Source organism: Notechis scutatus, chromosome 2 (assembly GCF_049901735.1).
Source record: "Notechis scutatus isolate UNSWTSFEM ecotype Mainland chromosome 2, rNotScu1.2, whole genome shotgun sequence".
Taxonomy (NCBI): domain Eukaryota; kingdom Metazoa; phylum Chordata; class Lepidosauria; order Squamata; family Elapidae; genus Notechis; species Notechis scutatus.
The window spans coordinates 260,632,735-260,704,823 of record NC_142010.1 but is presented as its reverse complement, the minus strand read 5'-3'; the positions used below and the strand labels follow the sequence as shown (position 1 = coordinate 260,704,823).

The window sequence follows — 72,089 nt, the reverse complement described above, 5'->3', positions numbered from 1 at the left end:
TGTGCCATCTGTGGCACGCATGCCAGAGTTTTGCCACCATGGCCCTACATCATTTCAGACAAGTGGCTGTTCAGTTTCTTCTTAAAAACATCCAGTGGTGAGGCACCTACAACTTCTGAAAGCAAGCACTGGTTAATTGTGTAAGAGTTTGCAGCAGAAATTCACATCCAGAAAACACACAGATGACTGATTCAGCAGGATCATTAACTTCGTTATAAACATAATAATATGAGCAAAGTTTACAATACCATTTGTAGATTCTTTCAACATAACATAAGCAAAACTACAAGCAGCAGCAGCCCAGAGAGCTCAGAACAGATACCAGTTTCTGTTTCAATTCTCAGCAAAGCACACAGAGCCAAACCCCACCCAGTCTGTCAGTTCCCATTGGCTGGTCTGTTGCCATGCTTACTCACTTGCTGACTTTGTTAACCATGTCTCTGCCAGTTAATGAATATACTCTGACAAGTTGTCCTCATTGTTAGGAAGTTTCTCCTTAATTTTAGGTTGCTTCTCTCCTTGATTGGCTTCCATCCATTGTTTCTTATCCTGCCCTCGGCTTCTTTGGAGAATAGCTTGACTCCCTATTCTTTGTGGCAGCCCCTGAGATATTGGAACACTGCTAACATGTTGCCTTTAGTCCTTTTTTTTCATTAGACTAGACATACTAATTCCTGCAACTGTCCTTCACATGTTTTAGTCTCCAGACCTTTAATCATCTTTGTTGGTCTTCTTTGCACTTTTTCCAAAGTCTCAACATCAGTAACTCAAGGCAATTCTTCCTCCACATGTTTTCTCCATAATAACAATCCTATGAGGTAGGCTAGGCTTGATTGAGAGAAAGTGAGAGACCCAAAGTCACCCAGCCAGCTTTCTTGTCTTAAGGCGGGGCTGGAACACAATGTCTGCAGGTGATTGGTGGAAAGTCACCCAACCAGCTTTCATACCTCAGGTGGGACTAGAGCTCATTGTCTCCTACTGACTGGCTCAAAGTCACCCAGCTGGATTTCATGTGTAAGGTAAAACTAGAACTCACCATCCCCTGTTGATTGGCCCAAAGTCATCCAGCCAACTTTCCTGCCTCAGGTAGGACTAGAAATTAACAGTTGCTGGAATTGAGTATCCTATCCCTATCCCTATCCCTATCCCTATTCTATCCTATTCCTATTCTATTATATTCCTATTCTATTCTATTCTATTCTATTCCATTCCATTCCATTCCATTCCATTCCATTCCATTCTATATTTTCTATTCTATTCTATTCTATTCTATTCTATTCTATTCTATTCTATTCTATTCTATTCTATTCTATTCTATTCTATTCTATTCTATTCCATTCCATTCCATTCCATTCCATTCTACATTTTCTATTCTATTCTATTCTATTCCATTCCATTCCATATTTTCTATTCTATTCTATTCTATTCTATTCTATTCTATTCTATTCTATTCTATTCTATTCTATTCCATTCCATTCCATTCTATTCTATCCTATTCCTATCCTTTCCTTTCCTTTCCTTTCCTTTCCTTTCCTGTCCCGTCCCGTCCCATCCCATCCTATTCTATTCCATTCCATTCCTCACTGTCTCCTAGTGATTGGCCCAAAGTCACTCAGCTGCTTAAGGTAGGACTAGAACTTCTGGTTTCTAGCCTGGTGACTTTATTTTAAATTTTAAAGTTAGACCAGTTTGGTCTAGTAGATCAAATTTAAATAAATTAAATAATACTAATACTAATAATAATCATCGTTGTCATCGTTGTCATCATCATCATCATCCTGACAAAGTTTTGGACGTCACAATACAGTCGCTCAGATGGTCCATTGGAACTTGTGTCATTTGCCTGTATCAAAGAACTGGTGGGATCACAAGCCTGAAAAAGTGGTCGAAAATGAGCATGCAAAAGTACTGTGGGACTTCCAAATGCAGACTGACAAAGTTTTAGAACCCAACACCCCAGATATCACGATTGTGGAGAAGAAAAAAGTGTGGATCGTCGACATTGCCATACCTGGTGACAGCAGAATCAACGAGAAACAACTTGAAAAAGTCACCAGATATCAGGACCTGAGAATCGAACTGCAGAGACTCTGGCATAAACCAGTGCAGGTGGTTCCAGTGGTACTCGGCACACTGGTTGCTGTGCCTAAAAAGACCTAGGCAAGAATTTAAGAACAATTAGCGCTGACAAGATCACCATTGGTCAGCTGCAGAAGGCCACCTTACTGGGATCTGCTCGCATAATCCGCCTATACATCACGCAGTACTAAATGCTTCGGAAGTGTTCGACTAGTGATTTGTGATACGAAACCCAGCATAGTCATCTCGTTTGCTGTGTATACTGTCCTTTTTGTGTATAATAATGGCAGAGATGTTACAAACAACTATGGGCCCTCTCATCGCTTGCCAAAATATAAAATATAAAACACCCCATCGTCTTCAGAGCTGATGTTATAAAGAAACTGAGATTCTTAAGTCCACATTTAAGAAATGAGGGAGTGATTGGATGTATGGCTATTCCCCTAAAACCAGAGATGCTGTTTTTAGTTACTGTTTGGAGTCTGTCAAAATTAATGGTGTGGTATCAGCTCAAGAAAGGGAGAGTTGTAATCGGTCAAATTTAATTGACAACCCAGTGGAACAAAAGGAGATTTGATTTTTATTGTGAGCTGCAAGCCTTGGAAACCTCCCATTAAATACAGACAATTAAGATTAATTGGAAGAACACTGAAGAAATTAGTGTGGGCTCACAAATGCATCCAGCTGCCCCATAATTAACCCAAACAGTAGCAAGTCCCACAAATGCAATATTAAAAAATACCTTAGAACTTCGTCTATAATTTATCTTAATAGACATTATTTGACTTTAAAAAGGTGATCCTTGGTGGAGAGAGAGTTTCTATTTATTCGCTGTTTTAAAAAAGATGTGCTTTGGACATGAAGCATTACTACAAAACTCTGTACCTAGGTTGTGTTTAGTTTTTGTATATGCAAAGCCTCCTGTGAATATGATTCATATTCTAATACGAAAATTTTTGAAAATGGAGATAAAAATGAAACCAGAACTTTTCCTTTGGGGCCTAATGGAAAAAGAACTGGAGAAAAAATTTGGAACTTTTGTCATTATATATGTTGACAACAGCAAGACTATTGTATGCACAAAAATGGAAGGACACTTTGATTCCTACCATGGATGAATGATTGCAGAAGTTGATGGAGTTGACTGAAATGGCAAAACTGACTACTTTGATTAAAGAAAAGAACACAAGTACTTTTGTTTCCACGTGGAAACCGCTTCTGAACTTTGTGCTTGATGTGGAAAAGGATGAAAATCTAACTTTGGGTTTTACAGATTAGACAGATAGCTCTTTATAGAAATGGCTTGTTTATACTATTACGGAAAAGCAAAAAGTTGTATTTTGATGTTAATGCCTTATTTTACTGTAACAGCGAGAGCTGGAAGTCAATGCTTCTTTTTTTTTTTCTTTTCCCTATCTTTCCTCACTTCCCTTCCCCCCCTCACTGCTCTTCTATTTACTTTTGTATTTTGCATTGTATAATACTCTCTAACTCGATAAAAAATGTTTAAGAAAAATGCAAAGCCTCCTGTGTTCCTATTTGAATATCGAGCAGGTCATTATAGGATTACCTTTTCCCAGCTTAAAAGTTTAACTCCATACAGTTGGCTGCAGGAGATCTCAACTTACAACTATTCATTTAGTGACTGTTCAAACTTATGAAAGAAAGAAAGAAAGAAAGAAAGAAAGAAAGAAAGAAAGAAAGAAAGAAAGAAAGAAAGAAAGAAAGAAAGAAAGAAAGAAAGAAAGAAAGAAAGAAAGAAAGAAAGAAAGAGAGGGAGAGGGGGAGGGAGGGAGGGAGGGAGAGTGGGTGGGTGGAAGGAAAGGAGAGAAGGTGGGAAGGAGAAGGAAGGAAGGAAAGGAGAAAAGGTGGTAAAGAGAAGGAAGTAAGGCAGTCAGACTGGAAGGAAGGAAGGAAGGAAGGAAGGAAGGGAAGGGAAGGAAGGAAGGAAGGGAAGGAAGGAAGGTGGGAAGGAAGGAAGGAAGGAAGAAGGGGAAAGGTGGGAAGGAAGAAGGAAGGAAGAGGAAGGAAGGAAAAAGGAAGGAAGGAAAGGTGGGAAAGAAGAAGGAAAGGAAAAAGTAAGGCAGTCAGACAGGAAGGAAGGAAAAAAGGAAAGGAGAGAAGTTGGGAAGGAAGGAAGGAAGGAAGGAAGGAAGGAAGGAAGGAAGGAAGGAAGGAAGGAAGGAAGGAAGAAGCCAGCCCGCCCAATATAGCCCTTTTTCCTAGAGAAAACAACTGCAAGATTAAACATTCTTCTCCTCCCATTGCTCTACTGCACCAAGTTTTCTTCGCAATGCTATCCCCCAAACATATTTGCGATCCCACTCCAGGCCCTACATTCTGCTGCTCCTTTTTCTATTTCCTGCTCTCTCCACTGGGTCAGGCCTTTTGCGCCTTCAACCCGAAGGAAGACATCTTGAGCGGCTTGTTAATTTTGTGCATGTGTGTGTGTGTGTGTGTGTGTGTGTAGAGAACACTGTGTAGTCCCTACCTCCTGAAATTCCATTAACCTTCAGGACGGCTGACAAAATAAACAAACCCCATCAAAGTATTTGATAAACAATTCTCTATTGAGCTCAGCCACATGGAGAACTCAAGGAAGGTCCATAGGGGTGAAGTCCCCTTGAAGGTCAATCAACAGATTCCTGCCTAAAACCAGAGGTGGTATTCAGCCGGTTCGGATTGGCACATAGAACTGGTAGGGGAAAAAAATGAAAACCCATTGTTCTAACTAAGGCTTATGGAGATACTAACAAACACACGTTAGTCCCCAAACCCTTTTTTTTTTCTTTATTTCAATGCCTGTGAATTTTAGTCATTCACAGCCCATAATGAGTCTCAAACAGTTTGTAAATAGTCCCATGGAAGTCTTCCAACATCCTTCAGGATAAGTCTGATAAGCACCCACCTTTATCTTCCTTGAAATGCTGCACAACGACTAAATGTCCAATTAGTTATACGAGGCCAAAATGGAACACAAATTCAACACCGAGCTTCAGGTTTCAAACCGACCAGTACGAACAAAGTTGCTTCCTGCAAAGGCTCCTGTCCCTTTGCTCCTCCTTTATGTCTTATGGGAGGGCCAATCACCTCCAAGCCTTACTCCTGAGTCACCCCTTTTGTCTTAGCTGTTCTTGCCTTCTGTTCCTCTGTCTCACTGCTGTCAGATTCTGAAGGCTCTGGAGTCAGCACATAACTCCCAGATGCCCCTGGCTCCATCTCTGTATCGGATGCAGGACCCTCGTCCGAGTCCTCCCCAGACTCCAGGACTGGCCCATGTTCCTCCCCACTGTCCGACTCTGCTACCATCTCTGCAGGCCGCCAATGGATCACGACACACACCACTTCCTAAAACCCTTCTTAAACAGATGGCTTCCTCTTTCTGGAGAAGTTTTCTCCTTTTCTTTTTATCACTTTGTTTCATTTGACGAATACTTGACAATATTTTGAGAACCTGGATGACAAGTTTTTAGCTGTTATGGGTTGGTGGTTTTCGATTTCAAGCTCAGAGCTGAGTCGCCTAATGCAATGTGGATCGAGCAAATACAATATGTCAGACGAGAGCTACTATGAAGTAGAAACAACTAATAACCGTTTACCTTCTGTTGGGTTGTAAAATTACACCGTGATGGATATTTGAAGGCTCTTGGCAGGTGCAGGGAGGATATGAAGAGAGATCTCGGTCAGATGGTTCTTCTTTCTTCATGGAATCATTCTGGCGTTCCAATGGTTTATTGGCAAAGGAAGATGTTTTTCCCACAACGTGGATCTCGACAGTCGTGGAAAGTTGGACATTTGCGACAATCTACATTGTCCCATTATTCTTCCCAGAGGTAATCATAATCTAATGAGAAATTGACAAACGCAACGGTTCCAGGCAGTTCTGAGGACTGATAATCTCAGGAGATTTTGTCCAACAAGGAAAGGAGGAGAGCTTGACACCACCATCCAAACTCATTTGTCGGATTCTCACAGATTAGCAGATTTCCTGGGAAACCCAAGCCAGAATCATATAATAAGACCTTCCTTCCTTTCTTCCTTTTTCTGCCTCACTTTTTTTCCTTTTTCTTCCTCTTCTTCCCTCGCTTCTTTCCTTCCCTCTCATACACCTTTCCTTCTTTCTTTCCTTCCTTCCTCTCCCCCTTTCTTCCTTCCTTCTTCCTACTCTTTCATTGTTCCCTCCTTCCTTTTTCCCTCCTTTCCTCCCTTCCTTCCTTCCCTTTCATTGTTCCTCCCTTCTTTCTTCCCTTCCTCCCCCTTCCTTCTTCCATCCCTCCATCCCCCTTCCTTCCTTCTCTTTCATTTTGTCTTCCTTCTTCCATCTTCCATCCCCTCTCCCTTCATCCCTTCCTTCCTTCTTCCCCCTCCTCCATCCCCCTTCCTTCCTCCATTCCCCTCTTTCATTCCTTCCTTCTTTCCTTCTTTTATTCCTTCTCTTTCATTTTTCCTTCCTTCCTTCCTTTTGTCTCCTCCCTCCTTTCCTCTCCATCCCTCCCTCCACCCCTCAGAACAAATTCCTAAGTAGGGCTCCTTTGGAGCAAAACAAATTAAATATACAGATGAACTGGAAGTAAATTAAGGCATGTTTGAGACAAAAATTGCACACCCAGAGATAATTTAGCTCCATGTCAGGAGCATAAAAGGTGCAGATCTGGAAATGTCTTTGAACTGCGACAGATGGTTTCTCATCAGACCTTAGAAACAGGATTTTTCCATTCTTATTTTTGAGCGCTTGAGACAGAGAAAATATCAGGGGAAAAGCCCACAGCATTTTGATCACTGCAAATTTTGATAAGGCAATTTTGATAAGGTACATTGGACAAGGGAGCCTCTTCAGAGTCATTCAAAATATAACTTAGAAGACTTTTGATATCTGCCTTATTAGCCATTCCTTACCTCTATTATGACCACAACTGAGTCCAAAATTCCTGTTGTTAAGTGAGAACCTTCACTAGGTGAATTTTGCCCCATTTTATGACTTTTCTTGCCCCAGTTGTTAAGTGAATCACTTCAGTTGATAAGTTAGTAACCTGGTTGTTAAGTGAATCCGGCTTTCCCCATTGACTTTGCTGGTCAGGAGGTTGCAAAAGGGGATCACACAGCTTCAGGATACTGCGACCGTCATAAATATGAACTGGCTGCCAAACCAATCTGAATTTTGATCACGTGATCATGGAGGATGCTGGAAAGGTCGTAACTGTGAAAAACGGTCACAGGTCCCTATTTTCAGGGCCGTTGTAACTTTGAACAGTCACTGAATGAACTTGTTCTGACCCAAGCTTTGTCAAACTTAATAAAACACAAACTGAATTTAAAAGTAAAACCTTTTTTTAATGTGACGCTGGGAATTGCTTGCATTCCCAGCCAAGACTAATTAGACACAGTTCCTCCAGATAAGAGCACGCTTTTCAGTGCTGTAAAATGCTGCCAAAAAAACAGAAGTCCAATTAAGGCTAACATAAACCAACCCAAAAACCCAGAAAAAAAACAACCAGAGTACAGAGCTTCACAAAGGATTCAGAGGTTACTGAACTGCTTTGCTTCCTGAAAAGCTCTTTGTCATTGAGGACTGTTAGGGATATACACCCTAGCAGAACCTGCACGGCAGTCAGGCAGGCAGGCAAATATGTGAGATAAACGTTTTTGTAGCTTACACTCAGTAAAACAGATACAATGTGCTAGTTAAATAGTTTATTCCAGTAAGATTTATAGCATAGTCAAACAGTCCATATATCATACACTAGTTCAGTCCGTCCGGGGATTAATCAGTTGCAAAGTCCAGTGTCGAAAAAGAGGTCAGTAAACTTACAAATATCAGTCCTGTAATATATCTCCTTGCAGTAGAGATATGAAGAAGTCAAACCTCTTTTCTTCTTTCAGTAACAGCAGAGAACACGGGCAGTTAACAATCCATCATCGTCAGCAAGCAATCCAGTAAGCCAGCAATCAATCAGGTTCTCTTGCTCCCTCTTATGGCGTTTTTACAGCCGCACCCAAAATTACATGCTTTGCAGTTAAAGTGACACACACTTAAATTCACTATCATAGCTTATATATATTATTTTACCCAAACTACGTTAGGTAACCTATGTTATTCCTAACAAGGACTGACTTTTATCCCTGATGGGAGGGGCAATCACCTCCCAGCCTTACTCCTGAGTTGCCCCTTCTGCTTCAGCTGCTCTCACCTTCTAGCAGCTCTGTGCACACATACACTGGGAACAGGCTCCCCTTGTTCCTCTGCCTCACTGCTGCCAGACTTCGAAGGCTCCAAAGGCAGCACCCCACTCTCTGATGGTCCTGGCCACTCTATCAAGTCTTAGTAAGACCACACCTAGAGTACTGCATCCAGTTTTGGTCACCACATTAAAAAAAAGATGTTGAGACTCTAGAAAAAGTGCAGAGAAGAGCAACCAGGATGATGAGGAGACTGGAGGGTAAAACATATGAAGAACGGTTACAGGAACTGGGCTTGGCTAGTCTAGTGAAGAGAAGGACCAGGGGAGACAGGATAGCAGTCTTCCAATATTTGAGGGGCTGCCACAGAGAGGAGGGGGTCAAGGCACCTGAAGGGCAGACTAGGAATAATGGATGGAAACTGAACAAGGAGAGATTTAACTGGAAATAAGGAGAAACTTTCTGACAGTCAGAACAATCGACGCATGGAAGAGAAGTTGCCCTCGGAAGTTGTGGGAGCGCCATCACTTGAGACTTTCAAGAAGAGATTGGACTGCCATTTGTCAGAAATGGTGTAGGGTCTCCTGCTTGGGCAGGAGGTTGGACTAAATGACCCATAAGTTCCCTTCCAACTCTGATTATCTGTTATCTGGCCTCATCCTTGCATCGGATACAGGGACCCTCGTCCAAGTCCTCACCAGACTCCCTGACTGGTTCCCTTTCGTCCTCACTCGCTGACACCTCTGCTGTCTGCACCAGCTGCCGGCAAACGACAACCAAATTTTTATAAGTTGAGGACTACCTGGATACACTATCCACTTTCTCTTTCAAACCTTCTGATCCTTCTGGACATCAGTGGCAACTGACTGGCTAAAAAGCCCGAGCTACAATGACAGAGTTATTATCTACCATAAATGAAGTAACTTTGGAAGGTGGTGTAGCTGTAAAAGGCACATCGCAAAGACAACTCCTTTGGATGAAAACAGGCCCGTTACAAGGAAACGATGGAGATGAGAACTATTAATCAGGGGAACGGCTTGCCTTCAGAAGCTGTTGGGTGGAGGTTTTGAAGAAGAGACTGGACAATCACTTGTTTCAAATGCTACAGGGTCTCCTGCTTGGGCAGGAGGTTAGACTAGGAGACCTCCAAGGTCCCTTCCAACTCTGCTATTCCGTCAACTCTGAAACAACGTGAAGACAAAAGGATGGAAATGGCCAGCTGTCTGCAAAGAATATAAATCCTTTCGTTCCCCGCTATCTTGTCAGAGCTGAAGAAGCTTCTTGGATGAGAGGCAAAACGTCTTCAAAAGAAGAAGAAGAAGCAAGTCCAGTTGCCTCCTGAAAAAGCACCTCTGGGACAACCATGAGTTGGATGACGGAGAACCTCTTCAGACTTTTCATCAGTGGAACAACTTGTCTTCAGTGGCAAGTGGGTGCTCCGTGACTGGAGGCTTTCTGAACCACTTGTTCAGAATGGTATAGGACAGGGGTGTCCAACCTTGGCAACTTTAAGACTTGTGGACTTCAACTCCCAGAGTTCCTCAGCCAGCAAAGCTGGCTGAGGAACTCTGGGAGTTGAAGTCCACAAGTCTTAAAGTTGCCAAGGTTGCAAACCCCTGGTATAGGATCTCCTGCTTGAGCAGGGTGTTAGTCTAGAAGACCTCCAAGTCCCTTCCAAATCTGTTATTCTATTATTCAATACAAGTTACTTCCAAGTCAGAACTTGCTGGTTTTCCCTTTATCATCAGCATGGGTGCAAGCAATGGTGCCAAGGTGAGCTTCATGGCTAGAAATACTTCAGAACTGTGGTCTGATCATAAATAACACAGATGCAATGGAAGGAAAAGAAATACCTCCACCGATAAAATGATTATATCTGTAAGAAAGATGAGGTGGAAATCATTTTTTTTTACATCCAGTTGGCTTTTGGGACAGATATTCATATTCTATTCAGTCATACAATTTGCAACTTGTGGTCTATCAGGTAGTCTTGATGTAATAAACCAGGATCCTGTGGCTTTGGAGACACAAGTCTATTTCTGAGCTTTTATATCTTTCTACATCCCTCCCACTAGTCAGGGTACTGATAAAAGCAAAACAAAAACTTTACAAGGCAAGGCAAAATGTGCGTTGTCTATGCAATGCACATATCCTGTTTTTAGCACTGGGAGAACAAATGATTTATAGGATTATATTATAATGTAGGATCTGTATTTGTCCCTGGAAGGAGGTGAGAAGAAAGAGAAGGAAGGAAGGCAGGAGGGAAGGAGGGAAGGAAAGAAGGAAGGGAGGGAGGGAGGGATGGAGGAAGAAAGGAAAGAGGGTTGGTTGGAAGGAAGAAGGGAGGGAGAGGGGAGGGAGGGAAGGAAGGCAGGAGGGAGGGAGGGGAAAATGAAGGAAGGGAGAGAGGCAGGAAAGTGGGTTGGTTGGAAGGAAGAAGGGAGGGAGAGAGGGAGGGAGGGAGGGAGGGAGGGAGGGAGGGAAGGAAGGAAGGCAGGAGGGAGGGAGGGGAAAAGGTGGTTGTTTTGTTTCCCCAATGTACAGATCTGCACATGGCTCACTGCATTGTAATGCATATACCACATTGCTCAATTTGTGTCTGGGTGTTTTGTCCATGGGGTGGACAAGCTTCTGCCTTAGTCTATTCTTGGGTTTGAAGCAGTGGTGGAATTCAAAAAAATTTACTACTAGTTCTGTGGGCGTGGCTTGGTGGGTGTGGCAGGGGAAGGATACTGCAAAATCCCCATTCCGTCCCCACCCCACTAACCTGCTTTCCAGCTCTGTTCTCCTGTGCAGGACAACCAAAGAAGACCCAGCCGATCAGCTGGGGCTCAATGGGAGGCAGAGAAGAGATGGAGGTGGGGCCAGTCAGAGGAGGTATTGGCCATTTCTCCAGAAGTACTGAAAATTTCCACCAGAACTGGTCAGAACCTGCTGAATATCACCTTTGTTTTGAAGTATGCATGTAAGTTCTGTTGGCTAAAGATCCTCCCAAACTTTTCTTATTTGCCTGCAACGTATGGAATAGTATAGGATCTCTTGCTTGAGCAGGGGGCTGGATTAAATGACCTCCGAGATCCCTTCCAGCTCTATTCTGAATTGAATTTTTTCTTCTTCCTGCAAAGACACATGTCAAATCGCTCCTTTGATTTCACCAGGTTTTATATATATATATATAATGCATTTATGACTCTAGAGGTTACTGTGCTCTTCGACGGCATAAGTGAATAAACTGGATTTGCTTTATATGATTTGGGCCCATTCCAAGCGATTAAGCTCTCTAGCTACTCATGATGAGTAATACTCCAAATTGCCATTATCCCGTATGGCTAAGACAGTTCCTCATAAAATAGATGAGAAGGAAAGGCTGGGGGGTTGGAAATCAATATGATTACATGGAACTAGGAAGATGCTGTTTTCTTTGATTGAAGATGAAGATGCCGGCTTTATTTCAGACAGCGGGTCTGTTAAGGCTCCGTGGAAGTTAGCACTCACCCACCCCTCTCCGAGGAAAATGAAATATTGTGGGAAATACTAATAAGGCAGAATATTTCCCCTTAAAAGAGAAGTAGAAAGTCAGAGAAGCAGAAGCTCAGCCCCTCCCCCCACACCTTTGTTAATGGGCCATTAAGGCCTGGGCCAGTCTATTCTACATAACAAAGATCTACCTCCTTCAGGCAGAGCCATTGAATTGCCCTTCATTGCATCACCCACCAAGTTTCAACCAAACTTAGCACACGGACAACCTACAAAGCTAGCTATGACCTCTGACAGCAACCAATCAGGATAGTCTTCCTGTGCCCGAGGAAGTTCAAAGTCAGAGAGGGTATAAAATCCAGGGACTCTCAGCATCTCTTCCCTTTTCCTTCGCCCAAGAGCTCCAAGGCATGTGATCCTGTCCACCACTAAACCTTCTTTCCAAGCAACTTTCATGAATCCAGTGTCTTTTTCCCCACCTGGAACTGAATCCGGAAGGATATTTCTTCTAATGCCTTGTTATTAAATTGGATGTGCTTGCTTGGTTTTATTCTATCACTGTCCAGCAGTCCAGGAGATACTTGATAAAAATCTGGTGAAGCAAAACAAAACCAGCCAGGGCCTTGTCTAAATCTAAATTCTCTCTCTCTCTCTCTCTCTCTCTCTCTCTCTCTCTCTCTCTCTCTCTCTCTCTCTCTCTCTCTCTCTCTCTCTCTCTCCCTCCCTCCCTCCCTCCCTCCCTCCCTATATCTTTGTATCTTTGTATCTATGTATCTATGTATCTATCAATCTATGTATCTATCAATCTATGTATCTATGTATCTATGTATCTATATCTATATCTATATCTCTATCTCTATATCTATATCTATATCTATATCTATCTATCTATCTATCTATCTATCTATCTATCTATCTATCTATCTATCTATCTATCTATCATCTATCTACCTAATATATCTCTATCCATCCATATGCATCCATCATCTGTGTGTGTGTGTGTGTGTGTGTGTGTGTGTGTGTGACTCTACATCTATCTGTCTGTCTGCCTGCCTGCCTGTCTACATATACATATATCAGTTTTTCTTCCTCATTCTCAGGGCATTTTAGAATCTACTTGGAATTTCTTGCTGGCTTGCCTGCTTGCTTAATTTATTATTTCAGGGTGCCTGTTACAAGCCGTCCTCGATGTATGACCACAATGGAGCCCAACGTTTCTGTTGCAAAAGCGAGACAGTTGCTAAGGGAGCCTTCCTTGCCCCATTGGGCAACCTTTCTCGCCACAGTTGTTAAGTGATTCACTTGCAGTTGTTAAGTTAGCGATATGGTTGCTAAGCGAATCTGGATAACTCCCATTGGCTTTGCTTGTCAGAAGACAAGTGACAAAAGGATGATCCCAGGACCCCTGGACAGTGCACCCGTCAACAGTACATGCCAGTTGCCAAGCGTCTGAATTTTGATCATGTGACCGTGGGGGAGGCTGCAATGGTTGTAAGTGTAAAAACTGCTCCCAAGTCACATTTTTCAGTGCTGTTGTAACTTTGAATGGTGACTAAATGAATGGTTGTTAAGTCGAGGACGATCTGTAAATCAATTACATTCTATAACCTTCAATGAAGAGATCTTCATCCTGCAATATTTTGATTTGGGAGGAGAAGGAAGAGGAGGGTGGAAGGAGGAAGAAGAGGAGGAGAAGAAAGAAGAGGAGGAGAAAGAGGAAGAAGAGGAAGAGGGGGAGGGGGAGGAGGTGGTGGGGAAGGAGGAGGACGACGACTATGATGTCCTTGGTGCTCTTCGAGCTGGCTGTTTTCTTGCAGACATTTCATTACCCAATAAGGTAACATCATCAGTGAAAGAAGGGAGTGGGGTGTGCATGGAGAAAGAGGAGGAGGAGGATTAGAATTAGGATTAGGAGGAGGAGGATTAGGAGGAGGAGGAGGAGGAGGAGGAGGAGGAGGAGGAGGAGGAGGAGGAGGAGGAGGAGAGGAGGAGGAGGAGGAGGAGGACTGTGAGTCCTTGGTGCTCTCTGAGCTGGTTGTTTTTGTGCAGACATTTCATTACCCAACTGGTAACATCCTCAGTGCTAGAAGGGAGTGGGGTTTGCAGGGAGGAGGAGGAGGAGGAGGAGGAGGAGGAGGAGGAGGAGGAGGAGGAGGAGGAGGAGGAGGAGGAGGAGGAGGAGGAGGAGGAGGAGGTGGAGGAGATTTTGCAATTATTTCATTTAGGACAAAATTCACTCATTTGACAATACAAAAGGAAAAGTAAAGACAGGAGCTCATCTTTGCAAACTCAATTTTTAGAAGTCATCTAAATTAGACTCCTGAGGGCGGATTGTTTATTCACACACAGACAGAAAGATGAGATCGTCAAAGCATGTCATAACTGATGGGAAATGAGAATCCTTCCAGCCTTGTAATATCAACCTTTTAGCAAATCAAAAAGCATTCAATATCCATTTGCCTTGTCCAGCAGTTAATTTCCAACCCGGTAGTATATAATTCTAAACGCTTTATTCTCTGTAAAAATATTAAAAAAAAGTGCATCTCGTAAAAAATAATGAATATTTGAAAAACATTAATGTGTGATTAAAAAAAAAAGAAACTTCTATCTGAAAGGGAACTTCTCTAATACAAAACAAGAGGGGAGAAAACAACATTTGCATTTTGAGTACTATCTATCCAAAAATTAGCTAAACCTATTAATTTGGAAACTACTTCCTCCTTAGGCACAAATCCAGCTGGGTGACTTTGAGCCAATCACTTTCTCTCAACCCTAAGAAGAAAGCAATGGCAAACCATTTCAGAAAAACTTGCCAAGAAAATGACAGCAACAGTTCTAGGCTGCATAAGCAGAGGGATAGAATCAGGGGTGGGAATCTACCTGATTGGACCAATTCTACAGAAGCGGTAGTTATGATTCTGCGCAGTTCGGAGAACCGCCAAATGGTTCCGCTGGCTGGCCCCACCCCACCCCACCCTGTTCTGACTATCAACTATGCCAGGAGATTTAGATCAGCTAGAAAGCAGGAAATATGTTGGATTTCTTGCTTTCTAGCTAATCTAAAAGTAGAGCTGAACCTTCCCTAGGACTGAAGCTTCTATTTTTCAGTGCAGACTCAGGCAGCAGATTGCAGAAAGGTGGATCTCTGAGTGAATCTGAGATTCTGCGAGCAACTCAATCTGCCTGCCTGCTTTGCCTGATTTGGGGTAAAAGTTGCTTTCTTTTTTTATAAAAAAAATTCAATAATTACATAAATATTTACAATATTTACATACAAGTCACGCCCACCCAGTCATGCCCACCCAGTCACATGACCACTAACCAACACCCACAAATTAAGCCATGCCCACAGAACCGGTTGTTAAGAAATTTGAATCCCACCCCTGGATAGAATCAAGATAACGTGAAGTGTTGATAACATTTTATAATGCCTTGGTAAGACCACACTTGGAATAAGGCATCCAATTTTGGTCACCACGATGTAAAAAAAGAGGGCAAGAGAAGAAACAATGGATGGAAACTAATCAAGGAGAGAAGTAACCTGGAATGAAGGAGAAACTTTCTGACAGTGAGGACAATCAACCAGTGGAACAGTTTGCCTTCATAAGTTGTAAGTTCTCCATCACTGGAAGTTCTTATGAAGAGACTGGACAGCCATTTGTCTGGAATGGTAGGGTCTCCTGCTTGAGCAAGGGGTTGGACTAGAAGACCTCCAAGGTCCCTTCCAGCTCTATTCTGATTGATTGTGATGGCTAGGCTCTAGTGCTCCTGCTCTATTCTATTCTAGTGCTGGCAAATAAATAGAATCCAGGACAGGCATTGTGTGAAGCTTTTCCCAATGACAATCCCCCATTTGAAAGGACTGAATCCATAATCAACAAGCCCATCATAATTTTTGTGGCACACCCTTTCTCACTTATTCCTCCTCCCCGCCCCCGTGCAACCTTCTTCCTGTGACAGTGCATTTTTAAATTCAAAATAAGAATATTTTGCTCGGATGAAAAGAAGTCTCCATAAACCTTACTCTTTTTTTTTTTAATCTGAGGGTGATTATATTCCAATTGCCACGGTCAATATGCGGCCTTACATCCTCCTCTGTCGATACAGCCCCATTATCAATGCCTGTCTGCGTTTTAAAGGCTGACATTTGAAACCCTGTGATCCATGTGGAGTTAATTTAACGGCTACGCAGACGGGGTTGTTGTGAGCAGGCTGATGGAGCACACGTTTGCAACTGCTCCGTGGACAGTGAGTGGTGTGCAGTGGTCCACAAACTCATTATATGGGATCAGGTGCGCTCAGGAGCATAGAAACTTTACTCAGCTTAACAGACTCCGCTGTATTTGCATAGCTTTAAAAAAAAATTAGAGAAACTCTCCTTTATTGCAGAAAATCCTTTAGAAACATATCCTATCAAAAATGGAAGCCAACTTCTTAATGCAGAAAATTCCCATCTGGTTAAGCTCACCTTTAACAATTTGGCACGAAGGAAGCCTACATTTGGGTCCCTTGTCTCAAAGTAGAAACATATTTGACTTAAAATCAAGACTTCTTTTTTTTTTCTAAACAGGTATAGGTCAAGCCACAGTAACGTTATGGGAGGCAGGGGCAACCACAGAGAGGTCAAAAAAGTCAAGGCAGCAGTGACAGCCATGGTGCTATATGCACGATATGTATAGGCTAGGCTAGGCTAGGCTGGGATAAGATAGGACAGGACAGAAAGTATGGAATGGAATGTAAAGAGACAGAGTGGAACAGAACAAAAAATAGTATGGAATGGAATGGAAAATAATAGAATAGAATATATGGAATAGAGCAGAGTAGAGTAGAGTAGAGTAGAGTAGAGTAGAGTAGAGTAGAGTAGAACAGAACAGAACAGAACAGAACAGAACAGAACATGGAATGGAATGAAAAGAAGGAGAGGAAGAAGAGAAGGGGGAAGGGAAGAGAAAGAGAAGTTCAAGGTAAAGTAAAATAAATAAGGAGCACATTATGTCTCTTCCCCACAATGTGGAAAACTACATCCCTTGAGTGAAAGCCAAGCCTGCTTTGCGCACTTGTACTCCGCGATGTAGCCCTAAACAGAAATTTTCAGAAACCAACCTTAAAAACAGCTCTTAAAAAACAACAACAGTGCTTTCCTTTTAGATGCTCGGCTGCTTATGGCATCTCCTGTTCATTTTTAAAGGATCTGTCAGGGTGATTTTTAAAGCCAACCAGTGGCTGTATATCTGGGGGAAACTTTAAGGAAACTGCCAGTAGTAGATAAATGGATGCTATTAAAGGTCTAAGTTATGGCAGGCAGAGAGAGACCAATGCGTGCCTTTTTCTGGTTTATGCCCTTTCTCTTTGCCCGCAACACAGTTCTGTGTTTCATTCGACTCCTTTTATCAAACCCCTGAGCACGGCAATCAAGGCTGCGTAAAGTTTGTTTCCTTTATCAGAGGGTGCTGATGACTCGCCTTTATATACGGTCTCATCAATTGAGGAAACGTCAATGCAGAAGTTCTGCGTTTTACAGCCTTATCAAAAGAACAATAAAACAAATAGGAATCCTTCTCTGGGTAGTTCATTGATGGCCTGTAATATAATAGGGCTTTCCATGGACTACTAGACTCAGCAAATAAACCCTCTCTTGGTCAACGTTATTCGACATTCGGATAAAGCACGGGGAAACAACAGACCAACAAAGTGGTGTTTCTCCATTGAATCGACGGGAGAATCCAGGTTGGGTTGTCTCTAGCCTCGTTGCTCTACAGGCCGAGTTGAATTCTGAGGACACGCCTCCCTGGTAACTGTCCCCAGTTCTTCAACTCAGTCTCCGCTCATTCGGACACCCCTAAAAGGGCTCGGAATCATTTGAGATTTAGAAGAATTATACTACTCCCTGGATTTTTCCTAGAGTTTTGGAAAGGTTTGACAGCTGTCAGCTCAACCACTTCTTGGTTTTTCTGTGCCTTTTTATTTTCTCACCTTTTAATTTTCTTTTTAATTTTTTCCTTTTTGATTAATTGACCAGTTTTTTTTTAATTGGTTTTTGGTGGACCTAAAGTGCTCTAAGTGACCTAAGCTCTAAGTAAGCCGTGTTGCCTGTGTTGGGGCCAGAGTCATTGACCGTTCCTTCGGTCTGACTCCGAGGTTTGTTTTTACAGCTGCGGCAGCCGCGAACCGCTTAGGACTGCCATTTTGACAGTGGCTATCTCAGCGGTCCTTTTGGCAAGTCCAGCTCTTGACCAGGGTTGCTTTTGGGGGGAGTTTGATCTGTATGCCATATCTGTATGACAGTTCCCCAGAGCACCACGGCAGCTGCGAGTTGCTTAAGTCCGCCAATTACCTTGTGGTGCAACTTAAGAATCCTGATTAAGAAAAGAGCAATGTGACCAACACAACACCTTCTGCCTGGTACCTCAGCTGTTCCCATACCTAGATATAAAGATTCAGGGTCATCCTGCTTCATATTGTGATTACTTCTCCTTCAGTTTCTTGCAATGTTGGGCTGAATATTATTTACTAGCCAATAAGCCAGCATTGCCGGGTATTTATTTATCCCAATCCTCCTTCTCCTTCTACTCCCCCTCCCTCTCCCCCTTCTACCTTCATTCCTGCTTCTGCTTTCCTTCCCCTTCCCTTTCCCCTTCTCCCTCGCCCCCTCCTCCTCCTTTCTCCTTCTGCCAGCCAGTGGTGGGATTCAAAATTTTTCACTACTGGTTCTGTGGCCGTGGCTTGGTGGGCATGGCGTGGCTTGGTGGGTGTGACAGGGGAAGGATACTGCAAAATCTCATTCCCTCCCTGCCCCACTAACCTGCTTTCCATCTCCATTCTCCTGTGCAGGGCAACCAAGGAAGACCCAGCCAATCAGCTGGGACTCAGGAAGCAGAGAACAAATGGGCAGTCAGAGGCGGGATTTGCTGGTTCTCCAAACTACTCAAAATTTCCTCTACTGGTTCTCCAGGACTGGTCAGAACCGGCTGAATATCACCTTGGTGGCAGCCCTAACTATTGCTGTCTGATCTTTTGTAGTGTATCTTTGATGTTGTCTTATCTTGTTCTTCTAAAATTCGTCATTCTAAGATTTTATTTCCATTTAGTTTTTGGTTTACTTTATTCTCATTGCACCTCATACAATGAAATTAAATACCATCTCCAGTGTACATTATGACTATGAAAATAAACACAAACACACATACTTCACGTTTTATACACTGAATTGAAAACCCCTGATATTGCATTAATATTGCACTATACAGTAGAATTCAATAGAGTTAATACCCTGGGATAGAAGCTGTTTTTCAGCCTAGAACTATTGGATAAAGAACTGGGGGGGAAATGGGACCTAGCTATTATATTGCAGCAAGAATTTTACATGCTCAATAATGGGAAGAAGCATTTGGTACCCAACATGGAAGAATGGATGGAAAAGGGAATAGAATTGGCAGAGATTGCAAAATTAACCACACTAATAAGAGAAAAGAATGTAACTAGCTTTGTTTCCACCTGGAAACCACTTCTGGACACTCTGCTTTAAAGAGATAAAGATGGAATTCTAATTCTGTGTTCTGATGATTAAATAGGCCGCTATAGAAGTGGCTAATGCTTACTAATAAGGAACAAGTTGAGAATATCCTGTTATGTAACTTACCGCACTGAAAAAAGTTGGAAGTCACTGCTTTTTTGTTTCTCTCCTTTTCCTTAACTCTAATCCTCTTCCCCCCATTTCCCTTCCCTTTTTCCCCATGGTCTTTATTTTCATTTGTATTTTAAACTAAGAAAAAGTAAAGAAAATAAAATAAAAAGTTAAAAAAAAGAAAATGACATTCTAATATTCTCTGTACGTGACATGGCTAAAAAAGAAGGGTATAAAATAATGAACCGCTATGAGAACTAGGTATGTTTAGAGAAGGGTGAAAGGTAGGCATAACAGCAGCTTCTAATCGTCACAGGGAAGAAAATGTCCATTTATTTTCAAAAGGACCTGAGGGAAGGAGAAGAAGCAATGGGTGGAAGGTCCCCAGAGGAAGATCCAACTGGAAATAAGGAGGAATTTCCTGACAATGAGAATGATTAATCAATGGAACTCCTGAAGTTGTTGATGGCCCATCCCTGGAGTTTTTCAAGAAAAGATAGGACAACCATTCAAGCCGGAAGAATGAGAATTCCTCCCTTGGACAGAGGGGTTGACCTAGAAGTTCCCTTCCAGGTCTACAATGTTATGAAAGAGAGAGGAGCTAGAAAAAGATTTTACTGTAAAATGTAATTTAGACTGGCACCTGGATTCTAGAACAGTGGAGGTGATCGAGTGTCCTCAGATATTGCTGGACAACTCCCAGCTACAGCTCTAACCAGGGGTGACCAACCTTGGTGACTTTAACACATGTGGACCTCGACTCCCAGAATTCCCCAGCTAAACCTGTCTGGGGAATTTATTTATTTATTTGTTTGTTTGTTTGCTTTATCAAGCTTGTATGAGAAAACAAGTATAAGTATGAACATAACATATAAACATATAAGTATAAACAGATATAAGTATATGCATAATAAATGAAGGGCTGCCACAGAGAGGAAGGGGTCAAGCTATTTTCCAAAGCACCCAAAGGCCAGACAAGGAATAATGGATGGAAACTGACCAAGGAGAGACTCAACCTGGAAATAAGGAGAAATTTTCTGACACTGAGAACAATCAACCCATGGAACAGAAGATGCCTTTGGAAGTTGTGGGAGCATCATCACTGGAAGCTTTCAAGAAGAGACTGGGCTGCCATCTGTCAGAAATGGTGTAGGGTCTCCTGCTTGGGCAAGGGGTTGGACTAGATGACCTAAAAGGTCCCTTCCAACTCTGATGATCTGTTATCTATCTGTTATCTGTTAAATGAGTACAAATAAATTGATAAATGGGAACAGTAGGACAGGGATGGTAGGCATGCTGGTGTACTTATGCACGCCCTCTTACAGGCCTCTTAGGAATGGAGTGAGGTCCATGGTAGACAGTTTAAGGCTAAAGGTTTTTTTTGGGGGGAGGGGGGGTGTTTGAGGATGTAACGACAGTCAGGTAGTGAGTTCCAGGCGTTGACCACTCTGTTGCTGAAGTCTTACTTTCTGCAATTGAGTTTGGAGCAGTTTACTTTGAGTTTGTACCTATTGTTTGCCCATGTGTTGTTGTGGTCGAAGCTGAAGTAGTCATTGACAGGTAGGATGTTATAGCAGACAATTTTGTGTACTAAGCTTAGATCAGACTGTGGGTGGGGTAGTTCTACAGATACAGATACAGATAATCAGAGTTGGAAGGGACCTTGTAGGTCATCTAGTCCAACCCCCCACCCAAGCGGGACACCCTACACCATTTCTGACAAATGGCAGTCCAATCTCTTCTTGAAAGTCTCAACTGATGGTGCTCCCACAACTTCCGAGGGCAACTTCTGTTCCATTGGTTGATTGTTCCCACTGTCAAGGTTGTGCAGGTCCAAAATTTCAAGCCTGGTAGCATAAGGTATTCTATTACGAGCAGAGGAGTGGAGTACTCTTCTCGTGAAATACCTCTGGACTCGCTCAATTGTATCAACATCCGTTATACACAGGGGTGGGATTCTACTAGTTTGCACCTATTCTCTAGAACCAATAGTTAACATTCTAAGCAGTTCGGAGAACTGGTTGTTAGAAGAAATTACTGGCCTAATCCTGTAAGGAAGGCAGGAAGGAAACATTCTGGTGTTGCTTATAGAAACTGCCTCTCTGTTAACCCTTATTTCTTGGCAGGACTAGACTTCCTGTCTCAGGAACTTCTCTGGAGTTATTTTCCCCTCCTTTGCTGGTACTTTACTTGTGTGGATTGACCATTCAAAGTTACAGTGACACTGAAAAAAGTGACTTATGACCATTTTTCACACTTACGACTGTTGCAGCATCCCCACAATCATGAGAGGCCAGGCGAGGAGATGCGTGCCTCGATGTGAGTGATATTGAGTTGGCCACACCCAGCCAATAACATGACCACCCAGCCATGTCCACAGAACCGGTTGTTAAAAAATTTGAATCCCACCCCTGGTTATACAGTGTGGATTTCAGGCAGATGAGCTGTATTCAAGAATTGGTCTGGCGAAGTTTTTGTATGCCCTGGTTTGCAGTTCAATGTTACTTGAGAAGAAGCTTCACAAAATTTGATTAACAACACTTAATGCCTTTTTGGCTATGTTGTTGCAGTGAGCTCTGGGGCTTAGATCTTTTGAAATGAGTACTCCTAGGTCTTTGAAAGAGTGAGGGTCATCTATGAGGTCATATTCGCCCAGTTTGTATTTAGTCTTCTGATTTTTGTTGCCAGTGTGTAAGACAGAACATTTGCTGGTTGAGATTGGAAGTTTCCAATTGTTCAACCATTCTGACACATAGTCATTGAAGTCCACAAGTCTTAAAGCTACCAAAGTTGGACATCCCCTGGAGATGTTGAAAGATATTTAGAAAAAAAAACACTTATTCCCTCGAAACCCAGAAATTAAACCAGCTAGGAGTCAACAAAGAAGAAGAAGGAAGGGGAAAATAGTCTGGGGAAGATTCCTTAAAGATTAAAAAAAGTTCCTGAAAGTATGTGGCAAAATGAAACTTCTCACATTGCAAAATAACAAGCCAGATATTTGGATGTCATATTTTAAGCTTTGGAAAATATTGCTTTGTTTCTTTTTGACACAACGGCTGCAATATTTACATATTGCACAGATCTGTTGCTTGCATTTATGTCAAGTTTTCTCAATTGACAATAAAGGAATGGTAACCAAAAGGATTAAATTCAAGGTCAATTATGAATGTGTTTCCAATGGAGATGAATGTAACATGACATAGAAATCCTTCACCATCATCTATATGTTTCTCTTGCAAAGACAGTTGGCTTCATTAAAATAATGTATGAGGGAAAGCATGAGTAGCTGCAGAGAAATATCAAGGCTGAACTGAAAGATCTCCCCAAGCTTCCGCAGACATTTTGCATGATAAAGATTTGAGAGTATTTTCAAGCAACATTTGTGTATCAGCTTGATATTATTAAAAACAAACAAACAGTTGTTAACTTTTCAGGTTATGGATCCTGATCTTTCTCAAAACACACAAGATACAAGTTCATTTTCCTTATTTCCAGCCAACAATTTTGATCTTACACTGCACTTAAGATGTTCTCTATTTTCTCCTTGAAAAGGTAAGTCAGAAAGTATTAAGGGTAAGGCAAAAGTTCGCCTCTCACATACATGCTAGTCGTTTCCGGATCTAGGGGGCAGTGCTCATCTCCGTTACAAAGCCAAAGAGCCAGCGCTGTCCAAATACATCTCCGTGGTCATATGGCCAGCATGACTAAATGCTGAAGGCTCACGAAACGCTTCCCACCAAAGTGGTCCCTATTTTTCTACTTGCATTTTTACATGCTTTCGAACTGCTAGTTGGCAGAAGCTGGGACAAGGAATGGGAACTCGCTCCGTTACACAGCGCTAGGGATTCGAACCGCTGAACTGCCAACCTTTCTGATCGACAAGCTCAGCGTCTTAGCCACTGAGCCACCGGGTCCCTCAGAAAGTGTTAGAATCTGCTTATTAACGGCATGATATTGTTTAAAAAAAAAACAGTTGTTAACTTGCAGGTTATGGATCCTGATTTTCTGAAAATGCACTAGACACAAGTCCATTTTCCTTATTTCCAGCCAACAGTTTTGATCTTATGCTGCACTTAAAAGGTTATCTATTTTCTCCTTGAAAAGGTAAGATGGAAGGTATTAGAATCTGCGTATTAAAGGCATTTTTCTAATCAGCCAAGATTAAATGCATATAATGTTCTTCAAACCTGAAAGTCAGAGTAGTGTCAGGATTCCGGAAGTTACCCCCCATTTAAATCATGAGTCTCGAGCCAAACTTCCAAAGCTTAAAAAGGATTTATTAGGAGTTAACATGCCGGTCTTTTCAGAGTTGCCAAGTGGTTTATATGCAGTTCTCGTGGTACTCACTGGAACAGTGACATGTACCCCAAAACATTTAGCTTTAAACAAGAGCTTTCATCCGATGCTCTGAGCCCCAGTTCTGAGATCTCTACCTGTGCAGGTACTCCTCAACTTATGACCACAATTGAGTCCGACATTGATGTTGCCAAGTGAGAGTTATTAAGTGAGTTTTGCCCCATTTTATGACTTTTCTTGCCACGTTTGATAAGCGACTCACTGCAATTGTTAAATTAGTCACACGGTCATTAAAGGAATCTGGTTTCCCCATTGACATGGCTTGTCAGGAGGTCACAAAAGGGGATCATCTGACCCCAGGGACACTGCAACCATCATAAATGTGAGTCAGTTGTCAAGCATCTGAACCTAAATCCTATGACTAATGGGGATGCTGCAATGGTGAAAAATGGCCATAAGTCACTTTTTTTCAGCGCCATTCTATCTTCAAAAGGTGACTAGGAGAAATGTTGTAAGTTCGAGGACTGCCTGTACTGAAGCGTAGCTATGGCAAATCTAGACAGCAGCATACTGCCAACAAAAGTGTGTATAGTCAAGGATATGGTTTTCCCAGTTGCAATGCATGGCTGTGAAAGTTGGACCATAAGGAAGGCTGAGCTCCAAAGAATGGAGGCCTTTGAACTCTGGTGCTGGAGGAGAAGATTCCTGTGAGAGTCCCTTGGACTGCAAGGCGATCCAACCGGTCAGTCCTAGAGGAGATCAGCCCCGACTTCTCTTTAGAAGGCCAGATCCTGAAGATGAAACTCAAATACTTTGGCCACCTAATGAGAAGGAAGGAAGGACTCCCTGGAGAAGAGCCTAATGCTGGGAACGGTTGAAGGCAAAAGAAGAAGAGGATGACAGAGAATGAGGTAGCCGGATGGAGTCACTGGAGCAGTCGGCATAAGCTTAAATGGACTCCAGAAGATGGGAGAGGAAAGGAAGGCCTGCAGGAACGTTGTCCATGGGGTCACAATGGGTCAGACTTGGACACGAACTTTGCAACTAACAACAAAGCAATAGGTTGTTGAGAGATTGTTCAAAGTTACTATGGATTTGGTTCTGAAGTCCTGACTACCTAACCCACAGGCACAATCAAATGACTGCATTTTGAGTGCTTGGCAACTGGCTCACCTTTGCAACATCCTGCAGGCATGTCGACTGTGATTTACTATGTTTTCGCTGAAAACTATCACTTACTTCCAGTTTTTGGCAAAAACTCCGCGTCGTGAATAATGGGTTTGGCTAACAACCTCTGCATTCACGTAATGACCAATGCATACATTTGGCAACTTATGTGCTCGCTGAACACCATCACAAAATAAGTCACAAAGTCAGATCCCATCCGGTAATGATCAGCTTTGTGACCTTATGATTTGTAATTGTAATGAAGGGGGTCAAGCTATTTGCAAAAGCACCCAAAAGCCAGACAAGGCATAATGGATGGAAACTGAACAAGGAGAGATTCAACCTGAAAATAAGGAGAAATTTTCCGACAGTCAGAACAATCAATCCCTGGAACAGAAGTTGCCTTCAGAAGTTGTGGAGACTTCATCCCTGAAGGCTTTCAAGAAGATATTGGACTGCTGTCTGCCAGAAATGGTGTAGGGTCTCTTGCTTGGGTGAGGGGTTGGACTAGATGACCTAGAAGCAGGGGTGGAATTCTACCGGTTTTGACCGGTTTAGGCGAACTGGACGTTAAAGTTACACCTCGTTTGCCGAACCGATATTTCAACTGACCAGCTGGTTCCACCCACCCTTCCCCTCCCCTACCAGGACTCTCCAAGCAGCCCATTTTTGATGGAGGTGAGTGCAAGGTCCATGCAAAGGCTCTGGGAGGGGGAAAAATGGGCCTTCTGGAAGTCGGGAAATGGCCCAGTTTCAGGCTTCTGGTGGGCCTTCAGAGCCCAGGGGAGGCTGTTTTTGCCCTCCCAAAGGCCCGGGGGAAGCCTCCAGACCTTTGGGAGGGCAAAAACAGCCTCCCTTAGGCTCTGGAGACCCACCAGAAGCTGGAAACAGGAAGTTCTTGGAGGCCACGCCCACCATGGCCACGCCCACTCAGCAACTGGGCAGTCAACTGGTTGCTGGGATTTTTGAATCCCACCCCTGCCTAGAAGGTCCCTTCCAACTCTGTTAACCTGTAATCTATCTGGATGAATCCCTTCCTTAACTGATGGACAATGGGTTTCGTTATGCTGGTCTGTGGTTGTGATAAAGATTTGATTTGACTGAGTGAGTTTTGGTATCTCTGGGAAAAAAGTGGTTGTAACTACGATGGCTTCTCCTTACCTAGTTTATCAATATCAATCAGAATACAGATGGCAGGGACCTTGGAGGTCTTCTAGTCCAATCCCCTGCTTAGGCAGGAAACCCTATGCTATTCCAGACAAGTGGCTTTCAGTCTTCCTAGCCTACCCTAGAGATAAGGTAGAGTTTGCCTACCCATGAAACGTAATGTACTCCAGTGTTTTTCCAACCTGGCCACTTTAAGTTCTGTGGATTTCAACTCCCAGAATTCTCTAGCCCAAGGGTGTCAAACTGGATTTCTTTGAGAGCCAGATCAGCAATGTAGTTCTCCTCCATGGGCCAGCACGGGGTAGGAGCGGGGTAGGGAGACAGGATGCACACGGCGCGCTCTGCCCTGTTTTCAGCCTGAACCGCCTCCTGCAGCACCTTGCTGGCCAAAATGCCTAGATTTCACCCTCTCCGGTGTCCAGCAGCACTGTCTGCCAAAATCACCTTTCTTGCTCTTTTCTGCACTCTTTCTAGAGTCTCAACATCTTTTTTACAGGGTGGCGACCAAAACTGGATGCAGTATTCCAAGTGTGGTCTCACTAAGATATTGTAAAGTGATATTAACACTTCACCTGATCTTGATTCTATCCCACTGTTGATGCAGCCTAGAACTGTGTTGGCTTTTTTTGGCAGCTGCAGCACACAGCTGGCTCATATTTAAATGATTGTCCACTAGGACCCTAAGATCCCTTTCAAGGTCTTCTAGTCCAACCCCTTGCTTAGACAGGAAACACTATATCACTTCAGACAAGTGGTTATCCAATCTCCCTTTAAATCTTCCAGTGTTGGAGCATTCACAATTTCTGGAGGCAAGTTGTTCCACTGATTAATTGTTCTAACTGTCTGGAAATTTCTCCTTAGTTCTAAGTTGCTTCTCTCCCTGATTAGTTTCCACCCATTGCTTCTTGTCCTGCCTTCAGGTGCTTTGCAGAATAGCTTGACTTCCTCTTCTTTGTGGCAGCCCCTGAGATACTGGAAGACTGCTATCATGTATCCCCTGGTCCTTCCCTTCACTAGACTAGACATACCCAGTTCCTGCAACTGTTCTTCATATGTTTTAGCCTCCAGTCCCCCAATCACCTTTGTTGCTCTTCTCTGCACTCTTTCTAGAGTCTCAACAACTTTTTTACGTCATAGTGATCAAAACTAGATGCTGTATTCCAAGCATGACCTTACCAAGGCATTATAAAGTGGTATTAACACGTCTCCTGATCTTAATTCTATCTTTCTGTTGATGAAGCCTAGAACTGTGTTGGCTTTTTTTGGCAGCGGCTGCACATGCTGGCTCATATTTAAATGATTGTCCACTAGGACTCCAAGATCCCTCTCACAGTCACCACTATTGCGCCAGGTACCACCTATAACAGTGATGGCAAAACTTTTTGGCACAGAGTGCCCAAACCGGAACGCATGTGCACATGTGTGCATGTGCATGCACCGGAGCATCAGAAACTGAAGAGCAGCTAGCTGGTGTGCATGCTGGTCTTCGCGTGCACCAGAGCACTGAAAACCAGAAGAGCAGCTGGCAATGGCAGGCATGCCCATAGAGAGGGCTCTGCGTGCCACCTCTGGCATGCATGCCATAGGTTCCCCATCACAGACCTACCCTGTATCTGTGCATTTGGTTTTTCTTGCCTAAATGTAGAACCTTCCTTTTTTTCACCGTTGAATTTTATTTTGTTAGAGGAGTGCCATTGAAAAGTTGTAGGGAGAAGAATCAAAGAATCAAAGATCCACCGATGAATATTGGTTAAAAAATAAATAAACATCTCAGCGGAGAATGGAATGAATGAAAGAAGCAGTTTATTCTGGTCTTACACACATGGGACAACATACAGAGCCAACCACAAAAGACATACAAACCCTCTGACACCATGCCTTCTTCCCCAAAAACTTCTATTGAATGTACAACATCATTAACAAATCGGCTATTGAGATACAACAGATCTTCAGACATGAATCGGCTCCTTAGATTTTTTTTCCTTTTTTTTTTCAATCTCTACTTAGACAAATATTATTTTACAGGTTTAATACAGGACAGTATCCTTAACAAATTTCAAGATATTCACATGAAGAACCAAGTACTTTATAAAAACAGCAATATTATTATTTTTTCCCCTCTTATTTTTTAAAGGCATGAACATATTCATTTCGGTCCCATCTGGTCAACAACTGGACTTTGCAAGACAAATGGTTATTTATTCATTTATTTTTAAGGATAAAAAGAAAAGAAACTTATTTACAAGTTGCCTAATATGAAAAGAATTGTTCCTTCCCATCCTGACAGCTGTCAACACCCTTTCCCGGGGTGGGGAGAAACACCACTTTCAAATTACCAAAAGGAGTCATCCAGTTATTACTCACTGGGTGGCAAAATGACAAATTGTCACAACCCTATATTATATATATTTAAAAAAAAAAAAAAAGGAAACAAAGACATAACAAACAGTTCTGAAATTATTTTTATTTATTTTTTAGTCCAGAAGGAACTTGTGGCTAAAACTATCAACAGACAATACAAGGAGATTTGGTACTAGGAAATGCTAGTTGGGGGGAAACAAGGTTGGACAAGAAGCAACGGGTGGAAACTAATCAAAAAGAGCAGTAACCTAGATCTAAGGAGAAATTTCCTGACAGTGAGAACAATTAATCAGTGGAACAACTTGCCCCCAGAAGTTGTGGGTGTTCCATCACTGGAGACTTTTAAGAAGAAATTGGATAGTTATTTGTCTAGAATGCTGTAGGGTCTCCTGCTTGAACAGGGGGTTGGACTAGATGACCATCAAGGTCCCTTCCAACTCTGTTATGCTCTGGTCTAGTTAGGTGTCAGGATAGACATTTCCAAACTGTCTTAGCTGTGGAGACTTTCTGGGTGGACTTCTGAACATTCTCAAGAATTCCAAAGGAAGATCCTATTTACCTGGGTGGCCCTTTCAAGTTCTGGGCCATCTGAACATTGTTAGTCAAGGTCTTTGAAGCCCCTCTTAAGACTTCTACCTCACTACACACCAGGGAATGCATGGGTCTGTCGTTCAGAGATGGTTGCATAGCTGTTGCATTTATCCTTCTGCAAATGTAAACATTCTGCTGCTAAAACGGGGGGGGTTTGTCTCCAAATTTGGAAATGTTAAGAATTCTTAAAGTCAATTCTTAAAGTCACCAAGTTTGGAGATTCCCTGGGCTAAAAAAAAAGCAGAGAAATTTCTCAATGGGAAATCAGATCAACCCAATCTACACTCAGGGATGTGCATCTCCACACTATGTGTAGTTAAGATCTGGGAGAATGTGGGCGTCAACCCATTTTCAACCCACACTTACCCATCAACCCCTTCTCAGAGGAGATAGGCGTCAACACCTATGCGCAGTTGTGGATAAGTCTAAAATTAATCAAACTTTACATGTGGTCAGAACACATTGCTGTTAGAAGTAGCCAGCATTCAAAGAAGCTTATTCTCCATCATTTATCTTATCACTGAGGAGCAAGGAACTCCATAATGCCCTTTAAAACTCACTAAGTCACACCGATATTAATCTTAGTGCAACCATTTCTTGAAATCCAATGAAAAAAAAACCACTTTATGTGGAGTTCTTGGCATGTGGCCTTCCTTGATAGCAATATTCCTGTCGGAGCCCTGACCGCCAGCCCACTCCAAGACACATCATTCACTTCACCCTTGACCCTGATCTTCCCTCCACCTCCTGGATGTATATTCTTCAATGGGACACATCCATAGCCAAGAGTTATCAATCATGATCTCCAGTAATAATCTTGCGTGCCAACAGCTTCGGCCGCCTAGCAATTATCTGAAGCATTTAAGGAATGCACTACTTTCCCCCTTCCCTTTCTGCTGGCAACTAAAAAGACCAAAGAAGTTTTTGTTTGGTTGACAGTTCCATTGTTTCTAGAACTAAGGATACTGATTTTTAAAATCCATCTTTTCATTAAGAGAGGATTGGAGGTGATTTCCATAAAGACCACTTAAGAATTCTACCGGCCCTCTCAATATTTTTATTTAAACTATTTAACTCAGATACTTTAACTATTCAGCTCAGATAATGAGGTGGGGAAAGTCACAATGATAGTTAATGGCCACATAAATTCCTGCCCTTATTATGAATAGACATTAAAAATGGGTGGGGCTTTGATCATATGACTTTGGCTGCCCTCTTGACATTTAACCTCTTCCCCACCCACCTACCCCAAGGAAAGGACCACCCTCACAGCTACTCATAAATTAACCCTTTTTATTTTTCCTCTGAAAGTTTATTTGAAGCTGTCTAAACCAGGGGTCTCCAATCTTGGCAATTTTACGACTTGTGGACTTCCAGTGTTCTTCAGCCAGCTTTGCTTCAAGTCTGGGAGTTGAAGTCTACAAGTTGTAAAATTCCCAAGATTGGAGACCCCTGGTTTAAATCACCTTTGTAGAATTTACAGGACATAGACCCACATTCATCTTTACCCTAGTAGGACCATCCTGGAGTAAGCAGTCTGAAGATTTCAAGCCTGGACAGCTGTTGGCCTACACATCTTCTAAAATGGAACAAAAACCGATTTGAACCCTTCATACACACAAGTTGTATTACAAGTGTTATCTTTACATAGAGCATTTTAATAAAAGGCCATGTCTGAAAATGCCTTAGAATTTATACAAACACCATTATATCAAACACATCATTTAAAAACCTGGATAAATCACTACCCCCAAAAAGAAATAAGAAGAATAAGAACATCCTGAAAGTCTCCAAGTGGAATTCTTTCAGTAATATTTGTTGCATATTTCATATTCCAGTTTTTTTCTGATTCTGCTCTAGCCAATGATGAGTAAAAGCCGTTTCTAATTCCTCACCAGAACCTCCATTTTATGGTTTATGCTTGATGGGTCTAATCCATTCTTGGTTCCTTAAGTTTTGGAGTACTTTGGCTCTCTGATCAATTCAAATATGGGTTTTCGTCAGTTGTGTCTCCTTGAAATCCATGGGTATGGGACCCTAATCCCACAAATTGTATCACTCTCTTTTTTTCTTTTTTTTTGCTTGCAAGGCTAAAGTAACATCTCAGCATCTAAAATTTCACATAAAGGTTGTGAGGCCAAGAAGATGTAGATCAAGGGTGATCAACCTGTATCCTCAAGACCATACATGGTCCCCAAGTCTTCTTTTTTCTGGCCTTATGGCCATGACTGCTGAAAAAAATAACAGCACAGCCTCCTGCCAATTGGGAAACATTAAAACTTGCATCGTAAGACCAAAAATAGACACCTTACCCTTAAAAGCAAAGACCCATATGTGAAAAGGTCACCCACATTTTGTGGGCCTCGGGCTCCCCTAAAAGTTGGATAGTCCTTGCCACCAAAACATTTTCCATCCCTGAATGAATGTGCCCTCGTTTTAGCAACTCTTTATCTTAGAAACAAGGTTTCTGCTTGGGACTTAGGTTGGCTTAAACTCCAAAAACAGGTCAATGAAAACTAGGTCAAGATTCTAATTTTTTTTTCATGCATATTTCTAGGGATCCCACCATTTCCTTATTCGTACTGCTTTCACAACTGTCTTATCCAAATAATTCACTGGACCTATCTCTTATACAATGGTCCAATGACCATTTCACAACACAAATCCTCAGCTTTGTTGTTTCCACTACAGTTTGTTGACAATTCCTTCCATGGAGCATTTCCCTCCAGGAATATACAATACTTCTAAAAGGATCCCACAATTGGGACAATTCTATCTTGTTGATTTCTACCTATGTGACTGACACCCACCCCACCCCCAAGAAAAAAATATGGATTGTTGTGTTTCCCCCATGCATTATTCCACATGTTTTACCAAGCACTAGGCCACCTCCGCCTCCATGTATACGCAAATGTGATTTTTTTTGGAGGATATGTTAAATTTCACTGGAATGAATTACGTCTACCTCAAATTCTCAAAGGAATAAGATTGGCCACTGGTCTACTCCAATTGTGCTAATCTATCAGTTTTAAAAGAGTTTCTATGCAAACATATAAGTTTCATAGGTGAACAAGCTGTGTACATTTTTTCTTTTTTTGCATTGGCCAGTGCATTCCAGTACCCACCATGTGGCACCCAACCCATCAGATATGGAGAGTGCAATCACACAATCTGGGTTTCTGTCCTCTCTGTCTAAATATAGTTAGTCAGGAAGATTCCTAAGGGAAGTGAGAGGAAACTAGACATCCTTGGGCTGACGTGATTGGACAGAAGGTACGTTCCTAAACTTAATTGCATTCCACCCACTCATACCTGGAAAATATATATATATATATAACAATCGTATGGTGCATACATCTTGCATTGATAGCATAGTTCTGACAATGTCCATCTACTACGCCATCTGATTTCCATCTGAAATCCATCTGATTTCCAACAGTCACCCAATGGCACAGATAATACAGGCAGCCCTCAACTTATGACAGTTCATTTAGTGACCGTTTGAAGTGACGACGTCGTCAAAAAAGAGACTTATGACCGTTTTTCACACTTAAGCCCATTTCAGCATCCTCACTGTCACATGCTCAAAAGACACTTGGCAAGTGGCTTATATTTAGGAATGTTCTGGGGTCACGTGATCGCCTTTTGAGACCTTCTGATAATGGGGGAAGGTAGATTCACTTAATGACTGGGTTCCTAGCTTAACACCTGCAAGCGATTCACTTAACCATGGTCGTAAAATGGAGCAAAGCAAACTACCTGTATGGAGTTGCTTGAATTGCTACAAGTAAAACAGCGTATCTACAACGTGAGTTAGCATGAGGTGTAAAAGCTCACCGCGAGCCCGATTCTGCTAAAATCCCATATTTACCCAGTGATAAATGGCGTTGTTTTTAAAAGAATTAGTGCTTGGTATGTATATCCTAACTTTTTTTTTTCCTTTTTAAGAATTTTTAATATTTTTTTTTTGTTTGTGTTTTGTTTTTAGGTATAGCATAATAAAACAAATAGAAACAAGTTTCAGTTCAATCCACAGCTGTTTCAAAAAATACCAGGTAAAAAAAGCAATATCTTATATAACTTTCTACAGTATGTTCACCTGGTTAGATCTGGGGGTGGGAGTGGCGGGTAGAAATGTGTATTAAGCTGGAAGGGAAGGAGGGGAGAAGAGGACAAAATAAATGCATTGTGTAAATGCATTTTTTTAATAAAAAAAATCACCATAGGCTATATGTAAAAGCACAAACCCTAACCTCCTAGTAAAATTTATACCACCTACATTCCCTCCTAAGCCCTTGATTAAACGAAGTGAACCCTACCAAGGATGAGAACATAACTGCTGAATGCATTTATCTCAAAAGTCCTTTGTGTGAAGTCTAAACGATGCAACCTCCTTCTTTGAAAAAGGAGCAAGTTAGACTGATAATGTGAAATGCAGGCTGTTCAAAAAAATAATCCCAACTCTTTGTATGCCTTGAAGCATGAGGGAACTCTTACGGTTTCGTAAGAAAAGGGGGGAAAAAATCAAATCAAAAGATGAGCTTCTTTCCCATTTGCGCCTCTTATTTTAGTCCTTTTCCGTTCATTTGCTTCGTGGTTTTTGACATTACAACAACACGGGTGTTTCTAAATTGAGCAATGAGGCCATGGTAACCATGATGATATACGATTCATAATAGATTAGTTTTTTTTTTTAAAAAAAGAAACCAGTTTCAGTTTGTGGTTACAGCACTGAATGTCTCTCTAAAGGAGTGTATTCTCTTGCAGAATATGAACCTGGGATACAGGATGATGGTTTGATATTTTTTTTTGCCAAAAAAAAGAGAGAAAGAGAGAAGAGAACCTCAACCAAAACGTCAGTTACCTTCTGTTGGGATAGTTCAATCCAGTCTTAACAATAGTGATAACAATAAAGATTTTTTTCCCACCCCTCCCCCAAGAGCACAAGCCTGTGATTATACATTGCAAAGAAAGAAAACGGATCCTTGCCTATGGGATTTTTCTTGTTGAAAAAGTCCATCCTTCTCTCTCCTTTCTGTTAGCCGTCGCACAGCATGTGCCATTTGGCAATCTGTCTCCTGGGATATTCACAGATCTCCTTCCAATGTTCTCCAGCCGTGCCTTCCGCCGAAGCCCCCAAGGTTAACCGGCCGATGATGTCATTCCGGGACCCCCTATCGGAATCCAGTACTAAGAATTCGATGCTGATCTCTTCGAGACCTTCGCAGGGAATATCGAAGACAAAGAGTTCGTTGAACACCGCGTTGGGGGTACACTTCTTGACGTGCGTCTTCTTTTTGGAGATCCGTTTCTTGGCGTGGTAAAGGTTGACTTTGACATAAGGGTCTGCAAGGGAAGTAACATACGACGGTTGGACTAAGACCAGGTGTCAGGGCTCCGACAAATCCACCCCCATTCAAATTATCAGTCTCTAGCTGCATCTCTCAGAGTTAAATTTTTATTTATTTATTAGGAGTGACCATGCCAGCGTTACCTGGGTGCAGCCAACTCTAAGACACATCATTCATTTCACCCTTGACCCTGGTCTTCCCCCCACCCCCTGGATGTATATTCCCCAATGGGACATATCCATAGCCAAGAGTCATCAATCCTGCTCTCCAGTAATAATCCTGCCTGCCAACAGCTTCAGCTGCCTAGCAATTATCTGAAGCATTTAAGGAATGCACTACTTTCCCCACTCCTTTTTTTGCTGGCAGCTAAAAAGACCAAAGAAGTATTTTTTTAGTTGACACCAGGGGCTGGCAACCTTAAACACTCAAAGAGCTGCAAAGGTCCTAACCGGAAGCTCCCCATTCAATTCTGGAGCCAACTGGAAGTCCAGTTCACTCACCATAGAGTCTCCTCCTAGTGTGGAATCCTTTTTCCTCTACCTGTCCTAACTGGAAGCCCTATCAATTGACTGGCAAAAGGGAGCTGCAGCAGAGGGATGAAAGAGTCACATGTGGCTCCAGAGCCATGGGTTGCTGACCCCTGACTTAGACCAGGAGTATCAAACTCAAGGCTCAGGGGGACAGATTCAGCCCATGGGGTGCTTAGATGTGGCCCATGGGGCCACCCTGGAAACAGCAAAGGACCAGCCCATGGTGCCTCTGCATGGCCCTCCTGAGTTCTGTTTTCACTGGCAGGGGATTGCAGGAGGTCATCACTGCTGAAAACTGAGCTCCAGAGGGCTGCACATGTCCTGCCCAAGCATTTTCACTCACAGAGGGTTGCAGGAGGCCATCCCCACTGAAAACAGAGCTCATGAGGGCTACATGTGGCCCTCCTGAGCTTTGTTTTCACTGGCAGAGGTTGCAGGAGACCATCCCAGCCAAAAACGGCACTCGTGAGGGCTACATGTGGCCCTCCTGAGCTCCGTTTTCCCTGGCAGAGGGTTGCAGGAGGCTGTCACACCCAAAACAAGAGGTTGGGAGCCTGTTTTCACTGGCAGAACGCTTGGGCCACTACAGCCCACCCCCCCACCATGCCCACCAAGACCATGCCCACCCTGGCCCCCCGAAGTCAAACACAACCCTGATACAACCCTCAATGAAATCAACTTTGACGCCCCTGACTTAGTCTTCCAAAAATGATGTAAATTAAGGGATTGGAACATTCCTGTGTCTTCTCTTCTGTAGCCTCTTCCATACAGGACTCAAGTCTTTATCAACAGATAACAGTTAACAGAATAATGGAGTTGGAAGGAACCTTGGAGGTCTTTTAGTCCAACCCTATACCATTTCAGGTAAATGGTGGTCCAAACTCTTCTTAAAATCCTCCAGTGTTGGAGCCCTCATAACTTGGAGGCAAGTTCTCAACCCAAGGAAAAAAAAACGTGCATTGTTATTCTACCAAGCAGCCTTTCTGAAACCTTTTACCATGGATGAAAGAATGTTCAGGCCTTGGAAACCCATGCATTAAAATTATTATATCTGCAACTGAGTCATGTCACATAAAAATTCCCACCAGAGCAAAAAAACAATGGATGGAAACTAAGGAGAGAACCAACCTAGAATTAAGGAGAAATTTCCTGAGATGTTGATATGTGGAACAGCTTGCCTTCAGAAGCTGTGGGTGCTCCAACACTGGAGGCTTTCAAAAAGAGACGGGATAACCATTTGTCTGAAATGGTATAAGGTCTCCTGCTTGAGCAGGGGATTGAGTAGAAGACTTATGTTGTGACCTGTCAGCTGCTGGCCCCTCCAGCAGCCAAATCAGAGGAGGAGGAGGAGGCCTGGGTGTTTGGATCAGCATCAGGGCAACCTGGGAGCTCCAAGGGGGAAGAGGGAAGAGGGAATGGAGTTGGCAGAGAGAGAGAGGGGTGGAGTCTGGGCCGTCCGTCAGCCCTCAGATGGAGAGTCAACAGCCCCCAGGTCTGGAGGTGGCTGATGAAGAAGAAGAGGAACTGCTGGGTCCAGTGCCTAATGCATGGATGCCCAAAAGGCAGAGGAGAGGAGAGCAGTGGAAATCTATGGGCCGATCCTTGGGATGGAACAGCCACCGCTGCTAGCAAGGCCCCACCTAGCTCTGGAGATAAAAGGCAGGGGGCGGGGATGAATAGGTGTGGCATTCATCTTCTGAACAGATGGACTTGTTACCCCGAGAGAGATTTTTTTTGCCGGGGCTGACAGCATTCCTAATCAAGGAATCTTTTTTTTTTTTTTTTTAAAACAAGTTTTATTAAAAGTTTCAACAACAAACAAATCATTACATATTGAATCTTTCCCTGTCTTTCTACAATAATTTCCCCAATATTCTCATAAAACACAAACAAACACAAACAAACATAAAAAAATCTTTTAGTAAAGTACCTTGGCCCCAGTTACCTCTCTTTGCATGGGCTAAAATAATAGCACATATCACTCTTCACATTTCTATCTTATTTAATCCATCTTAATTAAATCATTAAATTTGTATCTTTTGCCCATTCAATTATCCCTCTATCTCTTCTTATAATAAAAAAAAAAATTCTCCTGAAATCACTAATCAGAGTATGATGCCTTTCTATCCTCCCCTAAGTTAGTAAAATTAACATTCAGCATAACAAATACCCAATTTGGTTCTGCTTGGTACATTCTATCCACCAAAAATGTTTAAATACATTGTATCCTCCTTTCCTTCGATATTTTATTACATTTTAAAAATCAATCATTATTAAAAACTTCAACATTTTAATTTCTTATTAAATCTTAAACCATTCTAATTTACTATTTCAAATATAAATATTACAATACCATCTTCTGTACCTTAGCAGAATCTTTCTTACAGAAAATTATATTTCATCCTTTGTCTCTAAAAAAATCCTCTTCTCCCATCCAATTTTAAAGCTTTGAGGCTTTTCTCCGCCTTTCCCTTTCTTTCTTCCCCCACCAAATCTTCCTACCCCCTTCTTCTTCTAGCCTCTACCTTGCTGGGATCCCTTCTCTGTTGTGTTCCCTTTTTCTCTTGTTTGTTATCATTATATTTACTTTGCATCATATTTTTCTCTTTCTCAAATGTTTTTTAGATCTTAAGTCCTTCATTTTCCTTGCTCTCTTCCTTCCTTCTTCCTTAGATAAGTTTTGGGATTCAATGAAGATGGCGTCTTCTGTCTCTTCCTTGTTGTTCTTCTTCCGTTTCCATCTGTTCCATTGTCTGTTGATAATTGACCAGCGCCATTTCTAGAAATAGAAAAGCTTTTTCCATGCCATCTTTGCAGGCTGCTTTTGTTTGCTCATATTCATCCCTCAGGTCTTCAAAAAGGAAAGCCATTATAAATAAATCTTTTCTTTTCTTTATTCCTCTTTCTTCTTACACCAACCAAATATTCCGAGAGAAAGGCAAAACAATCCCAAAATCCACAATCCTCAATAAATCCAAGCAAGCCAAAATTCCCCTTCCTCTTCCAGGGTGGTATCAAACAAATAAAAAAAAAAGAATCCAAGTCTATATTTTAAAGCCTTATTAAGATTGTATTTCTGTCCTCAAGTCTTCAAGGCATCTCCTCCAACAAGATCCAAATTAATATATTTTCTTTATCCTCTCCTTCCGGCTTAATTCCGTCGGGAGGGGAGAGTAAACTTTCCTTCAGCACCTCAAAATAGCCGCTTTTTTTCTCTTGTGGAAGAAATCATCAGAAAACCATCTTTTCCAGGAATTAAATTAGATAAATCTCAAAGCCCTGGGCTCCACCAAGAAGAACTTTTACTTTCAATAACTTTCTCTTCTTCCTCCTGCGCATACTTGCCCGGCTGTCAATCTCTTTGTGGCGGCCATTACGGACCGCCGCTGCCGCCCTGGTAACAGGGGTCTGCCGCCAGGGAGGGGTCTGCAACACCCCAAACCCTTCCTCCGGATCCCCTTACCTTCAGCTACCCTGCAGGGCAGCCTTGCTCCGCACCCGTCCGGGTCGGAGCCCCAAAACGGCTTAGCGCGGCAGGGATCGCGCAGCTTCGCGAATCCCTACCGCCGCGAAGCCGACAAACCGAAAACCCCTAATCAAGGAATCTTTTGAGTTCGTGTCAGAGGGTTTATCCTGTTTGAGGAGCTAGCTCAGAACAACTTCCAAGATCTTTTCCAACTCTGTTATTCTATTGTTCCATTAACTAGCATCGTAGGGCATGCAAAGATCAAAAATTGATGATGATGATTATGATGGTGGTGGTGATGATGATGATGATGATGATGATTTGGCAGTCCTAATCTCTTGGAGAACCCATGGCAACCTTTCATGAATCCCTACATTGCCACAGAACCTCAAACGAGAAAGGCTGCAAAGACTGTATTTTATATGGTAGAGAAGTGGTCCCCAATCAGCCCACTGGGACAGGGGGAGAGGGGAACCAGGCAACATGAGCAGCAGGCCAATGCACACGCAGCTTCACTCACATGAGCGGCAGCTCAGCACACATACATGCGTGTAGGGGTGGGGTTCAAAAATTTTAGCAATGGGTTCTCTGCCCGATTGCTGTGTGGGCGTGGCCTAGTCGGCCTCCTGCACCAGGCTGGGAGTGGCCATTTTCACCTTCCCTGGGCTCCAGAGATTTTCCTCATTCCTCCGGGAGGACGAAAACGGCCTTCCTGAGCTCTGGAGGCCCTCTGGAGGCTGAAAACAGGCCTGTTTCCAATCTTCCAGAGCCTCTGGGAGGCCTGTTTTTCGCCCTCCCTGAGCCTCCACACAGGCCCCGCACTTACCTGGCATCCAAAATGGGCCACATGGAGACTACTGGGAGAGGCAGGGTGGGGTGGGCGGGGCCAGTCAGGATAGGATTTGCCAGTTCACCAAACTAGCCATAAAATAAGCTACCAGGATTCAGCAGGTTCTGACCAGTGCTGGAGAACTGGTAGCGGAAATTTTGAGTAGTTCGGAGAACCAGCAAATCCCACCTCTGACTGGTCCCGCCAACCCCATCTATTCTCTGCCTCCCATTGAGTCCCAGCTGATTGGCTGGGTCTTCTTTGATTGCCCTGCACAGGAGAACAGAGCTGGAAAGCAGGTTAGTGGATGGGGAGGGAAGAGGATTTTGCAGTATCCTTCCCCCTGCCACGCCCACCAAGCCACACCTACAAAGCCATGCCATGCCCACAGAACCAGTAGTACAAAAAATTGAATCCCACCACTGGCCATGGCCCAGTTGTGGGTTGCGGCCTGGGATTTGGGGACCCCTGTAGTAAAGCACACTCTATGACATCTCCAAGGGTGTTTGGCAGCTTCCCTATTCCCTGGGTTTGAATGGTTATTGCTAATAATTCTGGAAATGAGAGCTTAGAGGCAAAGCCAATGCAGAATAATAATGAGCCAATTCAAAAGTGCATAGACTTACAATGTCTTTATAAAGGATGAGTCAACATTAAACTTTATGGGTAGATAGAACCACTTAGTTCCAGTTCAAGAAAAGTTGATGTATGTTGCATGTGTTGATATTATTCCACAAACATGTCTGGAGGGGATGATGTAGAACGGCTTTCACAATTCATGTCACATTTTATCTTTCCACCCCACATGTTGTGTTCTGGTTTTAATGTGAATTTATCTCTCTGGGAATTAGAGTCGCTTATAAGTCCACCAAAGAGAAATTCATCAATCTGCCTTTTTCAAAAGCAGTTCTGAGACATTTTTTTTTAAACAAACCAACAAAAACAAGTATAGTTCCTATCTATAGAAAATCATTTGCTTCCCTGTAATTTCTAAATTCCTAGGTTCAGCCAGTCCCCATCCTCACCAGCTGAGAATCCATCAATGCCATTGCATGTGGTCTCCTTTTCAAATTACCTGATAATCCTGAAACATCAGCCTTAGGTAGATGCCTCGCCTTTAAAACAACCACAGTGAGCGTATTTGTTGTAGATTGGTAACAAAGCGAGATCAGCAATTCACCACGTCCGGAAGATTTCTGCAGAAGTAAAGAGATAAATTTGTTGAGTTGTTATGCTTCGAGCTGCTTCAAATCTAGAGACGGACAAGATTTGCAATATGACCATTAGCAACAAAATATTTCTAGTTTGGAGAATGAATATATGGATGAATCTGTCTGTGTCTCTGTATGTGTTTGTGTGTGTGTCTATTTGTCTGTCTGTATCTATCTATCTGCCTCTATCCCTCTCTATCTATCTATCTATCTATCTATCTATCTATCTATCTATCTATCTATCTATTAATTCATCAATTTATCTACTATCTATCTATCTATCTATCTATCTATCTATCTATCTATCATTCTATCATTCTATCTATCTCTTCCCACTATTTTTATTCATTTGTATCCCACCTTTATTATTTTTTACAAAAAAAACAAGATGATAAACACAGGCCCGAACTTCTAGAAACTGAAATCATCTACAACTGAAACCAAAGGAACAAGCTAGTTCTAGTAAATCTGGACCAATTAATTTCATGTATTTCCATCTCTCTCTCTTTTTTTTTTAATTAGTAAAGTGTTTTGTCTAGTAAACACATGAAAACCTGAGAAGCCATGACAAATCTGGACATTATTTCAAAACATGGATGGAGCCAATTGGTCCTTTCTACCTGATGCTGTGATTCAATTTCATCTGCTTGAATAAGCTACCACGGTTGGGTTCACATAACATGCAATGTCATAATTTTGCAATGCAATGTTTTTGAACGATCGGGGCTGTCTTTAGAGAATTTGCCAAGTCACACTTCAACCACATTTTACTTGAGAAAGATGTTTGAAACAAACCAGGCACGCCTCAGTTGGATTACAGCTGAAGTCTCTCTGTCTCTCTGTCTGTCTCTGTCTCTGTCTCTGTCTCTGTCTCTGTCTCTGTCTCTCTCTCTCTCTCTCTCTCTCTCTCTCTCTGTCTCTCTCTTTGTGCCTGTCTTTCCCTCTGTCTGTGTGTCTCTCTGTCTCTCTGTCTCCCCCCCTCTCTTTGTCACTCTCTCTCTGTCTCTCTCTGTCTCTCTCTGTGTGTCTCTCTCTGTGCCTGTCTCTCCCTCTGTCTCTCTCTCTCTTTGTCTCTCTCTCTCTCTGTCTCTCTCTGTGTGTGTGTCTCTCTCTGTGCCTGTCTCTCCCTCTGTCTCTCTGTCTCTCTGTCTCTCTCTTTTGTCTCTCTCTGTCTCTGTGTGTCTGTGTGTGTCTGTCTCTCTCTCCCTCTCTCTGTCTCTCTCTGTCTCTCTCTCTGTGTGTGTGTCTGTCTCTCTCTCTCTCTCTCTCTCTCTCTGTGTGTGTCTCTCTCTCTGTGCCTGTCTCTCCCTCTGTCTCTCTGTGTGTCTCTCTGTCTCTCTCTCTCCCTCTCTCTCTCTTTGTCACTCTCTCTCTCTCTCTCTCTCTCTGTGTCTATCTGACTCTGTCTCTCTCTGTGTCTGTCTCTGTCTCTGTCTCTGTCTCTGTCTCTCTCTCTCTGTCTCTCTCTCTCTGTGTGTGTCTCTCTCTCTGTGCCTGTCTTTCCCTCTGTCTCTCTGTCTCTCTCTCTCTGTGTGTGTGTCTCTCTCTGTGTGTGTCTGTCTGACTCTCTGTCTCTCTCTGTCTCTCTCTCTCTCTGTCTCCCTGTCTGTCTCTCTCTCTCTGTGTGTGTGTGTCTGTCTCTCTGTATATGGGGGGATCTTTCTATAATGGTGTTTATGTAGGAGATGAGCAGACTGAGCAAGAAGATAGGGTTAAAAGCATCACCAGTTTGCAATCATTGTGCAGCCACAAGAGATCCAAGACCAGCCCCTGTGAATTCCATAAACCCGTATCTAATTTTGAACGCCATGAAACAAATGATTGTAATGCGAAAACTATCTGTTCAGACCTTTAGATTTCACCAGATGGCTATGATGCATCATTTAACTTTGAATACTCACTCATATTTTATACATTTGAGCCAGCTTTACCTCCTTTCACTCTCTTAACTGTGATATAATTTTGAAACTGTTACCTGAAACTCATCTTTCAAACACTGACAATATCATTTTGTGACCGAACCAATACAATCCCAGGCTGCATTAATAGAGAGATACCATAGAATCAAGATCACATGAAGTATTAATGCCACTTTATAAAGCTTTAGTAAGACCACACCTGGAATACTGCATCCAGTTTTGATCACCATATTATTAAAAAAAAAAAGATGTTGAGACTCTAGAAAGAGTGCAGAGATGAACATAAGGATGATTAGGGGGCTGGAGGAAGAACGGTTACAATAATTGGGTATGTCTACTCTAGTGAAAAGAAAGACTAGGGGAGACATGATAGTAGTGTTCCAGTATCTGAGGCGCTGCCACAAAGAGGAAGGAGTCAACCTATTCTTCAAAACACCATAAGGCAAGACAAGGAACAATGAGTGGAAACTAAACAAGGAGAGAAGCAACCTAGAACTAAGAAGAAATTTCACGACAGAGAGAAGGATTAAATAAGTGGGACAGGTTCAGAGGTGGTGTTCAGCAGGTTCTGACCAGTTCCGGAAAACCAGTAGCGGAAATTTTGAGTCGTTCGGAGAACTGGCAAATCCCACCTCTGACTGGCCCCGCCCCCATCTCTTCTCTGCCTTCCGAGTCCCAGCTGGTTGGCTGGGTCTTCATGCACTGGAGAACGGAGATGACAAGCAGGTTAGAGGGGTGGGGTGGGAATGGAGATTTTACAGCATCCTTCCCCTGCCACACCCACCAAGCCATGCCCATAGAACCGGTGGTAAAACAAATTGAATCCCACCACTGAGGATTGCCTCCAAAAATTGTGGGTGCTCCACCTTTAAGAAGAGATTGGACAAGCATTTGTCAGAAATGGTATAGGCCGCAGGGGTCTCCAACCTTGGCAACTTTAAGCCTGGAGGACTTCAACTCCCAGAATTCCCCAGCCAGCTTTGCTGGCTGGGGAATTCTGGGAGTTGAAGTCCTCCAGGCTTAAAGTTGCCAAGGTTGGAGACCCCTGGTATAGGGTCTCCTGCTTGTGCAGGGGGTTGGACGAAAAAAAACTCCGGGGCCTCTTCTAACTTTCTTATTCTGTTTTTTTCTGTTGTCTTGAGGAAATGAAATGATAACTTCAAACCCTCCAATACAGAACAAAACCTTGGAAACAATATCTCGAAATCTGGTCACAAATAACAGACGATGAATTAACATGTCAATGGACCCCAGAAAATATCAGATACAAATCAGATTTTACAGAAAACAATATGGTCACCTTGTGGGAACAAAATATATAAGCTAGGAAATGTAAGCTAAACAAGCTTTCATCCCTTCAAGTCAGAAATGGATTAAAAGCCATAAAACACTCTAGATGGGAATATTGTTTGCTACACATCGAAGCAATTTGATTTGATGCTTGATCTTTTGAAAGCAATTATCCCAAAGTCAATATACTGGCAGGTCCTCAAGTCGGGATATTGGTTGCCTGAGCTTTGAAACATGTATTAGATTTGGGGTTTTAATAGGAAATGGGCTGCCACTTAAAGCTGAAGATGTTTCCAAGCTGATTTGCAACCTGATATCAAAGATATTGATCTGGTCATAAACCATCTGAAATTCAGTGGGGCAAAGAAAACATTTAGAATGGGAGCCAGAACTCCTGATGATAATAATAAAACCGATGGCTGCATCCTAAAAGCTGCTTATTCTGATTGGCCAACTGAAGTTTAGTAGACTACTGGGAATTTGTGCAAGAGAATTGGCATATACTATGGATTTGATCCATGGCAATAACAGGCAATAATCAAAGCCATTACAATCAAAGTTTTTGTCATTGGATTTACTGGAAGGCAGAATATACTGGGCTTGGTGATTGGTTGATTGATTGATTGAAGACAATATTTGTAGATCAGGGTTGGCCTGTGGGATCCTTGGTGCTCACTGAGCTTGATTATTTTCTTCCAGGTGTTTCATTACCCATCTAGGTAACATCATGAGAGCTACAAGGGTGTGGGATTTACTGTCATTTTATGGATTAGTTTATATATTCCACTACAGATGAACACAATGTATCAATCCTAATTTTTCTCCAATAACATTTTTGCATGCCAAATAACTGAATTCATCCCATGTTGGCCAATATTATCATTTAGCAGTAAATGAACTTCAGCAACTCCAGTAGCAGATTTTGCAATATTTCTGCCCAGATATGTAGTAGTTTTCCCCACATTGGTTGGGAATTCTCAAGAATGTGATATTGGATGGTTAATGATTTAGCGAAGCTCATTAATCATTTAGATCAACACAGTTAAAATAATATTCTATGTTCTCATATGCATGTTGAAGCAGGAAAATCCATTCATCACCAGCCATGGCAGAATCAACTGACAATCACCCAACGTTCATTAATCATTAGAGATGCTTCTTTCGCTTTGATCAGCCTCATCTTAAATACCATGCTTCTCCAAGGGTGAAATTCATACCTTAAAGTTAGGACAGAACGATTAAAGGATGAAAATATGGGGCATAAACAAGGCTTCTACAACAGATGTGTATTGATCTGCCTGGATGACTGACTACAATTGCAATTTACAAGCCTATTTTTCTTACTTTGCCATGTCCCAATTTAGGGAGAAGGAACGTAAGTCAAGATAAAAAAAATCCTAAGAGATGCACCACGGCAAGTTGAAGGTGTATTGCACGTGACTTTTAATGCATCTTTATCACTAGAGCAACAACTCATTGCATCTCACCGTTGAGGCATTGCAACATTGGAACTTGCATGCAATGTCATGATGCTCATCAAAAAGAGATGGGGCTTATGCTACAATGATGCTATTGTTGTTCTGACACTCCTTGGCCACACCCACAGGTAATACCGGGCAGAAGTGCCCAATACAAGTCTAGCAGATGATAAAGTCAAGTTCTAAGAGATGAGGTGTTCGGCTCCCCAACAAATTCTCCTCTTCTATCCTGTTCAGGATATCAAGACCCTACCCAGAATATTTTGCTCTTTTCTTCTTCTATACCAGTGGTGGTATTCTACTCGTTCGTCCTGGTTCAGGCAAACCAGTAGTAAAAAATGCTACTGTTCAGCCAAACTGGTAGTTAAAAAAACAGCTACCGGTTCAACTGAACCAGTATTTTTTTTCTTTCCAACCATCAGCTGTTCTGATAATCAACTGAACCGGGAGGGCCCTTGCTGTCTTACTGCTTCACCCAGAAGGCTCCCCTGAGGCCCAGGAGCCAAAAAAAAAAAAAATAGAGTGCGGTGTGTGTGTGTGTGCTGCACAGCTCCCCCATGCTCCATTTTTTTGCCTTCCTGGGCCTCAGGGAAGCCTCCTGGGAGCAAAAATGACCCCCCAGGAGGCTTCCCTGAGGCCCAGGAGGCAAAAAAAATGGAGCATGGGGTGTGTGTGCTGCACAAAAAAAGAAGCCATGCCCACCCAGTCACACGGCCATGCCCATCTAGCCATGCCCACAGAACCAGTAGTATAAATATTTGCATCTCACCGCTATTCTATACCCACTCCAACAGCCAACCCACCTTCAGCAATCCTTTTAATATTGGACTATTCTTTAGAAGGTAGTATTGAGTTTCTGTAAAACTCCTTCAGTAAAGGGATGGTGCCATTTGGTTCTACAAGGAGTGACCTAGAATTTGAGTTTAGTCTTATAGTCTATGGAAATATCATCTGTTGGTCAATATGCATAGCTGAGATAGAGAGATAGAGATACAGATGAAGACAGACAGATAGACAGACAGACAGACAGAAAGAATGAAAGAAATATGATAGATAGATAGATAGATAGATAGATAGATAGATAGATAGATAGATAGAACAGAAGACAGATGATAGATATATGAGAAAGATGGAGGGAGGGAGATGATAGATTGTAGGAGATGACCAGGTTGAGCCCAAGGGAGGGGTCAAACACATCATTAGTCTCAAGTCCCTTCACACCCACAAGAGATGTAAGTCCAGCCCACCTTGGATTCCATTGACTTTTATCAACTGCCAATTTCCTTTCACCATTAGTAATTCAGATTCTTGTAGAGAGCAATATCATGCAATCAACCTATATTCATTTGAATTGCCTGGACTCTAGATTTCCTGCACTTGAGATAGATAGATAGATAGATAGATAGATAGATAGATAGATAGATAGATAGATAGATAGATAGATAGATAGATAGATAGATAGATGGATGGATGGATGGATGGATGGATGGATGGATGGATGGATGGATGGATGGGAGGATGGATAGGATAGGATAGGATAGGATAGGATAGGATAGGATAGGATAGGATAGGATAGGATGGAGAGAGAGAGAGAGAGATGGTATAGGGTTTCTTGCCTAAGCAGGATATTGGACAAGAAGACCTCCAAGGTCCTTCCTAATTCTTTTATTCTGTTATTCTGAGATGTTTCCTCAAAAGCATTAAAGTGCTTTATCATTGCCTTCTTCAAAAAAGTATTTCAACATCTCACTCAAACATATAACATTGGTATTTAATAGGGGTCTCTTATCAAGCTCAATTCTGTTTCCCTTCTGAACTCAAACAAAGTAAACCAAGTACTGTCACCTGTTGAGATGAGTTAAAATCTATTTTAAAAACCAGATTTGCTGTCCAAACCAATAATACCCTTATTTTTATTGCAGAATGACCTGACTTCAGTAGGTAGACCAGACCAGGAAATCTAGTGCCCAGGAAGACTAAAACTATTATTTAGTGAGATAGGCTAGAAAAATGGAGCCTGAGTATAGGATCTCCTGCTCAAGCAGAGGGTTGGACTAGACAACCTCCAAGGTTCCTTACAACTTGTAATTCTGTATTCTGAGTGTACTATACCTCCTCCCCCTCTGATACTCCAGTTAATTAGGGAAGCACCTGTCCTGCTCATTTGGAAATATTATCTCATTACTCTGGACTTTAAAAAATAGTACTTTTTGCTTAGATATCAGTTCCTGAATGTTTCTTTCAAGATCATCTACCTTCCTTTCTATATCTTATATTTGCTAAGCGAACTCACACACTAAATCCTAGATTTGAATGACAAAAATCTATAAGGCCTTATACCATTTTCATTTTGAACGTTTATAGATGTTCTCATTATAGATCTAGAATTTAGTGGGTGAGTTTGCTTAGCAAATATTCCTTTGATACTCCATAAGGGAAAAGTGGGTAAGGATGCTGACTTTTGATTCCTCATCCTGTCCTGAATATATTTCAGATGGGTGTGGCATTTGTATGGGTGATGATACTCATTATTCCAATTCATAGAGTATTCTGTAATTTCTAATGTGTAGGTGATAACATGTAGTCCCCAATGGAACTGTATCTACATGGAGAGAAGTATGCAACGGGGCACCCCAAGGTTCTGTCTTAGGCTCAGTACTCTTCAATATCTTCATCAATTATTTGGATGAGGGGATAGATGGGGAACTTATCAAATTTGTGGATGACACCAAGCTGTCAAGAATAGCCAATACTCCAGAAGATAGGCTTAAGATACAGAAGGATCTTGAGAGACTTGAACATTGTGTCCTCTCTAACAAAATAAAATTCAATGGCGAAAAAGCTAAGGTTCTACATTTAGGCAAGAAAAACCAAATGCACAGGTATAGGATAGGTGGAACCTGGCTCAGTATTAGCAATTGTGAGAGAGATCTTGGAGTCCTGGTGGACAATCACTTAATTATGAACCAGCCATTGTACTGCAGCTGCCAAAAAAGCCAACACAGTTCTAGGCTGCATAAACAGTGGAATAGAATCAAGATCACAGGAAGTATTAATGCCACTTTATAATGCCTTAATAAGTCCATACTTGGAATGCTGTATGCAGTTTTGGTCACCACGATGTTAAAAAAAAAGATGTTGAGACTCTAGAAAAAGTGCCGAGAAGAGCAACAAAGATGATTAGGGGACTGGAGACTAAAACATATAAAGAAGGGTTGTTGGAATTGAGTATGTCTAGTATAATTAAAAGAAGGGTGACATGATAGCAGCCTTCCAAAAGCTAAAAGGTTGCCAAAAAGAAGAGGGAGTCAACCTATTCTCCAAAGCACCAGAAGAAACAATGGATGGAAATTAATCGAGGAGAGAAGCAACCTAGAATTAAGGAGAAATTTCCTGACAGTGAAAACAATTCATCAGTGGAACAACTTGCCTCCAGAAGTTGTGGATGCTCCAACACTGGATGTTTTTAAAAAGAGTTTGAACAAGCATTTATCTGAAATGGTATAGGGTTTCCTGCCTGGATTAGAAGACCTCCTAGGCCCCTTCCAACTCTGTTATAATGCTTTATTGTTTGATAGAGATGCACCTAGACCACTCTCAGTCTAGACCGTGTCGATAATTAGTCTTTTGTCTCCCAATATTTTTAATCACAAATAAAATATTAATATTACTGTCTCAATAGAAAAAGGAAAGGAATTGGCCCTTTGGCAGTTGATCTGATTCCCTCTTGATAGAGTTTAATCAACAGTTTACAGCTGTCCTGGGGATTGTTGTCTAATTTCTTGTTTCTGTCAAGGCTCGTAAACTATTGACTTATATCTTTGTGCTTTGATTGCTACACTATGCTCGACAAGGAACCAAGGTTTCTCCTGGTTTGCCTCCTGTGAAATGAGTTTGTCTTTCGAGGAAGGCTCGTAAAACTCAGTCGGTAGATTATTTCCTTTATCCTATCACCAAGGTGAATTATGTCTGAATTATTGCTGATCCTGCCAAATCTGTGAGCCCACTCATACAGCTATTAAACAGTTCAGCATTATGGCCCCGTACTCTAATCAATCAGAGCATAAGAGAGCTGCTCTATTGTGATGAGTTGAGTTCAATGCCTTGATGCTGATAACACAAAATATGTCCTGTGGGTTTTTGTGCTGATGCAAGTTCCTACACTGAATTTGTCTTGTTGCAGGATCTATTCCTGTTAATCAGCACAGAGGGTCATCAAACCAAGTTTTAACTACAGGGAGGATGAATCATTATCTACAGATTGGATCTCGGCAATCCCTTTGGAGAGCTGCTACCAGCGACAATGACCTGTGGTCTGGCTCGTTTAAAACACCTTGTAATATTCTGCGATATGGCTTATCCCATTATGTTGTACACAACTCTAAAAGTGAGTTGTTATCTTAAATGCCCAAACACGTGGGCTAAATGCTAAGTAGGAATTGGGAAAGTGAGACCGAGATTCCCTCAAGAGTTATCACATTATAAATCATTTCCTTTCTTGCTTGGCCTGATATAAGTGAAAAGAGAATATTGGTTTACCCCAAGAGTGCATTTCCAAAATTAGACTTTCTTGTTTTGTTTTGTTTTTCCTTGAAAACATTTGACTTCTCATCTGCAGAACTGGATGTTTTTCTTGAAATATTTTCAAGGGGAAAAAAAACTTGAGAAAGTTCAGTTGCCTTTTGGTAAAGCACCTTTAGGGCTACCCTAACCTGGTTGATTGAGAATCTCCATAGACAGGATACTGGTTTACAAATCCTTTTATCCTGTTTAGAATGTCTAGTTCAGGGGTGTCAAACTCACATCATCATGGCATTGTCACGTGATATATTGCAACTTTTTCCCCTTTGCTAAACTGGGTGTGGGCATGGCCACCATGTGACACATCCGGCTGTGGGCCAGTGGTGGGAGTCAATTTTTTTTACTGCCAGTTCCATGGGCGTGGCTTGGTGGGCATGGCAGGGGAAGAATGCTGTAAAATCTCCAGTCAGAAGTGGTATTTGACAGTTCTTCGAACTACTCAGAATTTCCACTACCGGTTCTCCAGAACTGGTCAGAACCTGCTTGAATACCACCTCTGCCGTGGGCCGCAAGTTTGACACCCCTGGTCTAGTTCATTCATTTCTTCAAAATGTCAACATGATACTACTATTCGTACAACTCACCTCTTCAAAATACTTCTTAAGTTGGGAGGGAGGGGGAAACAATAAGTAAGATCAATTACCCTAACATTTTTCTTGATGATTTCCTTGTTCATCAGCATCCTTCCTTCAGATAACTCAATTCCTGATAAAGGAAATAGGACTTCTCCAATGACATCATCGCGGGAGAACCGGTCAAAACTCAGAATCATAAAATGGAGACTCAGATCTTGAATTTGAGCATAAGGGATTCCATAAAAGGTGAACGTTTCATCGAAAGCTGGATCTAAGGTTTTCCTCAGTACTCGAGTTTTCACCTTGTGCTTCTTCTCTGGCAGTATTGTCATTTTGATGTATGGATCAGAAGTCATTGATTGTTCATCCATGGCTGGTAAACCACTTGCTTCTTTGATGTTCACCATGAAAGCCTTCTTTTCAAAGTTGTACTCTAGGGAGAAGAAGAGAGTCCCTAATTTATCTTGCTTTTCTTCGGAAGATATTGAGGTGGTTGACTTCAAGCTGTCAGGAGATACTGAATCTTTTTCCCTCTCAGGAAAGAGTTTTGGAGTAAAGCCTTCAACATCTGAAGAAGTTGGTACTTTAGGAATTGTTTTGGGGAAGTTGCCATTCAGATCTTGTTTCTCCAGGTCAAGATGCAGAGATGTCTTTGGCATAATAGGCTTGTTTTTGGCTTCCCCTTTGTCGTCTGCACCAAACTTCTTCTTGCTGTTGAGGTTCTCCGGATAAATATCAACACCCTTCAGCACATGGACAAATTTGTAAGGAGGAGTCTTGTTGGCTTTTGAAGATTTGCGCTGGCAGCAGATCCAAGCAAAGAGGGAGACGGTGAAGACCAGCCCAAAGGCACTGAAGATCCCAACCACAGTTGGGATTTCATCTGCAAATCAAAGCAAATGTCAACAAACATATGAACAGTGGGCTTCAAAGCTCACAAGTGATAGTTAACTTAGCAAGAATCCGGCAAAATGATAGAGTGAAGCAATTCGACTGTACAATATACTAAGAGAAAGCATATTCATTTTGTGCCCCCTGCAGGTATCTATGAAAAAAAAATCTGTCTGGAGATTTTTCTCCAGATGCATGCATGATCGAGAGAAATAGAGTTTAGCAATCATGGTTGTAATAAACAGCCTGGTGCAATTAAATTTTGTTGGTTTCCTAGACAAAGTTACCGATTCACTAAGTATGCAAAGATGTTTGATTCCCTCTTACATCCTTCCCATTTGCCTTTTTGTCTGGCCGATAAAAAAAAAATTGAAATATATTATTCCCATGATGTTCACTTTCATAACAGTCTTTGCTTTGTCCCTTGTGTTCAGCAAACTTCATCTTTATACAAAGATTTTACAGAATATATTATAATACAGCAGGAAAATGTTAACTTTTATGAGTTTTTCCACCAGTCTGGCATGCTGGTATAAAGCTCAGTGTTGATCTAAATAAGATACAATGATTTTTCTTCCCCATTATTTCATTATCTCTTATGTGCATGGTTTATTTTTTCTTTTCTAGTTGCAGGAGAAACCGATCAGGATTTTCAGAAGTCTCCAGCAAATGTAGATGCCTAAAGAACAAGGATTTAGTGTCTCCTTCTGCAAGCACAACAACTATGATTTCCTTTCTCTCCATCACTCAGAGAAAAGAGCCCACATTCTAGCCAGCAATAGGGAAAACAGCATGGAAGCTGCAATGACATCTGGAGTACGGTTAAAGTGGGACACTGAGAGAAGATCATTAGCATTTCATGAGTAAGCAGCACAGGGCCAAATGAACGCCACTAATTGGAAAGCTGATTCTGCCCATAAGTAACATTTCCCAGCAAGTTTAAGCACCAGGCGCTGGCAACAGCAATCCAAATGGAAGCCTAGGCAAAATGGGAACACATGAAATATTAATGCAGAAAAGAAGTGTGTCTTTCATGCGTGGGGATAGGTAAGCAAGGAAATGTGGGCTGCATTCTTTCTTGCAGGGGGATTTTCTGGAAAGGAGAAGTGGATGCGTTCTTAGAGAGAAGGACTCCGCTTTTGAATAGCAGAAGGGTAGCGGACTCACCCCTCTGTTAAAATTATGGGACAATGAATGGACCTACTAAGCAAGCGTTGAAAAGGTTGAGTATGGACCATTGTCATTTTTGGAAGCATTAGCTTCTGGCACGAAGGTTTTCTGGCTTTTTGAGGAGAGGACTTTTCCATTTTGACTGGGGTTGATTAATGAGACGACAACTCATGGTTGTGCGTTAGTCTACGGGAAATGTTGCTTTGGGATAAGATGTTGGTGACGGGGTCAGTTCCAGGTATCCTCTTTCTATGTCACTAACTCCCTTCACACGCCCCTTTTTTAATATCTCTTCCAGTTGAGGGACAACTTATCAGCAGGGAGGGAATGACATTTCTATAAGACACTTAGAAGGAAGTTCAGGTGGGTATTATCTCCCGTGAACAGGTTTTAACTGTCAACCGATGTGTTTGCAAGTACTTTCTAGAATCCTCCACCCAGAAGATTGTTTCTGGGAGAAAGTTACAGATATTAATTATCTTCCCAAAGTCAATTAGGAGGTGAGCAGCCTGTCGCAAATGAAATTAGAAGCACCTAGGAGGGGGATGGACAAGAAGAAATCCCAACTCATCATGCTCTCTCGTAATCACCAGTGGGAACACCATCTGCTTTGACGCTGTTTTCCTAGGCTCACCTAGGTATTCTAACATCTGTGTGAGAACGAGATGCTGACTTTTGAGACTCTACCAGTTATCAAGAAAAAGAACAAGGCAGATTTCAAGAGCGTCGATATGAAAAAAACACTTTCACACTCTCTGCATGCAAACTGCAGTCAACATTGAACTGGTTTATTCTAACGGAAAGCCAGAAGAATGATTTGACCCAGGGATGGAAGAAATAACATATGTTGCTTAGGAATAATCCCATTGTCCCAGAAGAGACCATCAGGAGTTTAAAGCACAATACTTTGTCGGCAAAGGTGGTACCCAGAGAGCATTACATGGCAAAGACAATCAATGAGACAATGTTCACTCACTCATCTTCCCCACAGTTAAACACCTGAAAAAAAGAAACCTATGTAGGCATTTTTCTCTTGGTCAACAAATAAAAGCTTATTTATTCAGCATTCCAGCAGATGGAAAAAAAATCAATCAAGGGTTGATTTTGTTCTAATTTTCAGGTTTTGATGTTAGGTAAGAGCCAAAGCAGCCAAAGCCACTTTAAGTTTCTCTCTGAAATCTTGCACTGAGTTAAAAGCATGAGGTAACACTTTAGGTGCATTATCCAAGGAACAACACTTATGACAAGAGGCAAACAGACATCTACTTAGAGAGATGATATGAATGTTGAGATGGATGACTAATCTTTTTTAAGTGTCTAGTAGCTACCCTTGCACTAACGGAAGCAATTATGACCGATTTTTTTTTTTTAAGAGCATGTGGAATAGAGGTTCGAAATGACTCATGCTCTTCTCACTCAGGGCTTCCTTTAAACAAAGATTAAGGCAAATCCATCCTTTCTTTCTCTTCAACCCCCTTACCCCGGGTCCTTGGTCCTTATATTCTGTTTGCAACACCAGGAGAAGGAAGACAGAAGGATAAAACAGGGATAATTTGAACGTCTAAAAGCAGCAGCAGATTGGAAAGGTGCAAACTTTTGCCCAATCCACCACCCATCCTCCCACAGATGCTTGGAAACGGAGGTGAAGGGGGCACACACACACACACACCCAAGATCAAAGTGGAAACACTGCCCGAGGCTTCCAAGGGTCCAAACTCCCTAAGGAGCCCAAAATGGCAGAGTCATCTACTTTGCCTGAGAAAGACCTGTGGGGGGGTGGGGAGGGAGAGAAATGAAACCCACCTGGATTCGCATTTTTGTAATTTCTCTCTTTAAAAAGAAAGAAAGAAAGAAAGAAAGAAAGAAAGAAAGAAAGAAAGAAAGAAAGAAAGAAAGAAAGAAAGAAAGAAAGAAAGAAAGAAAATAAATCTTACTTACCAAATTCTTCCCTGTTGGCTGTAATCGGAGCCATGTTGTTTGTGCTGCGTGCGCTGTCCAAGGTGCTGAAGGTTTCTCTCCTTCTGCCTCTTTCCCTCCGGCGGAAACCGGCGCAAAAGGCAACACGCGCGCAAGCCCACCAACCAGAGGGGAGGACGCGATGTTTCCCGACGCGATGCCAGCGCCAGCCCGAAAGACCCGGGAAGGTTTGGGAAAGAGGAGGAGGAGAAGGAAGAGGTAGAGAGAGGAATCGCTGGTGGGAGGGGGGAAGAAAGAGAGAGAGAGAGAGAGAGACACGGAAGGGAAGGCAGGCCTGGTCGGGTCCTCCCTTCCGTCACGGCGATTCGTGAGCCCCTTGTCCGCTGGTTCGAGTCTTCTGACTCACCGAAGCTCGGAGCCCGAAGACGTGGTTGAAACCCAAATTGACGCAATTCTGACGCTACCGGAGTGAAATCAGTACCTCCTCCCCCGCCCCCTTCCCCCCTTCTCCCCCCTCCCCCCACCCAATACTCCTCCACTCCTGAGACACCAGCCCACATTCATCAATTATTTTAACGGCTCTGCTGCAGGAGATTAGCTCACATTCTCAGCCGGGCGTAGATAGCAATGCTAATTTCTAGGGCCAACCCGCCTCGCATTTTTTTTTTTTTTTTGTACTACCCGTCTGGCAGTCTTAAACCTGGGAGACGGGGCTGGGGAGAGAGGAGGAGAGGAGAGAGTGAGAAAGAGAGAAAGAGAGAGGAGAGAAAGAGGGAGGAGAGAGAGGGAAGGAGGAAGGGAGGAGGGAGAGAGAAAGGGAGAGAGTGAGAAAGAGAGAGATATGACAGAGAGAGAGGGAGACGAGAAAGAGGGGAGAGAAAGAGAGAGGGAAGGAGGAAGGGAGAGAGAAAGAGAGAGATGACAGAGAGAGAGAAAGAGAGACAAGAGAGGAGAAAAAGATGAAAGAAAGAGAGGAGAGAGAGGAAGGGGGAGAGGAAGAGAGAGGAAGGGGGAGAGTGAGAAAGATATGGCAGGGAGAAAGAAAAAGAGATAGGGGAGAAAAAGAGGAAGAGAGGAGAAAAAGAGGAGAAGTGGAGGAAGGGAGAGAAGGAGGAAGGGAGAGTGGGGTTATTTACAGATGTAGAAAATGAAGGGGGAGGTAGGGAATATCCCAGACACAATTTCTTTTTCCCCTGGTGAAATGCTTTTTTAGAGTGATTTTCCAGATATCTGGAGTGCTCGCTAGGGGGAACATTGAACACCGGTTCCCAGACTGACTGGAATAGGTGTAAACAGATTATAGCTTGTTAGAGGCAGCTTCTGAACAGATTGTAACTTTTTGGACCTACCAGATACCTCTTCCTCCCTCTTTTTCTCTCTGACACTTCACACCCACTTTTCCCTCACGTTTTTTACTTTTGAAAGGTGTCATTGTGTAATACCATGCCTTATTAACAAGTTCTCCATCACAAAATGGACATCCCTGGAGGATGGGTCTTGGCTCATCCCGAAAAGCTATACAGCGTTAGGATACATTGTGGTGGAATGGGATGAGAAATCACCAGGAAATCTTCAAGAAAGACAGGGGAGTTTAAAAATGGAAAGAAACAATGGCCAACCACTTTTGTATTATTTCTTGGAAAGGTGCATAGACATTGCCATGCAGTCACTAGACATAAAATTGAGCCTAAAAGATACTCTACATAATAAAATGTACAATCCCAAAGCACCTGAAGGCAGGACAAGAAGCAATGGATGGAAACTTTTCAAAGAGAGAAGCAACCTAGAACTAAGGAGAAATTTCTTGACAGTGAAAACAATCAGTGGAGTGGCTTGCCTCCAGAAATTGTGGGTGCTCCATCACTGGAAGTTTTAAGAAGAGATTGGACAACCATTCGTCTGAAATGGTATAAAGTTTGCTGCTTAAGCAGGGGGGGTTGGACTAGAAGACCTCCAAGGTCTCTTCCATCTCTGTTATTCTGTTAAAAGCACACCAAAGTGAGAAGCCACACAACAAAACCAGAAGCAACAGCAACAACAACAACAAAATACAATCTAGACAATTGTTGATGGGCAAACAAGTAGAGAAGGGAGACAGATTATTATTTTAAAAAAAAATATGTGTATTTATTTACTTGTTTTTCACATTTCTGAACTGTCCATCTCTCTCAGAATCACTAAAAACATAGGTTCCTTTCAGTTTCAGGTTAGTTTTCTTTCATTATAATTTTCAAGTTAATCTCCCCTCTTAAGACTTTCTTAAATGATATTGGCTGTTCTGTGAAAGATACTACATTGGATTCCATGGGATTACTTTCCATGTAGATATGTCTAGAATTGGGCTGAAAATGTATTTCTCTAGGAGCATGGGATAGGGGGAGATCTGGACTGCTGCTCCTTCTTCTCCTCCTCTTCTTCTTCTTTCTTCTCCTCCTCCTCCTTTCCCCTCCTCCCTCCTCCTCCTCCTCCTCCTCCTCCTCCTCCTCCTCCTCCTCCTCCTCCTCCTCCTCCTCCTCCTCCTCCTCCTCCTCCTCCTCCTCCTCCTCCTCCTCCTCCTCCTTCTTCTTCTTCTTCTTCTTCTTCTTCTTCTTCTTCTTCTTCTTCTTCTTCTTCTTCTTCTTCTTCTTCTTCTTCTTCTTCTTCTCCCCATCCTGCTCCTCCTCCTCCTCCTCCTCCTCCCTCCCTCTCCCTCTCCCCCTCCATTCCCCACTTCTACCCTGTAACACAAGAGCTACATTTATAATTTTCTATGCTCAGTGTAGATACTCCATTCCTGATCTGTAACATCCATGAAGTCTTGCTTGGGAATAATGTTTTCTTTCTTTTAAAAAAAATTACTCATAGTTTTCATCTGGTTGACTTTGCTCAGAAACCAAGGAAAAGAACCCTTCATATTCTCAAAATCAACCTATTTTTAAACCTGCCCCAGAGCTGGCACTTTCTGTTACCTTATATAAATTAATGTAAAAGCTACATTGATTCCCATTGCCCTGTGTTTTAGAGGGTTGCTGCCTTCAATTCAAAAACATGTCTCAAATGGGCTGCAGACCAACATTCTAACATCTCTTGGAATGCTGAATTCACACCTAGAATAAAAACATCCACCTGCATAGTTAAGCATAGCACAAAACAAATAATGGGAAACACTGGTTTAGCACATTGATAACAGGATCCTGAAGAGAACCTGCCTTTAGAACAATTTTGTCCAAAATACTGTTTTTTGGTGAATTGGCTCCAGTTTAGAACATAAAACAGTCTGGCCACATTCTTGTAATATAAGAATATCTGCTAACATTCTTATAATTAACCAGTGAAACAAGTTGCCCTTGGAAATTGTGGGTGCCCCAACACTGGAGGCTTTTAAGAAGAGCCTGGACAGCCATCTATCAGAAATAATATAGGTTTCCTGCGAGAGCAGCGGATTGGACTAGATGACCTCCAAAGGTCCCTTCCAACTCCATTACTATTACTAATATAGGTGATCAACAAAAAAAAATCTACTTTGGCTTATTCACCAGTGGTTCCAATTGCATGTGCCCAACAGAGATGTTGCCATTGTTCTTGGTTGCTTTTTCGCTGCTATGTTATTTATGTTTTTAATTATTGGTTCTGGTTTTTTTTTAACCCTGTTCTTATTTTGTTTTAATTGTTAGCCACCCAGAGTCCTATATATGAGATGGGCAGTGATACACATGTGTTAAATATATAGAGAACCCAAGGGGCCTTTAGGTTGGGGAGAAAAAGCAAAAATTTTATACATTTCTCCATTCAGCTGTGGAGATGAAGAAGAAAAGAGAATTTCTCAAACTGGCTTCCAATGCATTGTGATTCACAGAGCTTGGAAAAACATTGAGAGATGGGATGAGTCCAGGCAATCTGTTTGAAGGGCATCCTTTCGAAAGCTGCAAACACAGATTTTGTGTTGAGGAATTGCGCAGCTGCTGTCCAAATGAAGTGGGAGAAACTGACACAAATGTGTCATTTTATATCAATAAATATATTTAATTTACATTTGATAGTCAGAGCAAAGGAACATCATGAGGTAAAATCAAACAATCGACAGAGTAGGCAGGAAAAAAAAACGGCGGGAAAAAAGGGACCCTCCCCCATTTCACCCACACCAGCCAATCACAGCACAGATTGCCTCACTCAGGAGCCAGTACTCTCCAACCCATCAACCACAATCGTATTCCCAAGCCCATCGTACACTTGACTGTCCCAGCTACTAAATTTAATAGCTTAACAATTTTCAGCAGAAGAAGTGATGGACTTTTGAAAGAATCCTTCTTCAGACCACCCCCTTACATATTTTTGCCCCACAGAACATGGAAATCGTTTAAGAAAATTGTTGAAACAAAATGTGATCTTCAGTTTACCTGTACAGGTAGACTTCAACTTAGAACAGTTCATTTAATGGCCGTTCAAAGTTACGATGGCACTGAAGAAAGTGACTTTAGAATAGAATTGAATTGAATAGAATTCTTTATTGGCCAAGTGTGACTGGAAACACAAGGGATTTGTCTTGGTGCAAATGCTCTCAGTGTACATAAAAGAAAAGATACATTCATCAAGAATTGAGAATCATCAGGTACAACACTTAATAATAGTCATAGGGTACAATAAGCAATCAAATTATACTAGGAAACAGTCAATATAAATCGTAAGGATACAAATGGCAAAGTTACAGTCATACAGTCACAAGTGGGAGGGGAGGGGTGATAAGGAAAGATGAGAAGATGAACATGAATTTGGCAAGCTCCAGAAAACGGAAGTCCATGGGGTTGCAAAGAGTCAGACATGACTTAGTGACTGAAAATAACAAACCACTCCTTTCCAACTAGTGATGAAGAGGAAGATTTTAACAGTCTTTTGAAAGCCACAGTCTTTTGAAACGTTGAACTTGCAACTTCTCGCTGGCCAAACGTCATGTCTCCCATATGTTTAGATGAGCATGGGATCTAGCAAATCTACCCTTTCAAGCAATGGAGAAAACTACAGGTTCCTTACTGAGATAAAGATGGAAGCTTTTAATGACAATAAGAAGGAAACATATCAAGTTATTTTTTTGGGATCCTGAAAAAAAACAAACGGTACTGGCAGCTGGACACAGCCATATGTTTTCCACAATTGGCAGTAAAACTGCACAGTGGGAAATCTAAGCACACTCCTCCATGATTCTGAAAGTCATATATCTATGGACAAGTGCCACAAATTGCCTAGTCCTAGAGTGTCTTTCCAATTTTACATGGCTTCTTTTTGTGAAAAAATTGAGGAGGCTGTTCTTTAGGCAAACTCCAAATTCCACTAGCTGTACAGTATTGACTTTCCTCCATAGTTCCATTTCCTATTTGTGCTGTTCGGTCCTTTTTTAAGGTTGACTTCATTCACAAAATGTGGAAGAATTTTATTTGGATAAATCAATATGTAGTCCTGGTGGTATTTGGGGTGAGAATTTCCCCCCCCCCAGCTTTGGAGAGAGAGGGGGGTATGGAGAGAGAGAGGGAGGGAGGGAGGGAGGGAGGGAAGGAGAGAGAGAGGGGGGGAAATGAATGAATGAATGAGAGAATGAGAATGATGGTCTGTGTAGCTTCATTTCACCCATGATCAACTTACCCAGATTTTGGGGAGAAGGGAACCATTTGGACAATAGATATTGAATATGGATCTGTAGTTAAAAGTAGACACACCCCATGAATGCATGAACATAGTAAGGAAGATATGAAAAGCATTCGCCTTTCTAACTTCAATTTCTTAAGTTAGAACAATCAATCAGTGGAATGGCTTGCCTCCAGAAGTTATGGCTGTTCCATCACTGGAAGTTTTCAAGAAGAGATTGGAGAGCTGAAATGGTAGGGCAGGGGTCCCCAAACTTGGCAACTTTAAGACTTGTGGACTTCAACTCCCAGAATTCTCCAGCCACCTATTCTGGGAGTTGAGGTCCACAAATCTTTTTAGTTGCCAAGTTTGGAGACCTCCGATATAGGGTATCTTTACTTGAACATGGAGTTCGATTAGAAGACTTCCAAGGTCCCTTCCAACTCTGTTGTTTTGTAACTTGAGCTTGAAAATAAATAATGAAAGAGAAGAAAGGGCATTACCTTGATGGATCCCACTTAACTGCCCCTTCCCTCTTTCATTCAACCCTCCCTCACTCTTGTTAATGCTTTTCCTCTCCAACCCATCTGGTAGCTCCTCCCTGCTTCTACCAACATCTGAAAATCATGGTTCTCTATGCTGTTCAGCTCCTGGGGACTAATTAGATTTAGCTTGGGTTCTGTCAGCCTGGTGAGGTATACCAGACAGGAAACACAGCCAGGTCATCTAATTCTACTTTATGTGTCAGGTTACACAAACAGCATCTTCTTACAAGTCTGACGGTCAATCTGTCAAGCACCCGGGAAATCAGGAGATCCAGACAGTTCAAATGGGTACAAAGATTTATCGCAAGCTTAAGCTCTCTACAAAAATCTGAGCTATTAACAGCCCAAGCAAATTGGCGGTAGATAAGCATCACAGGAATTCAAGGTGGGCTGGGCTTAGATCTCTTGTGGGTGTGAAGAAACTCATGACTGACGATGCATTTGACCCAGGGGTGCGATTCAACTGGTATAACAACTGGTTCAGTGAGCTCGCACGCTCCACATTTTAAAAAGCTAATACTTACCTTCAACTGCAGCTGAAGAAAACAGCTGAGATTATGGCAAAGCACTCTAATGCATGAATCGGCTGTGCTATAACAAAAAGACATAAAGCACAGGAAACAGCAGGGGTGGTTGGGAGGGCCCACACGCTCATTGGAGCAAACCGGTCCAGAGCCAGCTGATCATCAGAACAAGAGGTTCACCCAAACCAGTCCGAACTGGGCAAATTCCACCCCTGGTTTGAACCCCTCCTTCAGGTTCAGCCTGGTCATCTCCTACAGTATCTCTCCCCCCCTACATCTCTTTTACATGCCAGGAAGCTAGAGAGGGTGATTTCTCAGCCACTTGCCCCACCCACATTCCTGCTGCAAGCTAAGCTGTCTCTTATCCAACTGTCTCCTTGGCTGCATCTCCCAAGATAATTTGCACATACCATTATACAATCAGACCAAACGCAATTAGCCAGCTATGATCAAAACAATAGTTAAGGAGAAAGGGGGAGAAGGGAGAAATGAGAGTTGAGCCAAACAATGCCAGGATAGTGAATGCATATTTAGCTAGACCTGTAGCTAAATGTTAACAGAACGAAACCAGAACATCAATATGGGATACGTACTCCTATTGCACAGAGCCTATTGATCTGCCTATCCAAAGAGCATCAGTTTTATGTTAGTGGCATACAGTCAGCAGCATAATATAGATGCTGCGTCTGACCCATTGATGCCTTTCACTAAAGTGTGTGGAAGAGAACAGGAAGTCTAGCAGGGATGCCCATTAGTGTTAAGGAGGAAGACGGAGCTGTCAATTAGTGGCTGACAAAGGTGTTTTCCTTATGGGTTTCTTGGGAGGTAAGGAAGACAGTTTCTGCAGGGGGTGGGTTGCAATGAGGCAGGCAACCTTGCAAAAATGCCTCACTGTCAAAGCAAGCGGGGGGCTCATCCCTTGAATGAGTGTCAACACGGATGATTTAAAATGTGAGAAGACAATTGAGTTGAGCGCAAACCCCAGGAAGGGAAAAATGTCTTGCCTGAACAGACTAACATTCTGTAAGTCATCCATAGTGAGTGCTGTGCAGGCCATGCTTGTCAAGACTCACTGCACTGGTGAGATCACGCTTAGAATATTACTCTAGGAAAGGGGTCGGCATCCTTAAACACTCAAAGAGCCACAAAGGTCCTAACCAGAGCCCCCCCCCCATTCAATTTTGGAGCCGACCAGAAGTCCAGTTCACCCGCCATAGAGTCTCCTTCTAGTGTGGCATCCTTCTTCCTCTACCTACCGGAAGTCTGGTTCCCCCACCATAGAGTCTCCTCCTAGTGCAGTGTCCTTTTTCCTCTGTTGACTGGAAATCCAGTTCCCTACCATAGAGTCTCCTTTTAGCACATCATCCTTTTTCCTCTACCTGTCCTAACTGATAGCCCTATCAATTGATTGGCAACAGGGAGCCTCAGCAGAGGGATGAAAGAGCCACATGTGGCTCCAGAGCTGCGGGTTGCTGACCCCTGCTCCAGGAGATGACCAGGCTGAGCCCAAGGAGAGATCAAATGCATCATCGGTCATGAGCCTCTTCAAGCCCACAAGAGATCTAAGTCCAGCCCACCTTGAATTCCTTCCACCGTTATCTCCCACTAATTTCCCTTGACTGTCAGTTGTTCAGATTCTTAAGAGGGCTTAAGCTTGCCATAAATCTTTATACCTATTTGAACTATCTGGATCTCCTGATTTTCCTTGTGCTTGACTATTATATTCAATTCTGTTCATCGTGGTACAAAAAAAAAAAGGTATTGAGACCGGTAAAGAGTTCCGAGAAAAACAACAAAGATGATAAGGAGGCCAAACCATAAAATGACAAGTTGCAGGAAGTAGGTATGTCTAACAAACAGAAGGAGTAGGGGCCATATGCATTCTTTATTTATTGATTAGCCCTTTGGCTCTATCAAAGTGCAAAGTTCCAGAAACAAATTATTACTAAAAAAATGATAAAAACAATTTAAAATGGAATTGGAATAAAATATGATTAAAAATGAAATTGGAATAAAATACAGTCTAAAATGAAATTGGAATAGAACACAATAATTTAAGATATAGATAAAATACGATAAAATTATCTTTGGGGTGTCACCCCTGCAATTTACCCCAATCAGTCCCACATATGCAGCTCTCAACTGAATCATTTTGCTGAAGTACTGTGCTATGTTAAATGTTACTTTCAGATTCTGGCCCCACATAAGGTAAGTTGTTTTCATATGGTAAAACATATCAGCCTAAAGGTCGTATGATAGCAACTGTCACAAAGAAGGGGTCAATCTATTCTCTAAAGCATCTGAGAGCAGCACAAGAAGTAGTGGGTGGAAGAATCATTGAAAAGAATTCCAACTTAGAATTAAGGAGTAATTTCCTGACTGTGAGAACAATTAATCAGTGGAAAGGCTTAACTCTGGAAGTTGTGGGTGCTCCATCACTGGAGATTCTCAAGAAGACACTGGACAGCCCTTTGTTCAGAATGATACAGGGTCTTCTGTTGAGCAGAGAATTAGACTAGAAGACCTCCAAGGTCCCTTCCAATCCTATGATTCTATGTTCATGCTTTGTTTCCAACAATGATCCTCCAAAATCAGAGGAAAAACTCCACTCCAAAGAATGAGCCAATGGGAAAAACTTAAAAGCTAGTGCTGAAAAATATTATGTCATTGGATATAGAAGGTTGCAAGTCCATACTCTGCTGATATCTCAGTGCGGGTGACCATTTGAGGAGAGCAGAAGGTCATCACATGTGTGGCATCTCCTCACACATCTCACCAGGGCTAGAATTCGGATGTCAGTCCTGAAACGGCCAGCCTAACTTCAAGATGAATTTGGGCCTTATCCTGTTCTTGGTTTAAGAATGTAAATCACTCTTATGGGTTTATTAGTTTGATGTATTAATTACTCAATCTTTTGTAGCACTTCCGTTGCAAAGGATTTTAGGGATTATTCTACCATTTTTATCTGTTTCCATCCCAAATTGATAAGGAAAATGTTATTTTGATCTTTAACAGTCTTAGAGGCAAAAAGAAGGATTTAGGGGGCTACTTTTTGCTTTGATTTACCTCATAAATCACAGTATATATCAGAGATGGATCATAAGAAGAGGAAGAGATTTAGGATAGACACTTTCTAGAATCTCCCAGGGTGTATCTAGTAGGGGGAGATATAATATAGTTTAGTCTGGCAAGATTCCGTCTGTATAGTAACCTCAAAAACAGGTAGTCCTTGATTGATCACCATTTGTTTAGTGACCAGAGTGACAACAGCAATGAAAAATTGACTTTGTTTTTCACACTTACAACTGTTGCAGTATCCCCATGATCATATGATAAAAATGTTTCAAGATGCTTGGCAACTGACTCACATTTACAACAGTTGCAGTGTCCTGGGGACATGTGATCACCTTTTGTGAGAAGCAAGGTCAACGGGAAACCCAGAATCGCTTAACAACCGTGTGACTAACTTAACAGCTGCAGTGATTCACTTAACAACTGTGGCAAGAAAGGTCATAAAATGAGGCAAAGCTCACTTAACAACTTTCTCGTCGAGCAACAGAAATCTTGGACTCAATTATGGTTGTAAGTCGAGGATTACCTGTTTTTATTTTTAATTTAAATCAGATTTTATTGTGTACATTTTTAATGTATTTTCCTTTTTAGTTTTTGAATTTATGATATATGCACCTGGGGGTCACTATGTGAGATGACAGTTATATATGATTGTTTCCTAGTATGACTTGATTTCTTATTTGTACCCTAAAACTATCATTAAGTGTTGTACCTTATGATTATTGATGAATGTATCTTTTCTTTTATGTACACAGAGAGCATATGCACCAAAGACAAATTCCTTATGCATCCAATCACACTTGGCCAATAAAGAATTCTATATAAATATGACAGATACATAAATAAATAAACATAATTAAAAAGACATCCCTTTCCCAGACATTTGACAACTCTGTTATTAGCCGTGGTTGACTAGTGATGGTTCGCAAGCACCAATATTAAAACCGATTCACTTTATTATCTACCGCCCGGTAATTAGGAACATGTTTGTATTGATTTATTTACAAAAATATTTTAAATGCTCATTAAACACAACAATCTTTCTGCCATGATATAAATAGCTAATCAATATACACCAAATCAGAAGCCCGTCTTCAGCTTTTCACAGTAGAATATTCTCTCTTCTAACCCTCCCATGCAGTTTGTTAACTTCTAAATGTGTCATGAAATACAATTAAGTATCAGCATGGGGCTAGAGGAGTAGTGAAAAGCCTGAGACAGGTGCACTGTGCAAGTTCCATCTAGTGTGAAAAATATCTCAGCTAATTATGGGGAGAGATGTGCAAATACAAAAAGAAAGGTTGAAGGTCACACACACATCCATCAGAAGTGAAATGGACACTCGCACATTTCAATCAGAAATTGGCCTACAAAGGAGGACATCTCTATGAAATGTAGAACGATAAATTTTAGGAAAATAGTGTGTTCTTCAGCATATTATGGTTATACTTGGAAAAAAATTCCACCTGGATTACTCAGTGTTTTCAACAAGGGTTAAAAGGAAATCTATAGGATTTTAGGTTGACCATTCCTGGTTAGGTTGACCATTCCTGTCTTCAAATCAATATTGACTTTTGGTCACTACATGGACTAGTCCTTGAAATATTATTGGCAAGAATTTTGAAGTTCTTTTACTATAGCCTTATTCCTAGGGGACTTCAACTCATCATCTTCTGGTTTCTAGACTTCCACCATAACTCCTACATCAGACTGAGTCTCTCCCTCCCTCTCTTCCTTCCTTCCTTCCTTCCTTCCCCCTCCTCCTCCTCCCTCCTCCTTCCTTCCTTCCTTCCTTCCTTCCTTCCTTCCTTCCTCCCTCCCTCCCTCCTCCTCCCTCCTCCTCCTTCCTTCCTTCCTTCCTTCCTTCCTTCCTCCTTCTTCTCCTTCCTTCCTAGAATATAAAACATAGAATAGTAGAGTTGGAAGGGACCTTAGAGATCTTCTGGTCCAAACCCCTGTTCAAGCAGGTGATCATATATCATTCCAGGCAGATTATTGTCCAGTCTCTTTTTGAAAGCCTGCAGTGATGGAACATCCACAGTTTCGGAAGGCAAGCTGTTCCACTGGTTGATTGTTCTCATTGTAAGGACATTTTTCCTTAGTTCTAGGTTGCTTCTCTCCTTGGTTGGTTTCCATCCATTGCTTCTTGTCCTGCCCTCTGATGCTTTGAAAAATAGTTTAACCAACCTTCCTTCCTTCCTCCCTTCCTTCCTTCCTTCCTTCCTTCCTTCCTTCCTTCCTTCCTTCCTTCCTTCCTTCCTTCCTTCCTTCCTTCCTTCCTTCATTTCTTCCTTTTATTACTACCAACATATACCATAAATTTGTTCATTACTGTCAACATTGACATAAATTTCCAATGAGGCAAAGACAAGATGGGTTGTTTTTTGTTTTCTCCATCCCCTCCCTCCATCCCTCCCTTCCTTTTATTACTGTCAACCTAGACTATACATTTGTTCATTGCTGTCAAATTTCCAATGAGGGGAACACAAGATGGAATGTTGTTTTCTCCCTCCCCCTCCTCCCTCCCTCCTTTCTTCCCTCCTCCATTCCTTCCTCCCTCCCTCTCTCCCTCCCTTCCTTCCTTCCTTCCCAGCTCAAATTGCTTACAAACCACTTCCCTATTTCTACCAAGGAAACTCTATGGACATGGTCATGGGGCGACTAGGAACTGACCTTCAATAGAAAGAAAATTACTCAGGTCGCCTTTAACATTTAAATTGTAAATTGCCCGTACCCGTTTTCATTATTTATCTATAACCCAGGAGGGAGAGAAAAGACTCAGCTTCTATTCACCGAGGTCCTTATTAAAACATCTTTTGTTGAGCAGGGCTTGCTTAAAAGCTGCCTCTTAGTTTAAAGCAACATTTTTCAAAGTAAATGAGAAAACAAACGAGCCAGCAAATGTTCCCCTTTAAGTGCCTGGGTGTCTCTTAGAAGCAGCTTATCAAGTTTCTAGACAGAGGCACTAGACAGATGAAAAGGAGGGGTGGGGCATGTGGTTGCTAGGTGACAATTCATACATTTCCCAAAGTAGCCAACACCTCAATGATTATTTCTGTTAACAAAACAAAAAACAAAACAAAACAAAAAAAAAAAACAATTATTTCTCCCTTTCCTTCGTTTTTGCTTAAATCTTTTCTCTTCCCCACATACAAATTGGAATCTAAACATAGGCTGGTTCTGAAATCCTTCCCCAAAAGGGGTTAATAATCCCTCTTGCTTTTAGGGTAATCATTTTTTTTTTCTCAAACTGGTCCAAATTCTCACCAATCAGACTTTGCCCTTATTAGTCCTGGGGGAAGCAGTGGAATCACCAAGTTTACAGCTTGCTTTGAGGTTTATAGGGTATTGAAAATGGTGTCACTCTGCTAAATGGTTCTAGGGCATTGAGTATATGTGTGCCCACATCAAATTACTTTACATTGGTGCTGGTTGCAACTGTGTGAAGCTGGATTGCCCCCCTTCTTTCTAGGAGGAGGAGGAGGAGAGTAGGGAGCCAGGGAGGAAGAAAGGTAGAAGGAGGGAGGGACAAAGGAAAGAAAGAAAGAAAGAAAGAAAGAAGAAAGAAAGAAAGAAAGAAAGAAAGAAAGAAAGAAAGAAAGAAAGAAAGAAAGAAGGAAGGAAGGAAGGAAGGAAGGAAGGAAGGAAGGAAGGAAGGAAGGAAGGAAGGAAGGAAGGAAGGAAGGGGGACCCAGATGATTTGGGGCATTATGCTGACTTTGTAAACCACTTAGAGAGGACTGTAAAGCACTGTGGAATGGTATTGTAGAAAGTTAGCACCCACCCCTCCTAGAAGAATGAAGTACTTTGAGAAATATTTAAAAAGGCAGAATATTCTATTTCCTTAAAGGAGAAACATGTTTCGAAAGACAGAAACTCAGAGCTCCAGCTCCCTGCCCACAAACAGATACTAAGCTGAGACCAGCTTTTAGAAATGCAAATTTGCTAATCCATTACTCCCAGCAGCAAGGTGTGGACAAAGGTAGGATTAGCTGTCAGCCCCTTCATTGCATCAGCACACTTCAACCAAACTTGACTTCAAGACAAACACATGAGCCCCATGGGAGTCTGACAGCAACCAATAAAATACATGCCCTTGCCACAGGAACAGGAAGCTCAAGGGCAAGGCCCAGGAGAGGGTACAAATAGCCCTCACTCTCCACTCCATGTGGTCAGCTGCCCAGGACCTCAAACCTATGTGGTCCTGTCCATCAATAAACCATCTTTCCAACCAGCGTCCATGTTTCCAGTGTCCTTCTCCCAGCTTGGAACTTGGAAATGAAAGGAAAAGGAAAACAGTAGCTAAGCTTTTGAATGGCTGGTCTAAAACTAGATCTCTGTAATGACAATAAGCAGTATGAACTTTTTGTCAAATATATTTTGACAGAACAATATGGCTAACTCAAAGGTTTAGAGTTGACCCCAAACAATTCTGAGGACATTACTGGCTAAAATGAACTCGTTTTAAACATAACACTCCTTATGATTTAGCTATTTGCAAAACATTCTAGCCATTCTTGATATGACCATCAAACAGGACCAGGAACCATTCAGAGAGCAAGAATAGATCAACTAATCACAAGATATGGTTCTTTTGCCTCATCTTCAATCAATCAGGAACCCATCAATAGCATGGTATGAAGTATCAATGGATGCCAGTCAATCAAGATACTTTTGATCAGTCCCAATTGTGAGAAGAGTACCTTTTCCTATTGTGAAGTTGGATCCAATGAAAGTTAAAATCCTTATACATCCAAGCCACATATCCAGTTCTTTTTCACCTCTGCCTGTAGAAGAAGGAGTGGCAGAACCTGGGGGTGGAATGAAAAGGGGGAATCAGCCTAAAATCATTAAGATAAGAGAAAAGCATGCCCATGTCTAATGATCTAAGTGCTAGAGCCCACTGTAACTACATAGCCAAAAGGCATTAAGAGTTGTTAATCTAATCCTGCGTAGCTTTTTCTCTGGTAATATCACACTACTAACTAGAGCATACAAAACATTTGCTAGACCAATACTCGAATACAGCTCATCAGTCTGGAACCCACATTATGTATCTGATATTAGCATAGTTGAGAAAGTCCAGAAATATTTCACAAGAAGAGTTCTCCACTCCTCTACTCGTTGCAGAATTCCTTATGCCACCAGACTCGAAATTCTAGACCTAGAAAACCTAGAACTACTCCGCCTTCGGTCTGATCTAAGTATAGTATACAAAATCATACATTGCAATGTCCCACCTGTCAATGAATACTTCAGCTTCAACCATAACAATACAAGAGCACACAATAGATACAAACTCAAGATAAACCGCACCAAACTTGACTGCAGGAAATACAACTTCAGCAACAGAGTGGTCAAGGTCTGGAATACTCTACCTGACTCTGTGGTTTCTTCCCCAAACCCCAAAAACTTTAATCTTAGACTGTCTACTTTTGACCTCACCGCTTTCCTAAGAGGTCTTTAGGGGGCGTGCATAAGCGTACCAACGTGCCTACCGTCCCTGTCCTATTGTTTCTTTTTATTTTTCTTATATGTATCCATTTCATGTATTCATAACTATGTTTATACTTAGACCTATTATTTAATACTTGCTTGACAAAATAAATAAAATTAAAAAAACATTATTAGTGTTGTTTTTCAGGAGATTGGCAAAACAACTGTTTGTCTGAGTCTGAATCAATTGTTCTAAATCAAGGATGCAGATGTTGATCTTGGATTCTTTGATATCGATGAAGACATAAACATTTTACATCTCTTGTGATGACCTCGTGCATGGCATAGACATAACATAGGCAGCTTAAATCGCCCCTTTGTTGCTCCAAATTTCCCCAAATGCTCCCACTTTTCTGGCAAGTTTCTGAGCAAAGTGATAACAAACACCCACCCATACCTCAAGCAGCCTCTGGCTGCAAACAGTCCAGCCCAATGCTATGAGCACCACAGCTGCTGTGATGACCCAGGGTGGGATACAAAAGCAACAAAGTCACAAAAACAGGTGAAATCCCTTTAATTCCTTCAACTTGGCTTCAAAGCTCCAATTATCATTGACTGGAGAAAAAACTCCCCCACAAACAGTTGGGAAAAGGAAGAAATGCCGTTCAAACTCAAAATACATATAAATTATAAATAGAAAAAACAACACAAACCACACTGAAGCAATTAATGAGACAAGGCAGGATAAGGACTTGAAGACATCTACAGATATTGAAATACACACACTGGGAAGGATGCCAGAACTCAGATAAGAACTGACAGACTAGAAATATTTTCACGTTTTGTTTCCAGCACTGGCCCATGCGCAGTTTGTCCTTTTAAACAGTCCTCACAGCTGCGGTGATCAGGGCCCCTTCCTCCCCCATAGACCACACCATTCACGTTTCTCCTTTATCCTCTCCTCCCTGCATGCCCTAAGATGAAGAGGGGATGGGCCTGGATCTTCTTCTGACTGCCCAGCTGGCCTGTGCCCCTCCCCAGTTTCCTCCACAACCTCCAGAGCCACATTTCCACTCTGTATCGGCTGTTCTTGCTCTCCCTTTTGAGTCAGACTCCAACAGGGGCATGACAGATGCAAAGCAAGAAATCCAGCAGGGCAAGTCAAGGAGTCCAGGAATCAAAGAAGATAGGGAAGTATCCAGAAATCCAGAAAGAACACAGGGAATCCAGTTCAAATGTCAACATTCAACACTGCATAAATTCAGCATTTGTTCCCCTCCCCACAGCGTCTCCTTAAGTCTCAGCCCTCAGATGTGCCTTGTGAAGAGGGGTGAAGAAGAGCTCCTCCTACTAGCTGGGTCAGTCTGTGTTGTTCTTGCCTTCTCTCTACTCTCAGTGCTCAAGGATCAGGAGGCGGTAGTCCTTGCTCATTGCCAGAGCTCTGCCTCTCCTGTTCACTTCTTAGCCTCTCTTGGTCATCCTGTCCCCATTCCTCCCTGCCTACAAGCCATTCCAATCCTGAAAGGCCCTGGTTGACTGGTCCTGCTCCTCCCCATTTTCCTCCGAAGCCAACAAAGCTGCTCCTTCAATCTCTGAAGGCTCCAGTTCCAGCTCATCTTCCCCCCAAGATTCAGGCTCTGACAGGGGCAGCCTATTCATTTAATGCATGACATCAGGCTCCAAAAACCAAGAATGACACATGGAGTTGCTTCTAAGCAATTTCCTTTATTGCAAGATCCAATCTGGGTTGGTGACCAGGACCACGTGTTTACTCTTCCGAGCTTTCAGATTCATGCTGGGTCCCATCCTCAGATAACTTCTCTCTCCTGGAAGATGTGCTTGGGCTAGTCTATAAGTTATATTTATGTGGTGCCTCCCTATTGGTTGATTGGTGTGTTGATGGCCGGCGATTGACTGTTGTTTACTTGTGCTTCCAAGCCTTCCTATGTACTTGATAAGCTGGTGCTAAAACAACACTTCTGTTGACTGAGTAGTGTCCTGTTTCCCAGACTTCAATCATTTCCCTGGCTGTTTTTGTACTTGCATGGCCAACGATCTTAGTAGTTGTTTAGTTTAGTTTAGTTTTAGTTTACTTTATTGTCATTGCACCTCGTACAACGAAACCAAACACCATCTTCAGTGCACATCATGACCATGAAAATAAACACAAACACACATCCTTTACACTCACACTTTGAATTGAAAACCCCTGACACCACACCAACACTGCACTATACAGTAGAATTCAATAGAGCTACTGCCCTGGGATAGAAGCTGTAGAATTGAATGTATGTAATTTCCTTTATTGTTCCTCACCTATAAACAGAAATCTTGCCAAATTCAAGAAATTACTGGCAACATTAAAGACAGACTCTGAGAATTGCTAGGGAGGAGCCATCTTAACTCTCTTCCTCCCAACCAAATTTTACTGTCTCTTGGTCCTCTGGAATGCAGCCCCTCCCTTCTGGGAATCCAGCCTACATTCCACTACATCATGATTAACTACACTGTACAAGGAATTGCAGAACTTTCAAGCATTTTTTTAAGCTAAAAGATTCATCATTAAGCCCTAGTAGAAGACTGTATCTGATTTCCCCAAATAGCTGGTTGGAATGACATGCAGTTTTTCACCCTCCGAAATAATTAAAGGGAAAAGAAGAAGACCTTTGAGCTATATAGCTGACATTTGTGGAACTCTTTTGTTTACAGCACAAGGCCCTTAACCTCTGTTCCCCTTTTCCATTAATATGTTTTTCAAGACTGAGATTGC

The 72,089-nt window shown here is 42.1% G+C and overlaps 1 protein-coding gene across 1 annotated transcript; it reads right to left on the bottom strand.

The window, feature by feature from the left end:
* Positions 1–33,739: 33,739 nt before the first annotated feature.
* SYT4 (synaptotagmin 4) lies at positions 33,740–54,572 on the bottom strand. Its single transcript, XM_026687714.2, has 4 exons — positions 54,169–54,572; positions 50,238–51,052; positions 40,191–40,311; positions 33,740–34,285 (listed from the first exon to the last, which is right to left on the bottom strand). The coding sequence occupies exons 1-4, from the start codon at positions 54,200–54,202 to the stop codon at positions 33,978–33,980; spliced, it is 1,278 nt and encodes a 425-aa protein (XP_026543499.1). The 5' UTR covers positions 54,203–54,572; the 3' UTR covers positions 33,740–33,977.
* Positions 54,573–72,089: the final 17,517 nt, after the last annotated feature.

Coding starts and splice junctions, on each gene's coding strand:
- SYT4 (XM_026687714.2), bottom strand. CDS start 54,202: ATGGCTCCGATTACAGCCAACAGGGAAGAATTTG. Junction 51,053..54,168: donor AGCCAACAGGGAAGAATTTG/GTAAGTAAGATT, acceptor TTTGATTTGCAG/ATGAAATCCCAACTGTGGTT. Junction 40,312..50,237: donor TCATCAAGAAAAATGTTAGG/GTAATTGATCTT, acceptor TTACTTCTGCAG/AAATCTTCCGGACGTGGTGA.